The 72,089-nt window shown below is 47.4% G+C and overlaps 2 protein-coding genes across 2 annotated transcripts; both read right to left on the reverse strand.

Moving 5' to 3' along the window:
- Positions 1-10,198: 10,198 nt before the first annotated feature.
- Positions 10,199-31,178, reverse strand: LOC113177485 (mitochondrial inner membrane m-AAA protease component AFG3L1-like). The gene is made up of 17 exons (XM_077801219.1): positions 31,170-31,178; positions 30,171-30,249; positions 29,481-29,557; positions 28,083-28,160; positions 27,069-27,218; positions 25,739-25,807; positions 25,327-25,394; positions 24,588-24,858; positions 20,846-20,983; positions 20,492-20,645; positions 18,512-18,640; positions 17,739-17,864; positions 15,038-15,148; positions 13,826-13,941; positions 13,117-13,317; positions 12,857-13,036; positions 10,199-10,624 (listed from the first exon to the last, which is right to left on the reverse strand). Exons 1-17 carry the CDS (start codon positions 31,176-31,178, stop codon positions 10,199-10,201), a joined length of 2,382 nt encoding a protein of 793 aa, XP_077657345.1.
- Positions 31,179-36,422: 5,244 nt separating this feature from the next.
- On the reverse strand, positions 36,423-47,109 carry LOC144255883 (differentially expressed in FDCP 8-like). Its single transcript, XM_077800926.1, is given in 11 exon segments — positions 36,423-36,525; positions 37,660-37,769; positions 37,953-38,093; positions 39,470-39,550; positions 40,493-40,606; positions 40,685-40,824; positions 41,340-41,504; positions 42,710-42,851; positions 44,185-44,334; positions 45,951-46,048; positions 46,983-47,109. Coding segments are annotated over 11 exon segments (1,368 nt in total). The 5' UTR covers positions 47,107-47,109.
- Positions 47,110-72,089: the final 24,980 nt, after the last annotated feature.

A 72,089-nucleotide genomic window follows, 5' to 3' on the forward strand; every position in this document is an offset into this window, starting at 1 on the left:
ATTTAATTCCTTAGCTTTAAGTTCTTAAATATCACTGCCATCAGAAACTTTACTGAAATCTAAAATGAGTTTGGCTCTGAGCTGCAATAAATGGGTTAGTGTGAGGACAAAGAAAATGACATCGCTCAGTTATCATCACATTTTGACCCTGACAGACAAGTCTCAGATTCAGAATTTAGTTGCAGTTTGAAAACATTATGTTTCATCCATATAATCAAGAGTAACGATCTGTCTTTTGCAGGCTGTGCCTTAGTAGCACCCAAAGGTACTTACAATATGAGGATTTTCTGCCAAATAATTAATTCCAACCTGCGTTAGCCACTTCGCATTACTTTATTCACTGGGCTTTCTCCTTCTGGGCTTTCTCCTTCTGTGACTCCAAGTTTACTGTACATGGGTTTTCAAGGGCTCTGAAGGTACCAAGGAGGTATGGCACCATGAGGTATACACAAGCCAAAATAACAGGAAAAGGTTTTTTGTTTTTTTTTTTTTTTTTTTTTTTTTTTTTTAATATTTGCATGTAGTTAGTAATGTGTCATGTTTGTTCAGGCAAACCCCAAACAGAATCCAGAAATAAACTGAGAAATTAAAAAGATGAGTCTAGAAAATTGTAGCAAATAATTGCCCTATACAGAGCTAGTATCAGAGTCCCTCAAATAATGCAAGTTCAGAAATTTTAAAGTCTTCACACTTCATCCACAACTTCTTAAATCCATTCATTATCTTGTATTATCTATAATATTTTGATAGCTTTCAGTAAAGGAAGGAGAGAGGGAGGAGGGAAAACAGGGAAGTAGAAGGGCAGACAACAAGTGGGTGATAATCTAACTAAACCCTAAGATGAGATTGCCACACTAATACACTAATGTGTGAAATAAACACTTCAAAATAAGGGAGCAATTCCTATGATTTCAGAATTCAAAGTTCCCAAATGCATGGAATCAAAGACCTGAACAAGACTGAGGCAAAGAAGCCTGCACTTGCCTAGACCCTCCCTTCCTAAGCAAGCAAAGGCATTTATCATTTTAAAAGCAAAGGCATTTGATGAAATTTACTCCTTCCCTTCCTCAGTTACTAATAACTTAAACAATGATATGTATTCAGTAATACCAAAATATACAACACTAACAACCCTTATCCTACAAGTTTGACAGAAGTTACTAATAACTAAAACAATGATTTGTATTCACTAATACCAAGATATGCAACACTAACAATCCTTATCATACAAGTTTGATAAAGTAAAGCAAAAATAGAGCTCATATCTGGAAGAAAGAAGATACATTGCGTCTCAGCCTCAAATTCTATATTCTCCTTCTAGAGGAACAAAAAAAAAATCTACATTCAGAAAAAAGGTATAGATTATATATCAGAAACAGTTCTGTCCCCCTAATAATGTACCCAAATTGTTTCTGATCCTCTCCTGTCTCCAATTTTACCAAACTAATTGCCATATTTTTCTTCCTAACCTCAATTATCTGAGTTTTCAAATCTAAATTTTTTCAAAGCTTTTTCAAAAACTAGTAATTTTTACAAGGTTAAAACTACATTTAGTATATTACAACTCCTATTCAGTACAGAGGTAAAATAAAATTCACCCTCTACCTGGATACTCATGAAAACACACACACACACACACACACACACACACACACACACACCATGTCCCTCCCTTCCTCAAGTGCTACCAGCCTTCTTGTCTAAAAATGTCCAAATGCTAAACTTCAACTATTTTTTCCCATTTGGGGGTCTTTATTTCTAATCCTAACATTCCCTCAATCTAAAAATCACCTTTTTTTAATTTAATGATTCATTTATATCCTCTCTACTTCAAAAAAAACAGCTTAAGTGGTTAATTTCCAGTTAACACAAGCCACATGGACTCATCCTACCACAACCACCAACCTCATCTCACATAAATACTCCTCCAGTGATATTCTGCCCTACAGAATAAAATACTGAAATTCAGTAAGTATGGTAAAATGCTTGAATTCGTAACCACACACACTATCCACACTCTTCTGTATTCCAACCCTTCTCATCCTTTACAAACTCCTCAGATGCTAACGCTATACACACTTTCAGAAGTGAAATGCTTGGAACTGACCCATTTACTCAGCCGTCCCAAGCCAAACTGTCTAAGACAGAAAGTGAAACAGGCAACCAAAACAGTTCCACAGCTTTCTTTGGCTCTGTTAACAGCAGAAGAGACATTCTGACCCTTTTTGAATTATCAGTTCATACATATGAGCAAAAGGCAGCTAATCTGACACCTTTGTTTTATCATCAATGTCAACCTTCTTTCTCATCCAACCTTCCCGCCCCCCGCCCAGGTTGCTAAAAAGCAGCAACACAAGAAACTGGAAGGGACCAAGGGAGGATAAAACATACCGCCTGAAGGGCAGCTTGGTGGCCTCAGAATTGGGCTGCTATCACAATGAAAAGGTTAATAATGAGAATCACTCACCAATACTCACCTCATGGTAGGGATGCTAACGATCAGCTAGAAAACTCACAGCAGGCTATAACCCTCACTATGTACGCCTCACACTGCCCTTGCCACAACTGCTTAAGCCGAAGCTTCCCACTCAACTACACGCTTCTGTGCCTGATTTTCCAAGTTGTCTAATGTCAGCCCATTGACCCAAGACTGCCAAGAAATCACCATATTCCAAGATCTAAAAAGACTTCTTTTTGGAATACTGTCCAGGATGTCCCATATTGGTTTACAGATTACAATGCTGAAGTATAAGTATCCTGTGGCCAAATAAATTTAGGAAACAAGTCACATGTCTTCACTGATATTCAAAATTCATTTTCACCTAATGAAGACTTTTAATTCTGACAGAATAAGTCATTCATTTAATTTTGTCTAGCCCTCTAAGATCCAAAATCTATTTTGAGTGTAGCTTACTCTGTTTTGGTCTGAAATACAACTTATGAACATCCTGCAAAGCTATTTTCCCTTTCAAGATTGAGACTCTTTTGCTCTAAACTAGCCCAAATCCCTTCAATAATGGATGAAGAAAATGACACTTTTATAGAGTTAACACCCCAAGAAAGATCTCTATACAATTAGTTTAAAGGGATAAGCCTGGACCACAGGTCTCCACAGGTCTCTTGACCCTGTAACTTTTTTCTTTTTGAGAACCCAGGGGGGCCCTACCATGGAGATACATCATCAGCTTTATATTTAATTTGAAACAGGTTCTCATTAAAGTTGCTGAAATCAGCCTTGAACTCAAAATTCTCCTGCTTCAGCCTTCTGATTAGCTGGGATTAAAAACTTTATATGGCAACAAGCACTCTTACTGATGCACTCAATTCTAACAGCACTTCCTTGCCCCCATGTCTTAATCACATAACGTAATGTCTTCTTTCTTTTCTATTTTATGTGCTTCTTCAGTATTTAAAATGCTCTCCAGTTCTTCACTCCTACCCTATCTATGCAAATCACTTCATCCTTCTAGGACCCAATTTCTCCATGAAGACCCCTCAAAAACTTCTGCCTGGGGCTGGAGTTATGGCTCAGTGGTAAAGCACTCATCTAGCACACGTGAGGCCCAGGGTTCAATTCTCAGCACCACATAAAAATAATAAAATAAAGGTATTGTGTCCAACTACAACTAAAAAATACTTAAAAAAAAAAAAACTTCTGCCTATCTCTGAAAGTCTACTGCACTTATTATGTCTAAGTCTACTTATTATGTATTCAAATATCTGTTAAAAAGAATTTTACAGGTGATAAACTTATCAATTAAACTGCATACATCTTCAAGATGCTATATATTTTTTAAGGTTTCTCCATATTTCTAATGCCTTGCACATACAAAGCAAGCCATAAATATTTGCTCTCTCAAATAAAGAACATGATTATTGTTGTTTTTAAAACAACTCATTGAGACTTGACCATAACAAACTGTTGGAAACATGGCATATGATAAATACATCAAATTTTGTACAGCTGGGCTGGGGTTTGTAGCTCAGTAGCTGAGTGCTTGCCTCACATGCATGAGGCATTGGGTTTGATCCTCAGCACCACATAAAAAAAATAAACAAACACAAAGCTATTGTATCCATCTACAACTAAAAAAAAGTATGATTCTTTTTTGTACATCCTATTTAAGACCACTGATGTGTAGGTAAGCCCTGAGACAGAGCTAGGAAATGAAAACCACAGTATGATCTTATACCCACCAGAAAGAACTATGTTCCTTAATTTTCACAAGATTCCAAGGCTCTAACAAGTCTCTTGTCTGCTAATTCCACTAGTTTATTCTTTACATCCCCATGTCAGTTGCACTAAGTGAATATTCCCAAAGAACCCAATGCACAAAAAAAGAACAAGGGGAGGGGGGCTGAGGTTGTGGCTCAGTGACTGAATGCTCTCCTCAAATGTGGAAGGCACTAGGTTCCATCCTTAGCATCACATAAAAAGAAAGGTATTGTATCCATTTACAACTAAAAAAATACTTTGAAAAGAATAAAGGGGAAGTGGATTTGCAAAATCAAATTTTCAGCCATAATGATCACATGACTTCCTCTTAACAGAGATGACACAAAAAGCCAAACATCAAAAAGTTACTATTATCTGGTGCATCAGCATGCATTGATGGTACTAGGACCCCAATATTTCCACCATTTGTAAGTTCTTAGCTACACCCACTGTAAAAAAAAAAAAAAAAAAAAAAAAAAAAAAAAAAAAAAAACCCTAAACATATCTGGGGATATTTGCTCTTAATTCTGTCATTTAAAAAATTTCCAGCTAAACAATACCATACCCAAATGGTAATTCCACTTCTCTACTACATAATGAAAAGAACACAGAACACCGTGTTCAACTTTAGCCTCCTCACCTACCCTCTTATCTTCTATCATCAGATTCTTCATAATCACACACTTGAACTTCAGGGAACAATTACTCAAGGGAAATGTCCCTGCAGAATATAAAACTACCTCAGCCAGTTTCACTGTCTATGAGGTGTGAGACTTGCCAAACTACCCGTATAGCTTTCATCATCTAAAAAAAAGATTCCAACAATAGTGAAACTAATCAGCATAAAAATCAAGGCTTTCATTAGACAAGTTTACTTACTCTCCAGTATCTGTAAAATCATAGCTGGACTGGAATTATTTATGTCAACATATTTCATTATGAGTTTTTAAAAAGGGAGCCCAAAATCAAGCTACTAAAGACAAAATCATGAAGTCAATGTGTCCATTAACACCTGAAGCATGTTCCTTGAGTCTGACAGCTATTGTTATAAACTGGCATAAGTATATAAGCCTAGCTATGAAAGTCAATATTCCTGGTTTCTTATCATTGCATCATACCAGCAGCAGCCTTAGTGAGAGGTGATAACAATTGTTTTCAGTTCTAAACACAGGGCTCAAAAACACAGTATACATTAGGGTAACTCTTAGGCTCTATAATAATTCTTAACATTTACAAACATGGTCTTAACACACATTTTTGTCCAAGTTCATAGTTTAGTTGCCCGTTTCCTAATCAGCCCTCATGTTTCCTGGTTTATAATTTATTAAACCTTCCAAAACGATTAGTGGAACACGAGAGGTTTTATTTTAACAATCACTACACATATATTCTGACTATTCAAAACGGACACTGTGTGATACCAAGCAGACACCACATCTACCTTTTGCTAAAGAACCAGACAAATATTTTTCCCCTGTGTATGTTTAATATGAAAAGTTTATTAACAGGTTTCCTACAAAAGTTAGACCTATGAAAATGTAAATAGTAATAGCATATCTGACATTTAGGAATTGATGAATTTCTTTAGGAATGATAATGATACTGTGGGGGTTTTGGAGTTTTTGAGTCATTATTTAGAGATTTATATACAAATATTTACAGATGAGATATCACATCTGAGCAGGGAGTAAGTACATGGACCACGCAAGAAATGTGATAACACATGAGTTGGTAGTTACTGAACTTTGGTGTTGGGTGTATTAAGAATTAATGTTCGGCTTGTCTACTTTTGTGTATGTGTACATTTTGCTACCAAATTTTAAATAAACTTTTCAAAAAGTTAGGCCTGTTACACCCACACAGATAATATATATTTAGATATGAAGGTGACACAGAGTTCAGCTAACCAAAGTAACCTGAGTTTTGAATCTGGAAAAGTACCAGAAAACAATTACAGCAAGGAAAGAAACAGTATTAGTAGTACATTTTTAATTTGGGGTCTTACTTAAAAATTAAGTTTTCAAACTCAAAATAAACTGGAAAGAGCACATTTTCTTTCAAAAGCCAAGCATATTGATAAATATATTACAAATCCAAACAGCTATTGTTTGTTGTAAACTGGCATAAGTATATAAGCCTAGCTATGAAAGCTTACTAAAAATAAAACAATCAAAAATTATTACATGTTATATCCATCTCTATTTGGTCTTCCAAAATGATCATGGGAATCCAGAGACCATTCTTGCTTAATGAGAGGGACCACAAAGAAAGAAGAACCACTTGTAACCATCTTTTACAAGTACTTTCCTGAACCAACCACAAATCAGCAACGGTGAACCAAATTCTAGGCAATGCTTTCTCTTAGGAATACATGATGCCATATCAATCTCTACCTTGAAGAGAAGTCACACTTCAAAGTACCCATTCACCTTGGCAAAGTTAAAGCCATGGTTAAAATTATCCTAAGTGGTGAGCCTCAACACTCAAAATTTTGGCCAATACACCAGTTCTAGAACCAAAGGGTAACTGATTCCATCACTGACATCAAACTCTATAGTCACCACCAAATAACCATCATCACCTTCCCGTCCTCCCAAAAGAATGTCCACCATCCACCACCACCTTGACCAAAAGCATTTCACAGAAGAGAACAATGCTAACAGGAAGATTTTTTTAACCTGACACCAGAACACATACACAGAAGTACTGTTACTATATGTAAAACATAACCTTTCATAGAAAAGGCTTGTATTTGTGCTTTTGAAACAATACCATAACAGCTAAAAAAAATTAAAGTGAAAACTTTCCATCAGGATTCTCAAATCTTCACATTAGGTGCAAGAAAGGTTTTGTGCTTAAGAAAGCTGGACCAACTCTGCAGTCTCAAAGCATTCAGTGTGTGTGTGGGGGGGGGTATGAACACTGGGGTAAGAGACAGGGAAATGGGGGGGCAGCTAAAATTCATAGAGGCCAATGCTCAATCCTAGCATCAAATTAGATCTGTCCAGGCAAATATAGTTTCCCCTGAACCCTAGACAGACCCCCCCCCCTCTAGTACCATCTTCCGAACACCACCACCACCACCCCAAGCCTCTTAACCAGCAGGAAAATGTGCATTTGAAAACCAAAGCTGCCTGCAGGTGCCTAAGGAATAAAGACAGACAGACAGACAGACACACACACACACACACACACACACACACACACACACACACACAGCAAATCACTTAGGAAAAGCATACACACACACACACCCCAAAAAAGAGAAAGGAAAGGAGAGGTACAATTGTGACAAGCCCTTCAGCAACCAGCTAGCATTTTATTCTTTCCTCCTACCAGTCCTCTGGTGTACCTTTTTCTGTCCTTCAACTCAATTGCTTATGTACACACACACACACACGGGCATGTGTATGTGTACAGATAATATTATAATTAACCCTTGCTGTAACAGAGCTCCACACGGAATACAGAAAAATATTCCATCCTTTCCTCTTCTCTCCCCTCCTCCCTCCTTTCTCCCAAACAGGAGAAAACGCCCCCTTCCCCAGCTTCAATTAAAAAAAAATGCGGTGGGGGGTGGCAAAGAAACAAGGAAACCCCTCCGTCTCTGGCCCCTGGACACCAGGAAAGGTGTGTGCTAGACACACACGGACACCGGCACTGGAGAAGCACCCGGGAACGGTCCACAGGCGCCCCAAGCCCAGCAGAGACTTCAGCCAAGAAGCCATGACTGGGGAGGACGCGGAGGCAGGGGCAGGGGCAGCGCTCTCCGCGGAGGGGGGCGCATTGTTGTGGTCCCCGCACCCCTTTCTCTCTGCCCATCCGCTGTGGAGGGGTGTGGGAAGGGGGACCCGCAGGCGGGCAGGGCTCCGCGAGTCTGCCGCCAGCGCTCCGCCCGCGCCCCCGACCGCGGCAGCCCCAGCGGGCCAGACAGACCGAAAGACAGCGCCAAGCGTGGCGAGGCCGGCGGGGAGCCTGGCGCTGCCAACGGGGCTGTGCATAAAGGCAGACGAGGGGAGGGGGAAAGGGGCGATTACCTCCAGCACTTCAAAAGTGACAAAGCTGGTGATGGCAAACCCATAGATGATGTCCTCCTCGGCTGCTTCCTCTGCGGGGGTCTGGGCTGGGACGGGGCGGAGGATGGGGGCTTCCCATTGTCTTCCTTGTCCGTCTGGCCTGCCGCCGCCCACCGCACCGGCCCCCAGACCGCCCCGGGAGCGCCTCTCCCGGTCTCGCTGCCATCCATGGCTCTGCCACGCTGGGGTCCCCGCGCTCGCCGCCCGCGCGCCACAGGCTCTGGCCGCAGCCGCACAAAAAAAATTGACACGGCGTCCCTCCGCCCCAAGCAGGGCGCAGGGGCGGCGGCGGAGCGCCGGCGGCGAGGGAAGGAGGAAGGCGCGGAGAAAGAAGGGGAAGGGGCGGGGAGAGGGGAGGGCGCCTGGCGAGGGCGAAGGGCGCGAGGCCAAGTGCAGGGCTGCCCGCCGCACCGAGGGCCGAGACGCCTGCGAGCGGCGCCAAGCAAAGTAATGGCTGCACACACAGGTCTCCTCCGAAGGCAGAGAAATAACTCCCCGAGCAGGCAATAAATCAGAATAGCGGAATGCTTTGATCAGGAGTCGAGGAGGCTGGGGGAACCGGCCCCGCGGAGGCGGCCCGCCGCGCCCCCGCCCTGCGCAGACGCTGGCGGCACGCACCCGCCGGCGGGCCCGCAAAGGTCGCGGCAAAGTGGGGGCGCGCAACTTCGCCCCGGCGCGGGAGAACGCCCCCGCCGCTGCTCACGCTCGCTGCGCAGGAAACTCACTGCCGGGCGGCAAGAGTTCCAGCCGCACAACTGGCGCGGCCAGACTCCCCAGCACGGGGCGCATAATAACGTCCGGCCCATGCCCTGGGGCGCCGCGCGCTGCAGGGGAGTCTCGCCGGACAGTTGAGGTGGCGCTTGGCCCCGGGCTGCCGGAGGGGAGCGGTGCGCCGCGTTGCCCCTGCCACAAAACAGAGTCCCGGTCCCAAGAAGAGGGCGCCCTCCCCCAAAACCGGGAGGTCGAGGCAGGTGGTCGACAAGCAGAGCAGAACAGAAAGAAAGCTCCCTGGGAGCCGCTGGGGAGCCGTCGCCGCCTCCCGCCGACCGCCCGAGGCAGAAGCGCTGACAAGAACGCAGCTCTCACCGCCGCCGCCAACCCCCCCCCCGCCGCCAACCCCCCCCCCCGCCGCCGCCGCCGCCACCGAAGCCCCGAGCCGGAGGGTGCATGGCGTGTCCCCTGGCGGCTGCAGCGGGAGCCCGGGCACCGCCGAATCCTCCACCCGCCTCGCTGCGCTCCCGCTCCCGCTCCCGCTCCTCCCCCTGCGCGGCCGACCGACCAACCGCCACAGCCGCCGCCTCAGCCCAGCCCCGCCCCCATCCTCCACCCGCCTCGCTGCGCTCCCGCTCCCGCTCCTCCCCCTGCGCGGCCGACCTACCAACCGCCACAGCCGCCGCCTCAGCCCAGCCCCGCCCCCATCCTCCACCCGCCTCGCTGCGCTCCCGCTCCCGCTCCTCCCCCTGCGCGGCCGACCAACCGCCACAGCCGCCGCCTCAGCCCAGCCCCGCGCCGCCAGCCTGCTTGCTGCCAACCCGCGCTCACGGCCCACCGCCTCCCAGCGCCCCGCTCGGCGCACGCTCCTGGCCAACAGGATCACGTGGGCGGCCGGGCTCCTCCGCCCCCTCCCCAGTTGTAGAGCGTGTGGAAAGCAGAAGGCTGGAGGCCAGCAGTGCTCGCGAGCCCAGGGCATGCGCGCTGGGGCGGCCGGGCCTGCGCACTGGGGGTAGCGGGGGGGCGGGGTGCGAGTGGTAGGGGGCGAGGGGGAGGAGCGGCGTGGGCCGCGCGCAGGGGCGGCCGTCTGGAGCGCCCCACCGGCGGTCCCAGACCCTCCGCGCGCCTTCCCGGGACACTTGCTCCTGGACCCGCCTGAGGAGCCCCAGGGCGTTTCCCCCGGCGACCCGTGGGTTCAAGGGAGGACGCTGGGGGGGGAATGCCGAGGGGCGCTTGAGGCCTGGGCGTGACTGGGCGCCACAGAGGGAGCAGGTGTCTGGCCGTGCCAGGCCCCGCAGCGCTCCTGCAAACTTTTCCCCATGTGGCGCCGCGGCGCGAGGCCGAGACTCCCCGCGCCTGGCGGCCTCCAGTGCGTCCAGGGGCGCGGGAGGCCGCGAACTTGACCCGTTGGAGCCGTTGCCACCGCCTCAGGCTTCCACCGCGTCCCCGCGACTGAAAGCAGCTGGTGCTTGTGGAGAGTTGTCCTGAGGAGCCCAGGGAGGCAGGGCCACCGCCTGTCCACGGAGTCGGGATCCCGCTTGCCGTCACCAGCCCCTTGGCACCTCACTGTTCCTGCGACCAGAACCCCACCGCCCGTCACCCTGTTGCCCTGGACAGCCCACTCGGGGAAGAAGGGAAGGGAAAAGACCGGGTCTCTAGGCTCTGTGTAGGACCCTTCTTAATTTAGAATCCCAGCTTACGCGTCTCATTAGTTCTATGGGAAAGAGGTGGAAGGAAACAGCGGAGGACCGAGTTTTCTTGGACACACCCCGGACTGACTGGCTGCTTTTCTTTTTTCCTTTATCCCCCACGCTGCCCCTCCCTTTCCAATTTCAGTGTGGTTAGAACTAACCCGGCTTACCATGGTGCAGAGTCCTGAGGGCCTTCCTAGCTCTCCGACCCTACCAGGAGCACACAAGCCTCACTCCTCGTCCTCTTCTGGGGAAAAAAAAAAGTTCATGATTTGTCATTCCCTATTTTTAAGTTACACTCCAGCTTCCCCATCACTATATCCCAGGTCTGCATCTGTCTAAAATAGGAGTGGAAGTAATGATGCAGGGTGCAGGGGATTCAAGATACCAGTTGCAGAGATGGTCTGGACTGAGAATTAGAAGTCAAGCTTTATGCCTGTACAGGGAAGAAACCCTTTGACCTTGGGCAAGACTTCTAAATGACTAATTTTCTATCTTGTAAATCAAAGAACTTCAATTAAATGTTCAAAAAGTGCCCTTTCAGGTCTACCACTGCCGACTCAAAAATTACATAATTTCAAAAAGATTGTGTGCTTTATTCCTTGAAAATAGTGCCTGGTATATGGGATCTGTTTCAATTTGTTAGGAACAAACAATGCCACCTTCCAAAATTACCTCCCTAAGCTGACTGAGCCTGCAGCTCCTGGAGCAATTGGCTAAATAGGACCTCTGTACAGAGTGTACCTGTGTTAACTTCTAGGAGGCTGAAAACAAGAGGTCATTAAGTTCATCCCACAAAATAAAGGCAAGCTCTAAGCTCTTTGTCATTTAAAGCAAGGACTTGGACTCATTTTTAGGGATCTAAAAGTTGTCTTAGATACAAGATTCCAAGAAAACTGAACTAACAGCCCAATTATAGTCACTTTTCAACAACTTTGGGGATTAGGCTGAGGAAGGTGTGAAATTGGCAAATATAATAAAAGGTATTATATTATTGACTTTCCAGAGTAGCCCTGGGCAGTCCTGGCTTTAAAGAGTAATATCTGGTAGAAAAAAAAATGGATGGTAATGCTCTGCATCCAAGAACCTTGCCTCTGGCAAGAGTAATTTGCAAATGCATTTTTGGATAGCGTTTAAATGACTTTTTTTCAGGGTGCAAGTGTAGTACTCACTGGAATTGGTAATTCCTTTCTCGGGTCAGAATTTCAGTTTTCTTCTATCAGAATTAAAATTATTTGTGGATTAGTTTGCTAATATTTGTTTCTAATTCTCCATTTTGTCTGTTTGAATCACTAACAAATGATTAATAACTACCATGTTATAAGCTAAGAATTTACTATGAGTTAGGCATTATCCAAAGTGCATTAAAATCTCAATTGTTGGGGCTGGGGTTGTAGCTCAGCGGCAGAGTGCTCTCACATAGTGCGTGTGAGGCCCTGTGTTCAATCCTCAGCACGACATAAAATAAATAAATAGAATAAAAGGTTTTTTAAAAATCCCAATTGTCACAGATTTTAACAAAGACTTTATTATACTGCACTTATTTTACAGTTAAGTAAACTGAGGCTTAAAGTTAAGTATCTTGTCCAAGGTGGCACAGCAGTTTAGAGGTAGGCTAAATTTGGTCTGAGTGACTCCAAAACTTGTTCTATTAGTGGTTATGCTGAAACATCTCCCCTAGAATGTTTCTGCAAGAAGTCAAATGCTTGCCAGTCAGTCACAGGAGCAGTTTCCTGTAATCTCACTAAATTGGGGAGGCTGAGGAGGGAGGATCACAAGTTTAAGGTCAACAGGCACAATTTAGGGAGACATTGTCTCCAAATTAAAAAATAAATAAATAAAGTTTTGGAGATGTACTTCAGTGCCCCAGTTTAAAAAAAAAAAAAATAGTCAAATGCTGTGTACTTAGCACAATCACTTTGAAAAAACTGGAGACATCCACTAAAATTAAACATATGGAAGCCCACTGAACCAGCAACTCCATTCTTAGGAATGCACCAATGTCAAATGTTTACCAAAATACATATTAAACTGCTTATAGCGGCTCTATTCGTAATAACCCCCAAACTGGAAAAGATCCAAATGTTCATCAACACTTAAATGGACAATTGGTGTAGATTCTTCATACAAGAACATATGCTTTGACATTAAGAATTAGCAACCTTCTCAAGTTTCAGCAACTCCAGGGTGCGGTCGTAGGCAGAGCCAATGAGGCACCGCACCTCCTCATCAATGAGCTGGGCAGTGGCCTCACTGTACGGCTTTTCAACCAGGGCTTCACCTTGCTGGGGGATGTCGAAGGACACCTGGCCCAGCTTCTCACTCATCCCAAACTGCACAATCTGCAAGTACAAAAGAAGCAGAGGGTGAGCCGCCCCCAACACAGCCACCAGGAGCCACTCATAGGACAGCTGCTCTTTACCTGGGCATAGGTGCTCTGGGTGACCTTCCTCAAGTCATCCTGAGCCCCAGTGGTGATCTGCCCAAAGAACAGCTGCTCAGCCACCCTGCCGCCCAGCATCATGCACATGAGGTCAAAAAGCTGCTCCCGCGTATATAGGGACTGCTCACGGGGAAGGTACTGGGCATACCCCAGCCCCTTGCCCCGGGGGGTGATGGACACCTGCAAAAGAGGGGCCTCAAGCTCATCAGTCCCCCAGCAGCACCCCAGTGCAGCCCAGACACACCCTCTCACAGCCATGGCCAGGGGCTCACCCCTTACAAGTTGGAGAAGACAGCCCTGGGCCTAAGCCCCACCACTGACAGGAAGTGTCACCCTGAGAAATGCACTGGCCCTGCCTAGGGGCTCAGCTCAAGAGGTTGCTATGGAAACCTCTTCTGACAGGGGTCAAATCCAATGCTCAGGAGCAAAGCCAGTTCTGGATTGACTTCTCAGGAGTCAGTGGCTGAGGCCCAACCTAGAGCCAACGCACCCTGCTCTGCCTTCCTAATGCTTCTTCTCCCCCTGCCCCCACAAGGAATCTAACAGACTCAAGACCAGCACATTCCATGAAAAATAAAAGGGTCACCCCCAGGAGGGCTGTGCCCACATGAACTGGCTGGATTGCCAGGCACATGAGCAGGTAACTCCTAGGCTCCACGGGCAGACACTCTCAGCACAAGAGACCCACCTTCAGCAAGGGGTCTGCATGCTCCAAGAACCAGCCTACCACTGCGTGCCCTGCCTCATGATAGGCCACGGTTGTCTTTTCACTGGGCTGCAAGACCTGAGTTTTCTTCTCAAAGCCTACAAATCACATTCCCAGGTGAGTGAGAGGCAGGGGGAAAAAAGCCACCTACACCCCACCAGACTGAGGGCCTGGATCTGCTGCCACACTTAATTCCCAACACCCACCTGGGAGTCCCTCCCTCTAGGGCAGAAGGTGGCAGAGAGGCCTGGGCTGCCCCAAACTGTAGCTCCATGCTATGTCCTAGTTCTGGGGGACATTCCCACCCAACCTCCATGCCCCACCCTACTTCCCACTCCTCAGACATAGGCTGCTTCAAGAAGCAGCTGTGAGCCAATGTGAGTCAGAGGTACTGTGTCCTTTCTGGGGCATGACAAGAGGCAAAACCCAAGCATGGTGGAACAAAGAGGGCAGTTCCCAAAGATCTCACAGCCTAGCCCCACAGTGACAGGACAGAGAAGCAAACAAGAGCAGCACATGTTGAGCTGCATGGGTCATCAGCCCCCAGAATGCCCTTGACAAATTCTGGGTTTTGCTTTGAGCTACTTAGTAGATATTATATGTCAAAAAAACCAAATGAAAACAAAGCTCAAGGATAACCTCCCAGCTGGCTGATTTGGTCTCAGCATGGGGCAGGACCATAAGGATGTGCTACTGCTGCCTCTATAATCTCCATTTCCAGGAACAGCACCAAGAAGAGCCAGGCCAGCCCCTGCAGCCTCTGGCAACTCTGGTGGCCCTACAAGACCCTGACCCACTGCTAACTCCAGTTGCCACCTGCCTGGCCCAGCTGAGTCCTGGGCTTCCCCAAACTGCAGGAGACTGACTCACCCACTGCTGGCTCAAGACGACACTGACACTCACTCCTCAGCAGTGCCAAGAGAGCTCCCAAAGGCTTCCCCAGACTTGCCATTCCTTCTGGCTTCCTCCCCTCCCTTCAGGGAGGACTTGCTTTGCCTTCCACATCTAATACTGACCCTCAGATGGACTGCACACAGTTCCAAGGGCAGGAAAGCTGCTGGGAGATCCACAGACCCAAATTTTGGCTTAGAAAACTAATCATGTCTCCATATGCAAAAGTGAGGTTGGGCTGGGGAGGGCCTGCCAGGAGCAGAGCTGGAAATGCCTCTCCTCCCCAGGGGCGGATGAGCTCACCTCTGATGACTCTCTCAATGGCCTGCTCAAAATGCTTCTGCTGGACAAAAGCACTCAGGTGGCGGGCAGCAATCAGGGCTGCTTCATTGCACACGTTAGAGATATCAGCACCTGACCAGGAAGAAGAGATGGTTAGTGCTCCCTGAGAGCTACAGTGACACCCAGATGAGGTGTGTTAAAGGTAGAGGCCAGGGTTAAACTTTAGAGGAAAACTGCAAGGTAGCGGGAACCATTTCATCATTCGTCATTATTTTTAGCCAAATTTCCTGGTTAAACAACTTTACTAAGAAATAATTCACATACCATACAAGTGTGTATTTTAGGCATACACGTCACTGGTTTTTAGTAAAATCAAATTGTGCAACTAGGGCACAATCTAGTTATAGGACACTGCCCACACCTGAGACACCCCATGGCTGTTCACACTTAATCCCACTCCCACCCATCCACCCACCGATCTGCATTCTCAGCATTTCCTATCACTGGGGTCATGTCAGATGTGGCTCTTCTGTGCCACATCTGTGTGTGACAGGGTCTTTTATTTAAAAATGTGTGTGACAGGCTCTTTTATTTAAAAACTGAGTTGCTTAGAGCCTCACCACTGCTGAGGCTGGTTTTGAACTCATGATCCTCCTGCCTCAGCCTCCCCAGCCACCGGGATTATAGGCGTGTGCCACTGTGCCCAGATGGGTACTTCATTTCTTTACAGATGAAAGCCGTCCTTTCCTATGCCCTTGTTCTTCATCTGCTCACCGTGAGTGGACACCGAGGTGGCTCTGCTTTTTAGCTGTCACAAATTACAATACTCTTGGCTCTTAAATATATGCTTTATCCACTTTGAGCTTGTTTTTCAATATGATGTCAGGTAGGGGGTCTAACACCTCCTTGGAAATCCAGTAGTCCCAGGACTTCTGTAGAAGGGACTAATCTTTCCCCCATAGAATGCTCTTGGCACCTTTGTCAAAAAACAGCTGACCATAAATGCACAGGTGGGTTTCTATTTGGACTTTTTTCCCCCTCTATTTGGACTTTTAACTCCATTCAGTGGTCTATGTCTATCCTTGTGCCAGGACCACACTGTTGTTTGCCACACTTCTATAAGAAGTTCTGAAATAGGGCACTGTGAGTCCCACTTTGTCCTTTTACAAGGGGTCCTCTATAGTTTTGCTTGAATTTCAACTTCTGTCCGCTATATCTCCTCCTTCTCCCTGTGCATATGGTTCACAGACCACACCTTTATACACTGTGTGCTCATTAGCATTCATCTATAATGAGTTTCATGCATTTGTTTTTTAAATGCTATCAAAAAACTATAAACCCTAACGATACTGGCCTTGATTATCCTCCTTTGCTAGTGCCACTTCTTTACATGACTTCAGTCACTGTCATTGCTAACCTAAAGCCTAAAGCTTCCTCCAACATTTCTCACAGGGGAGGCCTACTAGTAAACTCCTTCATTGTCTTTAAAATCTACAACATAACAGTTCCTCTTTCATTCTTGATATAGAATTAGAATTCTTGATATAGATATAAAACTCTCAGCTGACCAATTTTTCTTTCAATTTTTTTTTAGTTGTAAGTGGACACAAAACCTTAGTTTTATTATTTTTTAAATTTTTTTAGTTGTCAATGGACCTTTATTTTACTTATTCATATGTGGTGCTGAGAATCAAACCGAGTGCTTCACACATGCTAGGCAAGCGCCCTGCCACTGATCCACAACCCAGCCCATTAATTTATTTTTTCGTGGAGCTGAGGACTGAACCCAGTGCCTCATACATGCTAGGTAAACGCCCCACCACTGAGACACAACCCCAGCCCCATGACACATTTTCTTCTGGCACCCTGTACCTCTTGTCAGTGCCTTCTGGCCTACACAGTTCCTGAAGAGAAGCTGACTGTGACTCCTTCATTACATGTCTGTCTCTCCTGTTGCTTTCAAGACTCTCTCATGTTTGGCTCTTAACAGATGGATTATGATGTGTCTCCCTGGATCTCTTCTGAACCTATTCATACTTCTGAGTTCAGAGTTTCTCAGATGTGCAGATTCAGGTCTTATCCAGTTTGGGACGTTTTGAACCATTATTGTTCTGAACATTCTTTCTGCCCCAGGCCCTCAACTGTCCTGGAATTTCCACAATGCATGCTGGTCCTTGCAGCAATGCACCACAGGCCCTTACCCTTTGCTTTTCACTCTTGTTCCTTTCTGCTCTATGGAGTGGTTAACTTCCTTTGCTGTAGCTCCAGTTTCTCTGGTTCTCTGACTGCTCAAATCTGATGAGGCACTAAAGCTTACAAAAGGCTGCTCACAGGGTGAGTAGGGAGGGAGCCCCTTGAAAGGTCCGCACCCATGCCTAGGGTTCAGACCACTCTGGCAGGAAAATAAGAATGTTATCACAAGAGACTGGGTTTCTGCTACAAAAACACAGAGGAACCATCCCAAAGTGTGATGTGTCTTCACTTCAGTTTTTGGTCCTTACTATGTCTGAACAGAATTAAAAACAAACTCAAGCGGGCACCAATAGGCTGTGGGGAGAAGATCCCCAAGGCCTTTGAATGTCTTAACAGGTTCAATGTTCTACAGACCAGAGTGGACACTTGCCAGGACCAAATACAAAGGCACAGAAAACACCTGCCAAATGCCACCAGTTGGGCGTACTTGGCTCCTGGCAGGGTTAACGTTCAGCCCAGCAACACTCACCAGTGAAGCCTGGAGTGAGTGCTGCCAGCTTCCTTGCCAGGGCATCATTCCTGAGGCTCTCATCCAGCTTGAGAGGACGCAGGTGGACTTTGAAGATGGAGGACCTGCCTTTGATGTCAGGGGGGCCTAGTGAAGAAACAGGGAGACACACACAAGCTCTGTGTTCACTGGACCTTCAGAGTAGGGTCCCCAACAGTCACCTCACACGACTGCAAGGCCAGCCAGGAGCACACTCTGCCACTGTCATCTGGCTGGAGGCAGGGTGCAATGGCAGGACAGATCAAAGTGCATGTGTGTTTAGCTCTTCAACTCAATGAAACACCCTAACTGCCTCGACCAATATTAAATCCAGTTCCAGGCCATGTAACCAACCAGACAGCAAGGAAAATGAGCACTGCCCAGCTACCCAGAGCACCCACATGGACTAGTGTCCCAGTGGGAAAGTGTCAGGGAAGACAAAGACAGCAGGTTGTCAGGGTGAAGGGCGAGGTACAAACTCTTTGTCTTCTAAACTATTTTTTTTATAATATGGTACAAAAACAAAAGCTGGAGAGTACAAATCTGCTACATAATGCCCACCTACATGCACTGCAGTGACATTTTGACATAACACAGCAGCACCATGGGGTAGTTGAGCATCTCCACATTTTCAAAATATTATCTTTCTTACTTCAGGATCCCCATCAAAATTGTCTCCAAATATGCAGCGAACAATCTACCCAATTTTTAACCCTAGAAGCTGAGGACCAAACCCAGGTACCTAAGCAACTCACCAAGGTAAATCTGGCAATCAAACCGGCTGGGCCGCGTCAGGGCTGGATCAAGGATGTCAGGGCTGGAATCAAGGATGTCAGGGCGGTTGGTGCCGGCCAGCACCACCACATTGGTGGTAGAGTTGAACCCTGGAGAGAGAACCAGGTGAGCCCAAGGAAGACCCAGGCCAGCACATCTCCTTCCCTTGCTGCTTCCCTCTGCTCACTCCACACCACACTGCAAGGGCTATCAGGCAGGCAGGAGGCCCTGCCCAGCTGGCTGGCCCAACCTGACTGAAGATCCTCTCTGCTTCCTGGGCAGTGTCACTCACCCTGGCTCCTGCCAGTCTGTCCCCTCCTGTGTCTGCTGAATGCGTCTGTGCCAGCAGGAAGCCAGACATGCCTCAGCTAAATGAAGACTCTACAGCCCACCTCAGGGTTGTGGGAAGTCCCAGCACCTGGATCTCCTCACCACTCATTCCTGGTTCCCCCTGCCCAACCCCACATGATGCTCAGCATGACCACAGTGCAGGACTACCCAAGGGTGGGCAAGGAGGAGCAAAGAACAGGGATGCCAACCAAGGAAGAGGGCACAGGATGGTGGCAAGGCGTCCACCCACTCCTGCCCACAGTCCTCTCCAGTCCAGCCCTCCAGAAGAGAGCACATTTGCTGTTAGACTCTGAAGACAATAAAAGACTTTGGAAGCAATTTTGGCCTACACAGAAATATAGGAACCCAGGCCTGACTGCTATCCTCAGACAGGGCCACCTCTAACATCAGCAAATAGCCGATTCCTAGGGGATGCGACTCTAGGAGCATTCCCACCATCCCCTAGCAAGACAAGTTCCCTGTACCCAAATTGCAACAATGTGGTCTATGAACACCTGCCCTCCTCTGGAGCATCCTGTTATGTGCCAGACAAAGGGTGCCCACATGACCAGCACCCAGTGAAACCCTAGAGCCTTGAGTCTCTCACCGGCTCCCAGGTCAACACCACTTCAACGTGCTGTCACATTCTGGAGGACTCTGGAAGCTGTGCCTGGCCTCCCCTAGACTCCTAGACCTGTCCTATGTACCTTCCACCATTTTTTTTTTGGTACTAAGGATTGAACTCAAGTGCACTTAACCACTGAGCCACATCCCCAGCCCTTTTTTGAAACAGAATCTCACTAAATTGCATAGGGCTGTGCTAAATTACTGAGGCTGTCTTTGAACTCTTGATCCTCCCGCCTCAGCCTCCAAAGCCGCTGGGATTACAGGTTTTGACCGCAGCTGGCCCTCCTGGTTGGTTTTTTTGCATGTACTTTCACTGTGAAGAAACACAGATTTTCAACTACAAGATCACCTTGTGACTCAGGAAAAAAAATCAAAGTCAGGGGTGGTCTTAGGGACCCAACCTGACCCTCTAACCCTTTGAAGCCAAAGAGCCAATGAAAGCTTTTCCAAATTCAAAAAATGGCATAAACTGGGCACAGTGACACCCTGTAACCAAAACTACCAAAGATGCTGAGGGAGGAAGATACAAATTTGAGGTCAGCCTGGGCATCTTACTGAGACCCTGTCTCAAAATAAAAAAAATAAAAAGGATGGGGGATGTAGCTCAGTACTAGAATGCCCCAGTTGTATGAAAAAACAAAACAGAAGAAAAAGAAACACCTGGCCTATATGCTAAACATACCTTCCTGAGAAGGAAACACCCAGGTAATGAGGGGGGGGGGAGACAAGACACCAAGCAGGAAGAGCTCGGCTGTTTCTGCTCCATCCATGGTGTGACTGACATTCGTCTGCTTGGTCTCAGCTGATTTTCCCCCACCCAGAGAAGCGCATCTGCCTCACTCTGCCCCTGCAGTGGGGGCTGCTACATGGATCAATACGACCTTCTCCACTGTGTGCCTGAGAGTAGCCTTCCTTAAAATAGAGGCATCGGGGATTCTCTTCCGAGGAGCACCCTTCCAGAAACAAGAGGCTAGAGGAGGGCCTCCTGCTAAGGGTCCACTCACCATCCATCTCCACGAGCATCTGGTTCAGCATGTTTTCCTGCTCGCACTGGCCTCCAAGGTGCCCGTGGCCTCGCTTCCTGCCAATTGCATCGATCTCATCAATAAATAAGATACAAGGAGCGTTTTTACGGGCCATTGCAAACATGTCATGAACCTAGAAGAGGAACCCAGAGTCTATTTTGTTACTCACACACACACAGCATGGCAACACATCCTTGATCCTGTCCTTGCTGCTCTCACAGGTGGGATGTACTCAGCTTGTTGTCAGGGTCACACAGTCTGTTGCTAACAAGGTGACCAGTCCTTGTCAAGAAGTGGCTGGAACCTTCTGAAGCTGATCACCCTTTCACCTACCCTTGCTGGTCCAACACCGACAAACATTTCCAGGAACTCGGATCCATTCACAGTGATAAAGGGCACACTGGCCTCTCCTGCAGTCGCCTTGGCAAGAAGTGTTTTGCCAGTACCGGGTGGACCTGTGAGCATGGCTCCCTGCAACAAAAAAGAGACACTTGGCTCTCAAAGGGAACAGATGGAACAAACCCCACTTCCCACTCAGCTGATTAGAAATCTGTAACATGGAACATGGAAGCCCGCGTAACGTAACTCAGAAGAGTGGGCTCTTCCTACAGGAAGAACTCCAGAAGCAGAGCTGTTGGGTCAAAGGCCGGAATACATTCTGAGGGGGTTATCACCAAGCTGCTCTCACGCCCACCAGGCGAGAACCACAACGGCCATCTGGCTGGAACTGTGCCACAGCAAGACTATCCAGCTGTGCTGCCTTGTTGGTCTGAAGGGCACAGATCTCTTTAAAGGCACTTCTCCAGGTATTCAGGTTGGACATCTTTGTGTTCAATGTGCTCTTCTACCTTTTTCTTACCTTTTTCTATTCAAGCTTATGATTTAAATTCAATTCACACCAGGGCGGTGGCACAACTGTAATCCAAAAACTACTCAGGAGCCTGAAGCAAGAGGGTCACAAATTCAAGGCCAGCCTCAACAACTTAACAAGACCTTATCTCAACATAAAAGGGGCTGGGATGTGATTCAGTGGTAAAGCTCTTTGGGTTTGATCCCCAATACTGGAAACAAAACAAAATACGATACTAATTCACGTCCCTGTAACACAACTCCATTTTTATTTTATGGATTACAGTTATATCTGAAAACTGAAAGGAGACTTACAGGGTGGGGATGGACTGCTCCATTTCTAGTCAAGAAGGCTGGATTGCAGCTGGGCATGGTGGCATTCTGAGGCTGAGGCAGGAGGACCACAAGTTCAAAGCCAGCCTCAGCAACTTAACAAGGCCCTAAGCAACTTAGTGAGACCCTGACTCAAAATGAAAAATAAAATGGGCTGGGGATGTGGCTCAGTGGTAAACTGCCCCGGGTTTAACCCCTAGTACCAATAAGAAGAATGCTGGGTTGCTATCAGACCTTTTTTTATTGTTTTGTTTTTGTTTTGTGGTACTGGGGATTGAACCCGAGGTACTCTACTGCTGAGCCACACCCCTAGCCCATTTTTATTTTGAGACAAGGTTTTGCTAAGTTGCCCAGGCTGCTCTTGAACTTGTGATCCTCCTGCCTTAGCCTCCAGAGTTGCTGGATTACAGGCATGAACACCACATCCAGCTGTTAAACCCACAAGATGTGGAGCCCTGCGTCCTCCAAATGTGGTCACAGAGCACTTCCTTTTCCATGGCACATATGGGTCTGATACATAATAGCCCACGACATGGATGATCTTTATATGCCATGGGACAGGACACAAAGTCTCAGGAGCCATCCTGGTAGGCATAAGGACATTCTAGGGGCAGGATATATCCATGGCATGCCATGTCCTATTCCTGTGCGCAGGAAACACATCTATGTGAGTGTAGTCAATTCTTCATGACAGACTCCCAGCAGGGGGCAGTGATGATTTGGGGAATCCAGCCTATAATGTAGCACACAGGCTGACAGAAGCTTCCACTCGCAGGAGCCAGCCTGGCTGACAAGGGGGACTCATACTTGGGGTGACAGGCCTCCCTTGGAACCTGACTCCTTTACCCATTCCTTCCACCAGACACATTTTCCCCAATAAATCCAAACACCCAGAACAAACCATATAAAATAAGTTTGAGACACACCCACTCTAGCACCTGGCTGTCAATAGAGGTGCAAGGCAGCTGGGTGGTGACTTGGCAAAGTTCCACCAGGAAGCAGAAGGCAATCATTCTTCACCTGCCACACCCACATGCTTTCTGGCCCCAACACACACCAACTGTAAAACAGACACATCCAGTGTCCTAGTTGGAATTCCTGGTTCACAATGGTTGCTAATCTTTTTGTATATTAATCACAACAAACTGTCCAGTGGTGCCCAATTTGTAGGGAGGAATTGGGGGAACACAAAGCTACTGAAAGGGCTTAAGTGTCATCTAAGCACCACCTCAACCAGGAATTTCTAGCCTGGTCCAGAAAGCAGAGAGGACTTGAAGTTTCTGTGACCACACAGGATACCAATCTTCCTGGTAAAAAAAAAACCCAAGCTTCCATCGAGCCCTAAATGTGTCCATGACCACACAAAGGCACCAGTGGACTGACTGGCCCTCTGTACTGCAGCCATCTTTGCCAGGGCGGTTTCCTCTCAGGACACCCACGCTGCCACCAGCCCCAGGATACAATGCTGTCTGGCTGCATACTCCTGCACTGTGCTGTCCACCAGCCTTCCAGAGAGCTGTGTCTGCCCCCAAACCTGACCATGGAGGCTACTTGTTTTAAATTTGTAAGTTGATATTACACAAACTAACAAAACAAAGTTTTTTTAAACTCCTTCAAAATCTAAGGTGAAGGCTGGGCTGTGGCTCAGTGGCAGAGCACTCGCCTTCCATGTGTGAGGCACTGGGTTTGATTCTCTGTACCACATATATAAACAAAATAGAGACATTATGTTCATATATAACTAAAAAGAGGTTTTTTAAAAAAAGTAAATAAAGTAAGGTGAAAGCTCTGAATAGTTAAAGAATAAAGGAAATTTGTCTTATAAAATGTTTTCAAGTTGCATAGATAAGAAAAGTATGACAGAATGCACGAAAATACACAGGTACTGCCTCAGACTGCACCTAAATAAGTTCTTGCTTCTATTGAGAAAAACAAACTTGCAGAAAATATGTGGTTCAGCCAGGCACACACCTATGACCCCAGCAACTTGGGAGGTTGAGGCAGGATGATCTCAAGTTCAAGGCCAGCCTCAGCAACTTAACAAAGCCCTAAGCAACTCAGCGAGACCCAGTCTCTAAATAAAAAATAAAAAAGGTTGGGGATGTGGCTCAGTAGTTAAATGTCCCTGGGTTCAATCCCTGGTAAGAAAAGAAAAGATGTGGTTCACACAGGACAATTCAACAGAGGTGCAACTGGGGAGGATTAAACTCAGGGGCACTCAACCACTAAGCCATATCCCCAGCACTTCGTATATTTTATTTAGAGACAGGGCCTCACTAAGTTGCTTGGGACCTCGCTAAATTGTTGAGGCTGGCTTTGAACTTCAGATCCTCCTGCTTCAGCCTCCTGAGCTGCATAGATAAGAAAAGTATGACAGAATGCACGAAAATACACAGGTACTGCCTCAGACTGCAGTGCCACCACATGTGGCATGTGCCACCACACCCAGTTTAACAAAGGATTTTGATCCCTGGAACTAAACTCAAAGCAATGACTGGCCTCTAAATGAAGACCAGTAAAGGAATGTATATTTGTGTTTTAAATTTTAAAAAAATAACAAAAAAATCACACATATTCCCATGTCCATTTCATAGACCTAACATTATGGAATTTTAGGACTTGTGGTCTCAAGTCTAACAGATAAGAGGATTTTTTTTACTATTGTTTTTTGCATTACAATTCTTAATACACCTTTATATCACAATTTATCATATCTCTGTATACAAGATAAGAGGATTTTTACTGTTCTGTTCTACATATTTCCATCCTCTATTGTTATTAATAAAATATAAATTCAAGGAAAAATCATTTGTCTGATATTCATTCTCTGAACAACAGCAATCTTTGGCTTTGACTTGGAACTCAGAGCATGACTGTTTTCTGAAATCAGTACCTTTGGAATTTTGGCTCCTAAGTCCTGATACTGTTTGGGGTTCTTCAAGAAATTCACAAACTCCATAATTTCCAGTTTGGCCTCTTCACAGCCAGCCACATCTGCAAACCGCACATTGTTGTTGTGCTTTAGGATCTTGGCTGTTGTCTCACCAACGCTGAAGAGGCCCCCTCCTCGTCCGCTGCGCCCGGCCCCCATTGGACCCCTTCTCACAGCATAGAGCAGGATGCCAACCAGGAGAAGAGTAGGCACCAGGCTTCGCAGGAAAGAGCTGAGAACCAAGGAGACCATTCATCATGTCAGCAGCATCACCTTCAACAGGAAGAGTAACCCACTCTAGAATTTGCTGCACAAAAGGGCACTCTTCTTGAAGAGTGTCAAGGTCTGTCTATAAATTCGGCCTCCCCAGTTCTAACAGCACTGATGCCCCAACCCACGTCTCCCTCAGGAGGAGCTGCAGACCCCATGTAGCTCCTCACAGGTGAGGTCCACAGACCAGCCCCATCACAGCACAATACTTGCTCCTACACTCTCCAGAGGCCCAATTCCACCACCCCTCAAGGTGGCTCTAGTCACTGTCAGCTCTTAGAACACACCTCAGCTCCAACCAGTAGTCCTGGCAACTGAGCCAGTAAACAAAACCCCAGTCACCATACGCAGCAGTACCCCAAGGAACACTCAGGAGCTGCACCAGGAGACTGAGACCCCGCAGGCCTCCCCACCAGCACTTCTAAGTCACCTCCAGAGCCCTGTCTGCCTCACTGCTAGGGTGTGAATGTCGTCTCCCATACTCACGTTGGAACCCAACTGTATAAGGCGAAGGCCATTCAAGAGGCAACTGATGGTGAGAGCTGGGCCCTCATGAAGGGATTAAGGTCACCACAACAGAAGTGGGTTAGTTCTGGGGGATGGGTCAGTCATAAAAATGGCAAAGTTCAGTCCTACCATCCCTCTCATGCTGTCTCCCCTGCACATTATGATGCAGCAAAGACCCTTGCCCAGATATGGCCCTTCAGCCTTGGACTCCAGACTGTAAGACAGTCTGGATACCAGGGGAAGCATCTTACTAAAACAAAAAAAAAATTTAACTATATGTCATTGGGGGAGGGGAAGCCATGTGTGGAACACCCAGACTGAAACCTAGCCCTCACCTCAGAAGACGCCCCAGGGGAAGGGATGACATGAACGAACTGTTTGTTCACGACCTCCAGCCGGTCCACCTGGGAGAAGGAACCAGATGGCTTAGGCCAAGCAGGACATTCAGGCAGACCCTGGGCAGTTCAGCCCAGGCCCATCTGCACCCACACACACTCACAGTTCAGTACAAGCTTTGTTTTCCTGAATTCATTTCCATTTTAATCAACAGGAAACAATTCAAGACTAATTTCTAAAATCTGGTATATCTGAGCACTATCATGCCAGACTGGCTTAAAAACCCCAAAGAAACAGGAATAAATCTTACAGCAGAGTCTTAAACCCACCCACCCTGTTCAGCCAGCTAAAGGCAGCACAGGGAAGCAGTGCCAAGCAGGATGGAAATGCACTCCTGCAGGCTCCCCAGTTGTGGTTACCACCACACGCAACCACACAGCAGGCTAGCCTGCCCCTCAGAGAAGCAATCCGAGGGAAGCAACTTGAGGGCACAATGTGTATTCTTACATGCAGCAACAATATCATCACTGCTCCAAAAGCAAGGACTTAGGGCCATGTGACTAAGGTGAACATGTTCAATCCTACGAATCTACCCACCACAATAACACATCACTGTCAGGTCAGACACTTGGAAAAGACTTCAAGGAAGTGCTGAGAGCGGTCTAGTCCATGCACAGAAAGGCATCCTGGGCTCACCACACTTGTCTCACCCCCCTCACAGCCACGCCTACAGGTAGAAGATCCACAGACAGGGAAGGGCTGCAGCAGCTCTGTCACCTTCCACCATAGGGAGAGTTGCCAAGGGCCTCTCTGAAGATAGGCATGTGCCCTGTGGTTAGACACAAAGGCTGTGGCCACAAACCTTAATGGGAAACAGGAGTTTCATCACACAAAATTTCAGCTCTTAGTAATGCCTGGGTCCAGCCAATACTCTTCTGAGGGCAACAGAGGGAAGGCACTTACTCATACAGGGTTTACACTGAAGCCTGAGCAGTACTTCACCCAACTCAGCACCCCAAGGGAAAAACACACAAGAGAGGCTCTGCTGGTGCCACATGCTCCTTTGCAGTCACCAAGTGCCACAGTCCACTGTCAAGGAGTGGCTGGCAGCAGAAAGTAAGAGGAATGAGAACAAAAGTCAAAGATCAGGAGACAAACAGAACTGTCTTAGAACACATCATGATGTGCTGTTCTCCTGGGGTATCTCCTGGAAAAACAAAACTGAGCCATGAAGGACACCCACCAGCAGGACTGACTCTTAGGGCACCACCTGTCTCCTGCAAGGGCATACCACCACAGCACCTTCCCAGGCAAACTAAGTTCGCTCACCAGACCTCTGGCCAGGTAATACTGAACAAAGTGTTTCCAGGTGATCTCTTTTCCAGGATCTCGAAAATTGAAGTAGAAAAATCCCAAAGATACACCTGCACCCAAAATGGCCAGATTTCGGAAATCCTTGTCATCCCAGGGGAACGTGCCCTGTGGAAGAAAAGATAACAAATTTTGCAATTAAATGCAGGTGTTTCTTTCTTTTGATTATATGTTTGTTTTTCACAATACTGGAGATCAGACCTAGGTCCTGGCTCAGCTAAGCCAGAGCTCTACCCTTGAGCCATCATGAACAACGAAACTTCTCCTCTCAGATGTTGGAGTCACCAAACCCTGCCCTCCTATGGTACCCAAGGGGGACCAGGCCTGTGGGAAAGCTCAGATGCTGCTCTCAGCAGGAAAGACCTGCACACTGTGAACAGCACACCAAACCTGCTGCTCACCAGAGGCCCCAGGAGAAGCAGCAAACCCACCAAGAGCTCTGCCTTTGCAACATCACATAGCATCTCCTCTTACCTGCAACTCTCAAAGTGCAGACAGAAATCTTGGCACGTTTTAAAAAGTTCGTTTCTTCTAATCTCTGTGTGTTGGAATTCGACCCCCAAGGTGATGGCAGTAAGAAATGGGGACTTGGTGATGACACCACAAGGGCTCCTATTTCATGGATGAGATTAGTGCTCTTACTAAACGGCAGGAGGGAAGTCTGTCCCTTCCACCACAGGAGGACACAGTACTGGTCCCACTGAAGGAAGTCATGTTCAAGACACCACGATCTATTAGTTGAGGGCAAGCCCTCACCAGACTCTGGACCTGCCAGCACCTTGACCCTGTACTTGCCAGCTTCCATAATTATGAACAATAAATTTCAAGCTATTTAAAAACCATCCAGTCTAAGGTATTTTGTCATGGCAGGAACAGACTGAGACAAGTGTGATGCAGTCTCAGTCATGCAGCAACAGCACCCCTGGAGAAGTGACAGGTGTCTGGGTCTGGCACACTCAGATGCACACAAACCTTCTGCATCAGTTTCCACCAGGCAAAGTCATCCTGCCTCCCTCCTCTCTTGTTTCCATCTCCTCCAGGCTCAGCATTCTTTAGTTCACCAGATTCTAGGAAAAAACAAAGTGTGACTTCACAAAAATAATTATATACACTTTTTCACAGAAAGAGGACTCAGAGAACAGAGTAACGTCTTCCATCATAAATTTTTAATTACCCTGGCGCCTTTCAGAAACAAACAGCAGACAGGAAAAGGAAGATGCCAGGAGACACTGCTGAGAAGTAGCTTCCGATACATCTAAAATCCCTCCAATTTGCCCTTGCTGGCTTCAGACCTGAGCTTTAATGACAAATCATTTTTAGCTAATAAACATGGCTATAATTAGGGGAGAGGAAGGAAGAAAGAAAAGCAAGATGTAGGCTGGCACAGGTAGTCCCTACTCCAGAGAACCAGAACACAGGCCACCTCCCCTCAGGCACAGTTCATCTCTCAGGAAAACCTGGACCCGTGGGTACATTTTGTGACAGTAGGTAACATTAGGAGGTGGATTCCTGTGAGCCCCTTCTACAGCAATCATACAAGTTCCAGGACAAAATAAGCCAGGACACAGGTAGCCCCCCTTCTATATACACTGCCACACCAACAATCCAAAACAATTCCATGCAAGACTAGAGAAGGCCAGGAGGACCCAAGGAAGGGCAGAATGAATCATGAGAGAGTAAAATTTTGCACAAATTTTAAGGACAAAACACAAGTTTTCAAAAAATGTTCTGTTCATAGCAAAACATGTGGGCACACCTCCCATAATGCTTCTACCCATCTCTTCCTACTTAATGCTCACAGGTACCTAGGCAGAACACTTATTTTTGGTACCAGGGATTGAACTCAAGGGCACTCAACCACTGAGCCACTCTCTAGCCCTATTTTATATTTTATTTAGAAATTGGGTCTCACTGAGTTGCTCAGCGCCTTGCCCGTTGCCAAGGCTGGCTTTGAACTTGTGATTCTCCTGTCTCAGCCTCCTGAGCTGCTGGGATTGGATGTCCTCCTTGCACCCAGCAGCAGGAAACTTTTTGCAAGAGAAACAAATCTGACAAATACTGACTACACTGATCCCCAAAACCAATCCACATCATCAAGCCATGATGTAATTTATTTTTTTTATTTTAATATTTTTTTTAAAGAGAGAGAGAGAGAGAGAGAGAGAGAGAGAGAGAGAGAGAGAGAGAGAGATTGATTTTTAATATTTATTTTTAGTTTGCGGAGGACACAACATCTTTGTATGTGGTGCTGAGGATCGAACCCGGGCCGCACGCATGCCAGGTGTGTGCGCTACCACTTGAGCCACATCCCCAGCCCTTAATATTTTTTTTAGATGTTGATGAACCTTTATTTTGATTTATCAAACTGACCCTTTTACCTTTTTTTGGCACTGTTGATTTTTCTGAATCTGTGTTTCTTCTACTCCTCTTAAAGAATTTTTCAAATCCTTAGAGACAAAATGAAGGGACTTTTTGAGAGAAAAGTCCCACTAAGAAAAGCAACACTATAGTCAAATCAGCATGGAGCCATTATCTTCAGTCTTGCTTCCTTACTTACCCCACTCAACACACAGCCCAGGGTCCTAACACTGGCATAGGACTGAAGAGCCCCTGCCAGATCTCTAGGTGCTTTTGAGAGCACTAACCAGGGCCCACAGCCTGCTCTGAAGAGCAGGGCTCTAACTGGTTCAATGTGCTCCAAGATGACTACAGCTTACATATCATATCATCTGTCTACTTTTCAAATACGAGGCTTGACTGGCTCTCAGAATCACACATGCAGAATAAAGGTTTACTACCACGCCTTCCAAAAGATTCACCAAGCACCTTCCTTCTGAAAAGAGTTACTTTTTCCAGTCTCTCTAGATATCAAAACAGTAAAGGCATGAAGATGATGTATTGTGGCTCAATATGCAAACTAGGAAAGATGGCAAGGGGGATCTCCTAGTTGTCATGCCCCTTGCTCCCTGCTTAGTCACTGTGGGAGGAGACACTCTGAAGAAGCTTCACTGGTCCCTGCAAACCTCATATTGCTAACTTAGAACTAAGACAGGCAAGTACCTTTGGATGGTTCTGAACACAGCCACCAGGAAAATGGCGCCAGTCTCCCCTGCAGAGCCAGCTTCTGACAACGGATCCCCTAGTGGCACTGAAAGAGGACAGAGAATTAGCAGATGACCTGCCTTTGCAACACAGTGCAGCATTTCCTCATAGTGGTTCCAAGAGACAGGATGTGGGCTGAGTATCAGCTTGCTGCCCTTCTTTATCTGCTTAAATATGCATTAAAAATCTAGTTGAGGGTTGGGGCTGTAGCTCAGTGATGGAGTGCCAGCCAAACACATGTGAGGCACTGAGTTCAATCTTCAGCACCCCCATTAAAATAAATAAATAAATATTTTTTTAAAATAGTCGAAACAGGGCAAACATAAAGTATATTCACTGCAGAAATGCTTGATGAATTTGTACAGCTACTGCGTCCAAAAGCAGGGGAGGGAACTGATCATTTTTTGCATAAGGCCTTAACCCTAACTAATGCAGCTCAAAACCAAGCATGATTCTAAGACTCAAATCTCACAAAATTAAAATACTGAGGCTTGGCCTGAAACCACATGCCTGTAATCCCTGCTACTCAGAAGGATAAGGACAGAGGATAACAAGTTGGAGGCCAGCCTGGGCAACTTAGCAAGATCCTGTCTAGAAACAAACAAACAAAAAAAGGTTTAAGGTTGTTGGTTGTTACTCAGAAGTAGAGCCCTTGCTTACCATGTTCGAGGCCCTGGATTCAATCCTCAGAATTGGGGGAAAAAAAGAAAATTTGAGGAGGATATATCTCAGTGATATGCTTGCCTACCATGTGTGAGGCCCTAGGTTTGATCCCTAGCACTATAAAAAACAAAATAATAAGGAAAAAATACTGAAAGAATCTTATGATTTATGTTTGATCAGCTAGGAGGTTAATGTTTGTCAGGTCAAGAAGGCACACAATTTTCTAGAACCTCTGTATTTCTTCAACCCTCAGGGAGGAAAATGCCAATTTTTACCATGAGCTGCTAACCTTACCTGATACATGAGTTAAGGACAAAACTAGAGGCAATTTAGATTTTTTCATTAATTCAATTCAAAAGCCACAAGAAAAACTACCAAAGTAAAAGGCAACACGCTGTTTAAAAAAAAATTTAAGCACATTCAATAACCCAGTATTAACTGTATTCAACAAAATTCTAACATAACTGAAGAATTTGGATTGTATCCAATATTTTATTATACTGAAACTAGACCAATAGGTGATAACACCCATGTTATTTCAGCTGTCAACATGAGGAAGAAGCAAGCTTTGTAGACTATCACTCTAAAGTAAATCCATCCCCCCATTGGTAAAGTGCTAATTTATTTATCCAAACATCCTATCAACAGCATCAGTGGACTAAAAAATAAAATAAGCCATGAAAAAGATATTAAAATCAGGGTAAACCTAAAAAAGCAAGTTCAGAAAGGAAAGACTGGTAGAAAAGGTGATGATGTCACATCATCAAGAGTAAAGAGTGTCAGGTTAGCAAGGACTTTTGCTGCAGCAAGTCCTCTCAGCACCTTTTTTGAGGATGGTACATACACACCGGCCCTCCCCCTGGCCCGGCACCACCCCCCCCCCGCCCCCCCCGCCCCCCCCCCCCCCCCCCGCACCGCCAACTGGCCCTGGCCCGGCCAGCGCCCGGCCTGCGCCCGGCCTGCTGGATGGCGTCACTGCGAGTACGACCAGCCCGGCCCACCGCGCCGCCCCACCGCCCCGCCCCGCCGCCCAGCCGACCGGCTGACCCCGCCGACCCCGCCCCCCCACAGCTGTGCCCGCTGCCCGGCCCCCCCCTCAGCCGCCGGCCACCCCCCGCCGCCTGGCCCGGCCCTCCGCCCAGCCTCCCCCGCCTCCCGGGCTCTCCCTCCGCCCGGCCCGCCACTCGGCCCCGGCCCACCGCTCAGCCCCCCCCCCCCCGCGCCGCCCGGCCCGCCCGCCACCCAGACGGCCCGCCGCCCGGCCCCCCCCTACCCGGCCTGGCCAGGCCCGACGCCCCGACCAGGCCCGCCTGATGGTGTCACCTCGACGGCAAGTACGGCCAGCCCGGCCCACCGCCCCGCCCTCGCCGCCCCGCCCAGCCACGCCCGCGCCGCCCCGCCCGCCCCGCCGACTCCTCACCCCGCCGCCCGGCCCGGCCGGCCCGCAGGATGGCGTCACCTCAAGTGCGAATATGGCCACGCCGGGCCCGCTGCCCCGCCCCTCCCGCCCTGCCGACCCCGCCCCCCGCGCCGGGCACGCTGCCCCCCCCCCCCCCCCCCCGCCGCCCGGCACCCCTCGCCTGGCCCGGCCCGCCGCCCCGCCCGGCCCGCCGGATGCCGTCACCTCGACGGCAAGTACGGCCCGCCCGGCCCACCGCCCCGCCAGCGCCGCCCCGCCCTCCCCCGCCGACCAACCCCGCCCCTGCCCGGCACCCCCCCCCACCCCGGCACCCCCCCCCACCCCCGCCGCCCGGCCGGGCTCGCCGGATGGTGTCACCTCAACTGCGAGTACTGCCCCGCCCCGCAGCCCCGCCGCCCCCGCTGACCCCGCCCCCCACCGCTGGGCCCGCTGCCCGGACCCCCCTCAGCCGCCCGCCCCCCCCCTCAGCCACCCGCCCCCCCCCGCTGCCTCCCCCGCCTCCCGGGCTCTCCCTCCGCCCGGCCCGCCACTCCGCCCCGACCCACCGCTCAGCCCCCCTCCCCCCTGCCGCCCGGCCCGTCCCGGCCCGCCACCCAGACGGCCCGCCGCCCGGCCCCCTCCCGCCGCCCGGCCCCCCCCACCCCACCTGGCCCGTCCCGAAGCCCCGACCAGGCCCGCCGGATGGCGACACCTCGACGGCGAGTACGGCCAGCCCGGCCCACCGCACCGCCCGCGCCGCCCCGCCCCGCCACGCCCGAGCCGCCCCGCCCGCCCCGCCGACCCCTCACCCCGCCGCCCAGCCCCGCCCGCCGGATGACGTCACCTCAACTGCAAGTACGGCCCGCCGGGCTCGCCGCCCCACAACGCCCACCCTGCCGACCCAGCCCCCCGCGCCGGGCCCGCTGCCCGGCCGCCCCCCTCCGCCGCCCGGCCTCCCCTGCCGCCCGGGCTCCCCCGCGGCCCGGCCCGCCACTCGGCCCCGGCTTGCCGCTCGGCTCCCCCCCCCCCCCCCCCCCCGCCGCCCGGCACCCCCCGCCTGGCCCGGCCCGCCGACCCCTCACCCCGCCGCCCGGCCAGGCCCGGCCCGACGGATGGCGTCACCTCAACTTCGAGTACGGCCCCGCCGGGCTCGCCGCCCCGCCCCGCCCGCCCTGCCGACCCCGCCCCCTGCGCCGGCCCGCTGCCCGGCCCCCCCCCCCGTCCAACGCCCGGCCTCCCCCGCCGCCCGGCACCCCGCGCCTGGCCCGTTCCGCCGCCCCTCCCGGGCCCGACGGATGGCGTCACCTCGACGGCGAGTACGGCCCGCCCGGGCCACCGCCCCGACAGCGCCGCCCCGCGCTCCTGCGCCGCCCCGCCCTCCCCCGTGACCGACCCCCGCCGCTGCCCGGCCCCCCTCCCACCGCCCGGCCCGGACCGCCGCCCGGCCCCACACCCGCCGCCTGGCCCGCCGCCCGGCATCCCCCGCCGCCCGGCCCCGCTGACTGGCCCGGCCCGCCGGATGGCGTCACCTCAACTGCGAGTACGGCCCCGCCCGGCCCGCCGCGCCGCCCCGCCGCCCCGCCCCGCCCCGCCCCGCCGACCCCGCACCCCACCGCTTGGCCCGCTGCCGGCCTCCCCCCTCAGCCGCCCGGCCCCCCCTACCCCGCCTGGCCCGGCCCGACAGTACAGCCCGCCCGGCCCACCGCCCCGCCCGCACCGCCCCGCCCCGTCGCCCGCCCACCCCCCCATGGCCCGGCCCGCCTAGCCGCCCGGCCTCCCCCGCCGGCCCGCCTCGCTGCCCAGTCTCCCCCGCCCGCCCGCCCAGGCTCCCCCACCCCCCGCCCGCCGCCGCGCCCCCCCTCCCGCCCGGGCTCCCCCACCGCCGGGCCCGCCACCCGGCCTGGCCCGCCGCCCGGCCCCCCCCCTACCCCGCCTGGCCTGGCCTGCCGGATGGCGACACCTCGACGGCCAGTACGGCCCGCCCGGCCCATCGCCCCGCCCGCCCCGCTGACCCCCCCCCCTGCCGCCCGGCCCCCCCCCACCGCCCGGCCTGGCCCGCCGCCTGGCCCCCCTGCAGCCTGGCCCAGCTATGGGTATCTTTGGGTGTAGTCTTCTATAAGATGCTGGCCATGCAAATCAACTTCTGGCTGTGGTTCTTCCTATCATGCTGTGACTAGTAGAAGGTCCCACACATGATTCTAATTAAAGATGACTGTCATCCAAAAAGGTAGAGAAGAGGTGTTAGGGGACAAGGTATAGAAGTGAGTTTAAAAAAAGCACAGTAGTAGTGGGAGGAGTGGGGAATATCTAAAAAGTGGGAGCCAACGCTTTGTCCAACAAATGCCAGCCTGCAGATGTTTTCTAAGGACATAATACTTTGTAACTAGAATAACATGATGTTGACTACACAGGAGATTCAGGAATGACCAATATCCACGAGACAGAAATGTAATGCAGTAGTGATAGACATGCAGATTTAGGGGTATAGGAAAAGGGAACTTAGCCTTTGCCCCCCCATTCAATCCCAAAGAGAAAGGGGAAGCAGGATAGGGACCCACCACTGACCCGACCTCATGTCACACTCCTTAAAGAATTTCAACAGTGTCCCCTTGTCACTGTTCCACCCTGAGGTAGGTCAATACTACTTTCCCCATTTTCCAGATGGGGAAACTGAGGCAAAACACAGAAAGCGCCTTGCCTCAAGCCAACTGGTGGCACAGCCGGACCAGGAGGGTGCTGTTTCACCCCCACCCCCAGAATGAGCCATCAAGCTGGGATGTGTCCTGCTGGCTGAAGTGTCTCTTGGGCTTAGTCACAGGTGATGGATAGCTATCACCTGCCCTCTGCCCACCACCTGTGTATGTCCAAAGCCAAGCACAGTCTAGGGTGGGCAGGAAAGTGACAGACAAAAGCAACCCCAGCTGTCCAGGGACAGATGGCTAGGAGACCATGTCCTGACATCCCCTCCTGCAACATCCCCATCCCTAGGACCTGTAAGGTGCAAACCCCAAGGCTGGGAGTGGCTTTCCCACTGAAAAGCCTGGGTCCTACCCACCTTCCAGGTCTGGACATTCCTGCATGAGCTCTACACCTCCTGCTCCGTTCTTCCTCCAGCAAATATTCCCATTTCTCAGGCCTCAGGCCCCAAACCAAAACTTTCTGGATGGTCATCTCTGAGCTCTCTGGAGCTCTTCACAGACTGGCAGCAAGACAAAGCTCCAGGGACAAATGTGATCCCAAGGAATGCCACACAGGCCTATTGTACCCAACTCCTTTACCTGACCTGTAACCTCCTCCAGGGACCCAGTTCCTGCTACACACCGGACGCCAGGACACCCTTCTTGGGCTGGGCCCACCACCACTCATCTCAGAGCACCAGGATAAGGGGGATGGGCCAGAGCAAGAGCAGCAGCAAGCACACCCACCAGGAGAAGCCCCACAGCAGGAATCCTCCCTTTCCTGATCAGGGAGGGCAGGGACCCAATGGACTGATGGCCCATGGACGACTTAGAAGAACCTCAGGTGGTGCCATGGACACAACCTTGAAGAGCCCCAGCCAGGGATCATCAGAAGCTCCCAAAGAGGCAAGGGACCAGAAGGGTTGGTCTTCAGGTAGAATTCAAAGCCTCTGCCAGAGCAGATGGAACAGGCCCAAGGCTGGATGTATGCAGCTGGCAGGCTCAGGTCTCACTGGCCACTCCTCTGAAGCCCTCTGGGGGTCCTTACCTGACCAGTTGCAGAGTGGTTTGGACAGGAGCAGGGAGGGAGGGACATCTCTAGAACCCAGAAGCCTTGGCCCTAGGGGATTGGGGAAGGCTGTGTCACTGGGGAAGTAAGAGGTCCTTCCCTATCCCCCTAGAAAGTCTCACCCTGACCAAGGAATACTCTTGTGGGGGTGGAGGGTAGGGGATACACTGTGACCCCCTCACAGCAGCACACCAAGTTAACAGCCAGGTGCAGATGCCCCAAGTCCAGCCAGCACCTGGAGATCATCAGTCCTGGTGGGCACTGCTCACCCACTTCTGGCCCAGCAGGAGTGAAAACATCCAAAGGATGCACCCAAAGGGTCTTCAGGGCAGAAACAGCACCCTGGCTTTGAAAATGCCAGTGGGGTGGGTGACAGAAAGGCAGGTGGTGTGCCCAGGGCTCTAGGCATCTAAGTCTGGATCGGGCTCCTGGAAGAGAGACTGCTTCCTCAAGTTGAGCCGGGCACACTTGGGGCAGGTGGTTGAGTTGTCGTAGTAGCAGTCCCTGGGGGCAGAAAGACAGGCTGGGACTCTGCATGTAAAATCATACCATGGGACTCTCACAGCCTCCTAAGTTAGCTTCTATTAACCCTCTACAAACACAGAAACAGGCTCACAGATGTTCAGTACCACAGGATAGGAGCAGGGTCTTCATCCAGGTGTCACTAACCTTGAGGCCCACGAATGTGCCTCTGCTAAGGTCCGCACATTACCCAACGCTGCAGGCTCCTAGTTAGTGGGGCTCAGCCAGGCAGTCACACCTAGGCTCCACACCTGTAGCTACTTGACTGTCTCTACCTGTTCATGCCACTCTGGTGCTTCTACCCATGGTTCTAAACTGTGTGTCAAGGCATGCCAGGGCACTGCAGAGAGTGTGTGGGGCTCTACAAGCTCATTTACTTCTTTGAAGAGAACACAGCAATATTTGAAGTCTGTGAGGCACATGCAGACTACTAGCTCAAGGGAATTTTGTGACTCCCTAGCTGTGTAGAGCTGAGATGTCATCAGTTGCTATGATAAACAGCAGATGCCCAGCAAAAATCAGTGTGGGCAGAACATGGGGAATAGTGTCCCACTTGACTTCAGGGCCCAGCATGTACACATGTATCATTAGTAGAAAATGATACTTATTGAACAACAAAATTCAAAATGCTTTTCTACTAATTTATGTGTATTATTTTTCCAAAAAGCCACTAAATAAATCTTCAGGACATAAATCCTTATAACACTGTTTGTACATAGGTACTTAGGAATCAAAAGTGTTAGTTTTTTTTTTGTTTGTTTATTTTTTTAAGTAACTGAGGCACTAAGGGTTTCAGGAACTAAAGCTTGGGAACATTTGGCCTGTACTGACCTGAAAGAGTGAATGCCACTGGTGCAGAAGGGAGCAAGTGCAGGGCCATCTGAGCTGCAGCAGTCCCTTCCCAGCTCCGTGGGCATTCATCCCTAATAGGATTTTTAATTTAGTCAGACACCAGGATCTAACTACGTATCTCAGAATCAGCCAAGGCCCAAAGGTCTGTTTCCCTGTCTCTCGGGGACAGCAGTGAGGCTAACACAGACCAGCCACAGCTGAGGGCAGACAGAGTCACAGCTGAGCTCAGCAACCAGTCTGAAGTTGGGTCCAGGCCACACCCACCTGTGGAAGATGGCTGAGCAGTCGGCACACACAGATGTGTGGCTGTCAAATGGGAACAGCACATCGCCCTCTCTGCAGAGCTCATACACGAACCCCTTGGCCTGGCACTGCTGGTAGGAAGGGGAAACAGTGTGGGAATTGAAGGTGGGCAGGTTGGTGCCAGCTTGGGCCATGGATATGCTGGACCCAGCTGCTGCTTCTGCCAATCCCAGCTCTTGAGTCTGGAGGGCCAAAGAGCAGCTTCATGGTCCCTCTGGTCCAGACCCCAACCATGGAGAGCTATGGAGACCCACCTCACAGTCCAGCTTGATGTGCTTGGCGAAGAGTGTGTGGGTCTCAGTGAGCGAGCAGCCCAGGCAGCCCACGTGGACATCCAACAGGTCCTGGATGGAGTACATCTCATCATTCTCCACAAAGTGCTGCTGGTCCTGGAGCTGTGAGCCAGAAGATGTTACCCCAAGCACAGAGCAAGGGCCCTCCCCTACACCCAGGCCACTCCCATTGTCAGGGCTCAGGGTGCTGAGGAAGGTACCTGTGTGTGGGCTCAAGAACAGAATCCAGGAGCCTGGGGACGCCTAAGAGGGTCACGGAGCCAAGGCCATGTTTCTGGGTCTATATGCCCCTCTGATGCCCCTTCAGCCACAGTGGTGGTCCCACTACTCCCCTCTACCAGTCCTTCCCAATTCTGGCTGTCCCTCTTCCTGGTCCCAGTTCCCCTGCTTGGCACCTGCCCTGCACTCCCTGTCCCCTTCCCTGCTTTCTCTTGTCCACTGTGCCTATCTCTGACATACACTCATTTTTCTTGAATTCCTGACTGACGGTCACTCTCCAAGGGTACAGAACTCTCTTGCTTGTCCTATTCACTGTTTTCAGAATCCAGACCAGAGTCGTGAATGTTGGTTGAAGAATAAACAGGTGGTTTATTCTAAATATTTCTTTTGGTTGCAGTTGAACACAAGACTTTTGTTTTATTAAATTTATGTTTATGTGGTGCTGAGGATGGAACTTAGGGCCTCACAAATGCTAAGCAAGCCTTCTACCACTGAGCCACAGGCCCAGCCCTAAACAGGTGATTTTTTTGTTTTTATTTTTTTAAATATTTATTTATTTAGTTTTCGGCAGACACAAAATCTTTGTTTGTATGTGGTGCTGAGGATTGAACCCCAGCCTCACGCAGGCCAGGCGAGCGCACTACCGCTTGAGCCACATCCCCAGCCCCACACAGGTGAGTTTTAAAACTTGTGTTTGGGATGGGGTTGTGACTCAGTGGTAGAGCGCTCGCCTAGCATGTGTGAGTCCCTGGGTTCAATCCCCAGCACCACATAAAATAAAATAAAGATATTGTGTTCATCTACAACTAAAAAATAAATGAAAAAATAAAATAAAACTTGTGTTCCTCCTGGGATGGGGTTGTGGCTCACTGGTAGAGCACTCACCTAGCATGTGTGAGGCACTGGGTTCAATCCTAAGTACCACATAAAAATGTATAAATAAAAATTAAAGATATTAAAAAAAGACAACTTGTGTTTCTCCTGTGGGAGGAAGCTGGGCCAGGTTCACCCCCATGGAGACTCACATGAAGGTTGAAGGACATCTTACTCATCTGTTTCCAAAACTGAAATAATCAAAGAACACTTCTGTGGGTAGACTACCTGATGGCTTATTATCAACCTGGTGTTCCGTCACAGTTTAGGAGGCCCAGACTGCTACAAGCTAAACATACACAACTACCAAGTTATCTGAAAAGTTCTGAGTGTGAGGTGATTCCATCACCCTGGCTCTTTGGGGCCAGTCCCTCTGAGAGTCTGACCTGCAGTAGCAGACAAGCTTCCATGGCCTCGTTGCAAGTGATGAAGTATGGCTTCATGAGCAGAATGTCCTGGCGCAGCTTCTGTGGACAAGGGAGCAGGTTAACTCCTCAGCTAGGGCAGAGGGGAGGCATATAGGACACAGTTAGGGGCACACAGATCCAGAAAGGTGGTCATGGCCCCTCGCCATGACCTCGTCAGCAAGGCAAAGGGACTGGCCCTGTGCTGGTTTGATGTGGTCATGTCCACTAGGTGGCCTCGGTTTACAGTCTGCGTGGCAACAAGATGAGCAGGGAATGGGGAGGTACCCTCAGTTTCCCCAGGATGGTCCCAGATCCGAGAGTTCCAGCCACACTCACGTCAGGATCTTGAGGTTCATTTACTGTTGCCCACAGAATCCCCCAGCCACTCTGCTTATCCCAGCTCCCCAGGCCTGCAATGCACCCATCAGGGCAATACTGGTCCACATCCAGCACTGAACTGAGATTCCAATTGGATCCCACATCTCTCATCAGCCCTGTGGCGTTGGCGACTCAACCTGCTCTGTTGGTCCTCTCCCAGGTGACATGGGAACTAACCCTTTCCCCCACCTTGCCTGAGGCAATGTGGCACCTCCTACCTGGACAGAGCCTCAGTCTGCCCTCAGTCCCAGCTCTCCCTCGTGGCGCAGAGCAGGTGAACGTAGCTGGTGTGTACTAAGTGTACAGCACACACTGGCATTCTCAGATGTGGCACACACAAAGGGTACAATAGATCAATAATTTTACATATTGATTGCACATTTAAATCACCTTTTGGATACACTGGGTTACATAAAATATAATAAGACTACTAGAAATTAAAAAATCGCCTCCGTGCCTGCATCAGATTGCTCCAGGACAGTGTCAGCACTGTCAATCTGCAGGGCAGCCAAGCGGGCCAGTTGAACCTAAGCAGTACCTCTCCTCTGCGCAACCTTTTGTGGCCCTCCACTGCTAGAAAACTGAATCCATCAAATACAGCATCCTGCCCACCCCTAGCCTCACCCGGATCTCCACCAGCTCCTCCACGTAGTTGAGGAGCAGAGGGTTGATCTCCCAGAGTCAGAGCACTGGCCGGGACACCATCAGCGCCAGGTAACGCAGGCTGCAACGAGACACCTGCGGGGTCGTGGAGTGACCATGCCAGCCCAGGGAGCCAAATCCCACCCACACGTGCCTGCTGGCCATGGGACACACCCTGCCATTTGGCTCTCCCTCCCCAGGCCCCCAGTTGTGCACCACTCGTGCAGGGATGACGGCCAGGTCATTCCAGTGGCAGTGGCTGCAGTAGTACTGGCCTGTGTAGTTGCACTGATGGGCCTCGCTGGGCACGCCCCCTGTGGGGATCAGCCACTCAAGGTCACTGGCAGCTGCGGCCTGCCTCACCAGCCCACAGCCCACAGAAAATGGAAAGCAGGGTCAGTGATCCCACCCTCCAGACCAGACCTACCATCCCTAAGCCATGAGGCTGAGGGGCTTATGCCCTCAGTTTGATCACCATTTAAACAGGGCAAGAGGATCCCACTCTAGGACCGCTTGTGGGACCCCATGAATGAATGCTGATAAGTCTCAAAACACCCTCTCTGTATGGCTAGCCTGTGGTTCTTCTGGTCCCTGCCTGGGTGGGCTTCCTGTGACAGAGGGCCACAGAGCTGAGCTTTGGTCCCAGCCAGGTAGAAATGTAGGCAAGTCAGGAAATAGCTATAACCTCAGCTTGCTTTTAGTCAGAAATGCAATTGTCAGTCACTTCCCAAAGACAGGGAGCAGGGACTGACCCCCAGACTCTCACTTAATCCTTCCACTACCCATGCTGGAACAGCTCCCTCACCCTATTCTCCCTGCCACCACTCACACAAAGAGATGGGCACCCGGCACTCAGCGCAGCGGTAATCCTGGCTGTCCAGCCCTGTCTCAGGGCAGATGTTCAGCTCATACTCAGCCTGATAGCTAACTTTGGAGCTCACGCAGGGCTTGGAGATGAGGCTCAAGCACTTTCTGTGGCAGCGGTAATAACACCCTGGGTGGGAACAACCAGGCCTCTTAGAAGTGGAGAGGAGGGTCCTGCAGCATAGGCTGACCTTCAGCAGAACCACTCTGCATCCTGCACATTTCTGCTGCAGTGTCCAGATCAATCCAAGACCTTATTGTGGCATTGCCCCAGAAGTGCCTTAAAGATCCTCACAGTTCCCTGAGCCTTATCTCTCAACTCGAGACACACATGTCCTAGGGCCAACCTGCCATTCCCACCCACCAAACCCAAGCTTTCCAAATGGAATTCTCACTCTTCTGTTCCATCCCCAGTCATGTTTCCCCTCTGGTTTTCAGCAACTCCATTCATCCACAGCTGAGCCCAGACACCATGAGTTATGCCAACTCCTCTTATCTTTTACACTGCACACCCAAACCCCCAGCTGGCATGGCCTCAGCCACCTCTCACTCCATCGTACCCTTCAGAGTTTTGTACCCTCCCCCTTCTACTCACCTCTCCTTCTGGCTTTGCCCCCTCATCCAGCCCTGCTCAACTCAGCAGCCAGTGTCTAAAGCAGTCAAGCACCTATGGCTCTACAAACAAGCCAACTTCACCACACCTCTTCACACAGGATGCTCTAGTCGCTGTCTTCTGCTCCTCCTTGAAGACTTCAACCATGGGACCCTTCATCACATGGCTTCCTCAACCAGAACACCCCTCCCTAGGTACATCCCTGCCTTGCTCCCTGACCTCTAAGCATTTGCTTAAATGTCATGTGGGCACCCTGAAGTGGTACCCACTCTACCCACCATACATCCTATTCCCTTTCCCTTTTTTCTTTACTACCATGTCATTTACTAGTCTGATATTTCCGCCAAGGAAATCTTCTACAGTGATGGAAATGTTCTCTCTATACTGTCCAGTGTGGCAGCCACCAGCCTCAGGTGGCTATTGAGCACTCGCAATGTAGACAGTACCACTGATTTATTCCTATTTAAATTTGATGGCCATGTAGAGTTAGTGACCACTGTACTGGACAGCTTGGATCTGGATGCAGGCCAGTGAAGGCAGGATCTGTGCCCCTAACTTTTCCTTGTATCTCCAGCACACAATAGGTCTTGGTCCACTGTGTACACTATAGAGGATTCACCTGAACATGACCCACATCTGGAAGCAGAGCTTTGTACTTCTCTGCCCTGCCCCAGAGACCTAGACTGCTTATCCAGTAGGAGTGGGTCTCAGTCTTGGCCTACCTGTGCAGGTGTACCAAGTCTGAATGAGTCCCCAAATGATGGTGTTGCACTTGTTGCAGGTTTGCTTGACCCTCTTGCTCTTCTCCTTGTAGAAGTGGTGCTCAAGAAGGACCCTAATGTTGGGCTCATCCTCATTGGGGTCCTACAGACAGAGAGCCAGGAAAGGGCCACCAGTGAGCTGGTTTCAATGCCTTTCCTTTATTCTAGCCCCTCTACTTATTTCCTCCAGGCACTGCTTATAGGAGTGTGAGTTCCCATTAGCCATAGAAAGACGGTCAGTCAGGGGCAGATCACAGACCACCCACTCCATTTCCCGGCAGCCCTGTCAGCCACTTGCCACCTGGGTCTGCCCTGTGAGCAGGAATGATCTACTCTCCCTTTGCTGGCTGGGTACAGACCAAAGCAACGTTGTGTGGAGCCCTTTGGGACTCTCCCAGGGAATGGCAGAGCCATGAAAAAGGATGACTCGGGTCTTCAACACCATTACCTGTCACACAGGCCCTGGACCACCTGGGGGGGGGGGTTTCATGAGGAAAATCACACACCAATCTCCTTTAAATCACTGAGTTTTTGGATTGTGTGTGGCCACAGCCTTACTGATTTCCCAGGGTTTCCTGATGTGGAGTCTTCATTAGGAAATCAGTGAGGCTGTGGCCACACACACATTGTGGGTCACTGCGGGGCACACAATGACAGCCAAGCCGAGGAACACAATTGGCCTGCAGTGGACACCTAAGGATTTTGGACTCTTGGATTCATTACCTCCTTCTGTTCTCCTGTCAGGAAACTCCTCATCATCATCTAGAGAGGAGGATGTGGCTCAAAGAGGTACTGCCCCACTCACTTGCTTCAGTGGGGCACCTGACCAGAGCTGGCACACTGCGGTGCTTGTTTCAGGCATAGCCATGTGGCAGGACCAGCCAATCAGAGGTCAGGAGGGCCCAGGACTGACTTCTGCCTTAACCATTGACAAAGGGGAGCTTCAGACTGGGGCTGTCTCAGTGGTCGAGCACTTGCCTAACTGGCAGGAAGCCCCAGTTCCATCCCAGAACCACCAAAAAAAAAAGAAAAGAAAAAGGAAAGGAAACTCTCCTCTGCTGCAAAGCCCAGCTGCCGTTGCTGGGCTCGTGTCTGCATCACCTGTCTGCGGACTACTGAGGAGGGGTCAAACATGGAAAGCAGAACAAAAGAGGGCAGGATTCCTGAGGATCTGTTGGTTAACAAGAAAATACTTTCCTTCTCATTTAAGCTACTTAAGGTCAGGTTTCTGTTCCTTGCAACCAAGAGGGGAAAAGCCTGCACTTGGGATAAGGGCCCATCCCTCACTCTGCATTTCTAGATGCCTTTATATCTCAGCCCCTCAGAGCCCAAAAAGATGCACCAGGGAGGAACTGGAGGCCACCCTGGTGCTCCTGTCCCCACTGCTACAGCCCTGGCTCTAGGCTCCCCCTGTGGCACAGCCGGCCAGCACCCACCTTCAGCTCCTGGAGCTTCAGCTGCAGGTGGATGGGCCTCACCACTGCGTCCTTCTGCTTCTCCGACTGCTCAGGCAGCTCCAGGATCACCTGCTTGCATTCCTCAATTGCCTGCTGTAGTTGCTGAACATCGGAGGCCAGGAACAGACCCTGCCAGGTTGGGGAGCAGTCAGATGGCCACTCCTTGGACTCTCCCTTGGAGGCCAGACTGATCCTCATGGACAGTTAGGCACAGAGCAGACCTCAAGCCCTTCCCCCAGATGAGGACTTTTTCAAAGCCCAGGAGAATTAGCAGCACAGTCAGAATCCATCCTGCACTGCCTGTCCCCAACTGGACTAGTCTACCCTCAGACTTCTGAAGACCTAGTAATTCAGGATGCTTTCCAAAATACAACTTCCAAGGGCTGGGATGGACGCTCAGTGGTACAGGGCTTGTTTTACATGCTGGAAGCTGATGTAGTCCCCAGCCCAACCACCACTCCTCAACACACAAGCACACAAACTTCCTTTTTTTTTTTTCAGAAATTTGACTAGGGTTTGTTTTTTTGTTTTGTTTTGTTTTGTTGACTCTACTATTTCACTTACTATTTATTTGTTTGTTTGTACTGTGGGTTGAATCCAGGGGCACTTAACCACTGTCCTACATCCCCAGTGCTTGTTTGTTGTTGTTGTTGGTGGTGGTATTTTTTTTGAGACAGGGTCCCACTAAGTTGCTGAGAAAATCGGCCTTAAACTTGCAATTCTCCTGCCTCAGCCTCCCAAGTCACTGGGATTACAAGTATGCACCACTGTGGCTGACTATTACACTGACTTCAAAAGAACTTCCCCTTAGAGGCAAGCTGGGGAAATGATACTTGCAGTCATAAAGGAGAGGAAATGGCCACTTGGCTCAATTGCCAAGCCCAGACAAAGGCCAATAAAGGAGCCTGGAGGTGTCCACCACCACCAGAGTAGCAGGGATTTGCTAAGCCCCAGACTCAGAACAGACCACAGGGAGGCAGCTCCTGGAGCTGAGCAGGTTGGGCTGACACTCAGGAACCTTCCTCATCCACCGGTATGCTGGGCTCTAAGAGACTCAGGCAAAGAGAAGTTGCACCCTTCCCTTCTCCTCGGAAATTCTGTGGCCAAAAGGAAGTATTCAAAATGTTACGATAAAGATAAAAACATGTATCTGCATGGGCAACGTTTTAAGGCCACATACAAAATGAAAAATGAATTAGAATCGGGTGACTTCTGGCTAAATCTTTTTAAGTTACAGTCTGATTTTACTGTGTTTCTCTCAAATAAAAGTTGGAGATAGTTTGCATAAAACTAAAGGCTTTCTAACTTTTCAAATAATTCCAGATCTTCCACATTCACTTTTCATTCAAAGTAACCCTTTTGTAGAACTTCATGTAGAACAAGCAAGAGTGGCCCTTCAGTGCTGGGCGGCTGGGGAGGCAGGGAAGGCCTCCTGCTTTCCTCATCCACCCACACTCTACTGCAGATCTACAAGACCCCTGAAGACCCCAAAGGGAACCAATACTCACACTGGCTCCCCAAGAATCTGGAGCAGGAGCCTAGAGGAGGGCGGAAGCCCCAGGTTCTCAAGCTCCAAACCCAGGCTTTCTCCATCTGCTCTCAAACAGGCTCAGATTCGAGCTCCAGGGGACTTGGTTGAGGAGGGGACTATCAACACCTGAAAATGGTGGTTCCCTGGGGAGGGAAGACTGCACACCTCAGACCTCATGGTCCAGCCCCTCTCCCCTCCCAGACCCAAACCTCACCACAGGGCGGGAGAAGTGGTCCTCAGACAGGCCAAGATCCATCACACGCTCAGAGCAGTGGAACCCAGGCTCTCCAGGTGGCAGCTCAGGCAGGGTCTCTGGAGGAAGAGAGGAGGGGCATGGAGGATGGTAGGAAAGAAAACTCAGCCTGCTCTCTCTCATGCTCCTCATCCCCCAGGAAGGAAGCTGGGGCCACTGGAGCTGGGAAGTGGGACGCAGGTAGACACAGGAAGGAGGCCCTGGGGAGCTGGGTCTGCTCAGCTCTGCATGCCCATTTGGTTTAATTCAAAAAGATTAGGTGGAGGGGCTGGGATTGTGGCTCAGTGGTAGAGCACTTGCATAGAACGTGCAAGGGCCTGGGTTCGATCCTCAGCACCACATAAATGTGAAATAAAGATATTATGTCCACCCAAACCCGAAAAATAAACATTAAAAAAAATGATGAGGTGGAATGGTATTCAATGGTGCTAAAAGAGGCCCACAAGATAGCTTTATAGAAACATCTCAGTTTCTACAGCAGATACTTCATGTATAACTACATGGACTCAGCACTGATTCTATAGAGCCAAAAAAGCAACTGAATTTCTAAAAACAAGGAAGTGTGTGTGTGTGGTGTAGCCACTGAACAGTTATAACACAAAATCCATACTCTGGTGTGTACTGCAGGCCACCTCTGCAGTTCCTGGATTCATACCCTCCTGACCCCTAGGTGAGCAGGGGCCTCTGCACAGGATGCTCCACCTGCTAACTTCCCCCACCAGTCTTGGCTCTGAGTTTGTTCCACAAGTGTCCTCTGAGCATGGACTATGTGCCAGGCCCTGGGATTCAGCAGTGGCACACCAGACACAAATCCCTGCCCTCAAAAGCTCCTGCTGGCAAGAAGGTAGAAGCAATCCACAGAGCAGGTAGAAAGTGACTGTGCCCTTGGGAACCCACTATGAGAGAAAGCCAGCATGCTGGAGAGGGCAGTGGGAGAAAAGGTAGTGGGCTGGGAGAAGGGTCAGGGGGCCCACAGAGTCCCCCAGCACCTACCTTCAGAAGAAATGTCCAGGGCCTCCTCACTAGGTCCCTGCTCATGCTGCCTTGGCCCCAGCTCCTTGTTGAAGGGGTTGAGGTGGGCCTGCCGGAACGGGGCCAGCTTCTCATCATATTCCATAGCATTCCACCTGTGGTAGCCAGGCAGGGCAAGATGAGGACCCAGGTCCCAGCCTCACCATGGAGCATTCCCATTCCAGAAAACCCCTGCCTCTTTCAGGAAGCATCCCCACACTACAGCCTCCATCCTCAGACTCTCCCTCTACCACCTGCAGACCCCCTCCAGGCTCCTTGGCAGGCTCCCATGGGGAAGTCCACAGTGACCGGCCCTTCTGATGTCCGTCATGTATATGACTTATCCAAGGGTGCCCAGCCAGATGCTCTGGAACCCAAGGTCTTCCCTCCCAGCCCAGGGTTTTTTTTAACCCCAGACACTATAGGGCTCCAGTGCTGGGGTCCCCCATACATCTAAACTGGCCTCACTCTGCCAAGTCTTGCCATGCCCTTGCTGTTGGCCGACTTCCCTGAGACACGTCTCCTACAACTGGGATCCTCCATCCCAACCTAAGGTGCTCCTTTCCCACCACAACTCCTGGAACTGCAACCAGTGCGGGGCCCACCCTGCTTTTCTGCCTGTTGTGTGACTGGCAGGGCCCACCTTCCCCCTGCTCCGGGAATGCCTCCAGGTTCTAGACTCTGCTAGCACCTCTCAGGTCTGGGTTCCAGTCCTGCTGAGAGCCACATGACCTGGGACATTCTCACAGCTCTGTGCCTTGTCCTCCAAGGTAACAAGAAGGAAGCACCTAGTCAAGGATCAGTAACTGTTCTTTCCCATCACAGGACTCAACAAACTAAGGACACACAGGGCTAAGGACTCAAGGCACGAAGGAAGGGCTTTGTCTGGGAAGGAACACAGACAGCCAAATACGGCTCCCACTTAATTAGCTGGGTCACACTCCTCAACCTCTCTGGCCCTGTTCCCTCCACAGCCTCCCTCTACCTCCATTCCATCATCCACAAGTCAGCCACTTTCCAGGTGAAATTGGTTCACAGAAGTTGAGCACAAAATAAGCTCTTGGTAAGATTTACTCTGATAGGCAGGGTACAGTGGCACACACAGCTTAGAAGGCTGAGACAAGAGGATCACAAGTTCAAGGCCAGCCTCAGCTACTTAGCAAGGCCTTAAGCAACTTAGTGAGATCCTGTCTCAAAGTAGAAAACAAAAAGGGCTGGGGATGTGGCTCAGTGGTAAAGCAACCCTGGTTTAAATCCATTGTATAAAGAAAGAAAAAAAACAAAAACAGAAAAGTTTTGCTATCATAGGAAGTCAAAAGGTAATTTTTCAAAGCTGTGCAGTAAGTCCAGGGGTCCTGGTTATGCTTCTTCCATACCTGTTATGCAAGACAATCCTGTGACTCCTCCTCTGCTCCCTCACCCAAAAGAAATGGAAGAGAACTGAGTCCAGAGGGAAAGGCCCTGCCCTGGGTCCCAGTGTCACCTCACTGGCAGCTAAACAGCCCCACCCCAGCCCCATGCTGTCCTTACACTGGAGTCAGGAGCTCCACACCACCTGTGGATCCTGTCCTGCTTGTTATGCCTCTGACGTGGAGTATGGGTTGGGCAGCCAGAGTTCTAGTCTGGCAGGAGCCAGCACCTGTTGACAGGCAGCTCCTGGGTCAAAACTGGAAGGTACAGAAGAGGATGAAGGTGCTGTGGCTCAAGCCTGGCCTCTCATTATCACCTGGTGACTATGGGTGGCTCACACTGGGCACCAGAGTCGGAGGCAGCCATCTGATACCCACCTCCCAAGTGCCCAGAGAATAGCGGGAGAGATTATGCACTCCCAATATTCACTGATGCCTTCATCTTGAGTAGGGTCTCCTCGTTTTTTGGCTTGTCACATGATTTCCCAGTCTCTCCTACAGCTAGACATGGTAATGTGACTATGTTCTGACCAATAGGAAATGAACAAAAAGATCACACAAGACTTCTGGGAATTGTTCTTAAAGTGAGGGCTGCCCTTCTGCAGTCCTTCCTTCCTCCCTTTTGCTGTCTGGGGTGAAGATGTACTGAGTAAAGCTGGAACAACTACCTTGGGCAGGGACATAGAAGTCACAATGCAGATGGCCAAATGACAAGATTGCAGGAGATGCCATCTGAGCCCTGAGCACTCACTGCAAAGTTTCTTTCAAGTGAGACAGAAACAAACTTCCATTCACACCACTGTTATTGGGGATAGAGTTCTGTCTTTTGCAGCCCAAACAAAACCTGATTCTTCACCCTAGTTGCCTCTTGGTGTTAAGATGAGCAAGCCCAATTTAAACCCCAGTTCTGCCAGTTCCTGACTACATGACTTGGGTAAAAGCCTACACATTTCTCTAATTCCAACTTCTCATCTCTCACATGAAGATATGATAGTACCATATGGGCCTATTGTAAATGTTGGTTAATACAAAGTTCTGAAAGTGCTGGCCAGCACATAGTAAGCCCATGATAAGTACCAGCTACAATTTGTTATTATCATTGTTACCATTATTGTTGAGATGACAACTCTGATTTAAATTCTGGCTTTCCTAGTGATGAGCTACAGGACAACATTGCCTACAGTCAGGGAGAACACCACCTCCTTAAGTGGATGAGAGGTTAAATGTTCATATAGACATGAAAGTCAGCAGCCCAGAGTTGCACATGATAATGAGCCCAATAGAAAGGAATTGGAGTAGAGGGCTTGGAAGCCACCCCCAGGAGCTCTCCCTGCAAACCTTATCCTGAGACTCAATATCTTTACACTTCCCAGCAACTGTCTTGGGGCTGCAATCTCCAGAGGAAACAGCATCTTTTATTCAACTCCTGAGTGGCATTGTCACCCCCCCCAGGCCTGGCACCGAGGCAGTGGATGGATGAAGCAGTGGTGTCAGTTGACCTCTCAGTGTTAGTTTCTCTCCTGACTGGTTAGGGAATCAAGTTTTCCTGTCTGCTGAGGGCAGATAGATGATGTCCCAGCACATGGCTGCAAGAGTACAGCTGGTGACTTTAGTAGAGAGCCAGCAAACCATTCCCTTCAAAGTCACCCCACAGAGCTCTGCACCCATTATTCTGGCTTGAACTTAGAAAGGAACAGGCAAGAAAGGGGAGAGAGAGAGGAAAGAACCACACTCTCTATCCTCTGCCCTCTAGAGTTCTCCCCTCTTGTAGTGGAGGTGACTGCCAACATAGCAATCAAAGAAACGTCAGAGTGTAGCCAGAGGAGCCCCAGGGGCAGAGGGACACTGAGCTGAAGCTGAGGATATCTTCAGTATCCATGCATCAGACCCCCCATGTCCTGCCCATCTGGCTACCATTCTAGCTGTCATCTGGAGGTCCTGAGAGTTCACCCTGGAGGGGGACAAAGTGCGCTTCATCTGTACCTTAAACAAGGCCTGCCAGGAACCAGGTGTGCCCAGGGACAGGGTTACCAATCCTACCAATGAGGCTAGCTGCAGAGACAAACCTCCCCCAACCCGTACCTCCACCTTCACCCACCACCCGAATGCACCCTGGGGATACTCAGGTCCTGGTGGGGATCAGTCTGCCACCACGCCCACCCATTTCATAGAGGGGAAACCTGAGGCTAAGAGCAACCAAGCATCGCTGAGGAAGGCACAGTGATGCGGGTCTTTGGGCCTCCCGGATCCCATACTGACGGTGACAGTTAACTGGGTGGAAAGGTCCCTCCGTCTAGGTCCTAAACTCTGCCAGATGAAAGTGCCTGGCGCTCCCGGGAGAGGACCAGAGGGTGGGCAGCTGGGGTGCGAGTCGGAACCCTGCCTCGGGCACGCGGGGGCCTCCCGCCGGCTCTGCGCTCCGCGGTCCGAGTCCGCAGCCAGGCTTCAGGAGGTCCTGCTGGGCGGGCCATGCGCGCCCGAGGCCCAGCGCTCCCGCTCCCCGCCCGCTGGCCGGGCCCGCCGCCCCGGAGGCCGCTCTGCGCTCACCAGAACTCAGCCGCCGCCGCCGCGGCTACATTGTAACCCGTCGCGCCTCAGCCGCTACATTGTGTCTGGCCCTGCCGCGCGCTGCTGCGGCCTGCGGCCTGGAGGCTCATGACACCAGGTCCCCAGGGCGCGCAACCTGCCCGCGCCCGGCTGCCTCCACGTCCCGCCCCGGGGGACACAGCTCACTGTGGTAAGTCTGGAGGCTGCAAAAGTCCTAGTTAAAACCGAGCCACATCACTTTAATAAAGAAAAGTGGAACTGGAGATGTGGCTCAAGCGGTAACGCGGGGCGCTGGGTTGGATCCTCAGCACCACATAAAATAAAATAAAGATGTTGTGCCCAACGAAAACTGAAAAATAAATATTAAATAATAAATATTATTTAATATTTATTTATTAAATACCGCCTAACAGGCAGCAGACGTTGTGCTGGACCTCGTTGGTCTTCTCTGTTGGTGAGCAGGTAGCTTCACTCATCTACCCCAGTTTCCTCTCAAGTCCATCCTCGACCCAGGGAGGCTGGGGCTGTTCAGTGCAGCAGCAGTGGGAGATAGCCTCTGCGGCAGAGGCTGGAGTTACTAGTGCTTTCTGGGAGTTTGTAGACAGAAGCAGGGTTGCTCCAGCTCACAGTCCTGCCCCTCAGATCAGGGATAAGCTTTATCCCTGCAGGGAGGAACTGAGACAGAGGAGGGCAGCTGTGGGGCATGGTGCCCCTGTTTCTGGTCTCTGTGGAAAGACTCTGGAAATGGCCACTTTGCTCAAAGAGGACACCATGATGATAGAGCCTATAACTGGGGGCTCCCAAGTGGGAACTCCAGACCACCTCTTTTAACCCTATCCAAGCCTGGAGGTTGGTGGTCTACAGGTGGGGTGGCTCATCAACTTCACAAAGATCACATCACCAATAAGGAGTGAAGTAAGATTGCAACCCAGCTCTGGGTGACTTGGTGCCTTGTGCTCATTCTCTCCAGACCTGTTCATACTGGAGGGGAATTCACTGAGCTGGGATTCTAAGGCTGCTGGTCTGATGGTCTGATTGTCCCTCCCTGGCCTCTGTCCTGAAGACTCTTTTCCACCTGGCCCTTCTCCCTGCTTCTCTCCTGCCTGCCCTTATGGTCCTCTGGCAAGCCCAGGACTGGGCCACAACAAAGGAGAATGAACAGAGAGACCTTCAGGGGGCACCTTTCCCTGCTCACCCACCCTATCAGCTGCTCCTTCATGTCTCCTGCTTCTGGACCCTGTAGTGCTCTGACTCTGCCCTGGATCCTTTTACCCCTTCTGTCCTTGCTCACTCCTTTTCTGGATGCCTTCAGTCAGGTGACTCTAAGAAACAACTCTGTCAATGGCTCCCCAGTGATGCCTCACTCACTCCTCATGACTCGGAGGCTGACATCCAGCGCTCTTCTTGACATCACTGGGATGTCTGATAAGCCATTCACACTCAACATGTCCAAGTGGGCACTCAGCCTCTTCAAAGCTATACCACCCTTAATGGCAGCTGCACCTGTCCCCAACCCCTTTCCTCCCAAGTCCACTCTCAGCTCAGCAGCCACAGCCATCCTGGGAGAAAGAAGCCTGTTCCAGACTCCACCTCAGGGCTCCCTCGCCAGTCTCTCTCCTTGATTCCCAACAGGCCAGGCTGCACCCTCAGCCCTGGCTTCCCAGGCTCCTCCACAGCTTCCTCCTGCATTGGTGTCCTTCCCTCATGCTCAGCTCCAGCACTGACTGGTGCCCCCATCTTGTATGTTTTCATTTATTGTCTGTCCTCCCACTACCACCAGAAGCTAGGAGCTGCAGGCGAGCTATCTGTTGTCTTCATTTACTGGTCCTGGGCCCTGGACTGAAGAAGGGTTGAATGCCCAGGCAAGGCCAGGGCTGAGAGGAAGACAGTGCGCTTAGCAGGCAGCCCATTCCATAACCACATATTAGTACCAACTGTTGACATGAGCCTGTGTTTGTGCAACTGGTGGGTCCTGGTCCAGCTCCAAGGAGAGCCAAGATGACCCCATACTTGACTCACAATTTAAGGTCTGCCTCTCACTAACTAGTATATGTCATGACCATATCTCCACTCATTCAACAATGCATTTATTGAGCACCAACTGTGCACCATGTTCTGACTGAGCACCAAAATATGGTGCTGAGAAGACAGACAAGATCCCAGAACCCAGGAGGGCAGACAGACAATAAGCAAAGAAGCAAACTAATCAGGGATGTATTGAGCACCAAGAAGGTTGAGGAGGTGGCACCTGGGATGAGGGGCAGGAAGGCCAGATGCTCCAGCCAAGATACCAAGGGTAAGCAGGAGAGAAGCATCCAGAAGAGAAACTGCCAACACAGAGGCCTTGAGGAGCTGGCAGCATGGTGTGCTTGTGGAGCCAAAAGCAGCTTCTGCAGCTAGAGTTTGTGCCAAGAGAAGGCAGGAGGACTGGGCTTAAGATGGAGGGATGATGGGCCAGCTATAGACATGTTGGCTTTAAATTGTGGGATGGAAGCCTCTGAAATCTATTATCTCTTCTTTATTGAGATACAATTGGCATATAATAAACTGCACATTATAAGTATTCAATTTGATGCATTTTGACATATATGTGAACCTGAGAAATTATTATCACAATTAAGGTAGAAAACCTAATTTTTGTTGTCTTCAAATGTTCTTTGTGCCCTTTTCTGCCCCTATCTACAGACAACCACTGTTCTACTTTCTGTCACTATATTGCCTTTTCTAGAATTTCCTAGAAATGGATTCATACAGTATGTACTTATTTTTGTGTAACTTCTTTCACTCAGTAGTTACTTTGAGACTCATTCATGTTGTGCAGGGAGCAGTTGTTGACTCTTTTTATTGCTATTGATAAACATCTGGGCTGTTGCCACTGTTTGATATTACAAATAAAACTGCTAGAACAGTTGTGTGCAAGTCTTTGTGTGGACATACGCCTTTATTTCTCCTAGGCAAAATACTCAGCAGCAGAATAGGTAGATCATATGGAGTGTGTTCAATTTTCTAAGAAATTTAAAAATTCTCTCATGGTGGTTATGCCATTTCACATTCTTACTGGCATCTGGTCACCCTCAGTGTCTTTAACATCACTGTGGTCATTGTCTCTACTGGAAGAGTCTGGTAAAGTGGCATGGTTGACTGGTTTCAGTACTTAGGGCTGAATTCAGGGTCACTCTGACACTGAGATAAACCCCCAACCCTTTTAATTTTATTTTTCATTTTAAGACAGGGTCTCACTAAGTGGCTCAGACTGACCGCTAATGGGATTCTTCCACTTTAGCTTCCCAAGTAGCTGTGGGTATAGGTGTGCACCACATCACCCCATTATGACTTTATTTTAAAAAAATTATTTGAAGCTCAGCGTGGTGGCCATGCCTGTAATCCCAGCTCCTTGGGTGGCTGTGGAAGGAGGATCACAAGTTTGAGGTCAGCATCAGCAACTTAGCAAAGCCCTAGCAACTTCCCTGTTTCAAAATGAAAAAGGACAGGGGATATGGCTCAATATAAAGCACCCTAGGATCCAATTCTCAATACAAAAAAAAAAAACACTCACAAATACCTCTGATGCTGATCCATGGAGAATGGATCAGAACAGGTAGGAAAGGGATATTTCACAAAGTGTGGACATTTTCTCTCCAAGAGCCAGGTGGTCCCAAACCTATGAACCCCATCCCTCCTACCCCCACCCCATTTCTGCTCCTGTTTTCAGAAGCCTCCTTCCTCTTTTCAGTTCTGTCTGCTAGCTCTCCCCCACCTTCGCCTCTCTAAAAGCCACCATCTGTAGGTGAAGACTCCCCTGGGTTCCGCCTATCCTGCAGTTAGGGGTAATCCAGGTGGCTAGGGCAGGGATGCCAGGAGGGCCTGGACACTTACTCTCCCCCTTTCTGAGACATGTTGGCCAGTTTCAGTTAACTCTGAGTGTGACCTTGGTGAGCCCAGTGTTTTCTGTTTTCGTTAATCTTTGTTTTCGGACAATCATCCTGCTCCTCAGAATGGAAAAGGTCAGCATCAGCGCTACAGTTTTCCATGGGTAATAATGGCCATGGCCACCCACTGGAGGAGGGGAGCACTAGTACAATGCTAGGTGAAGTCCCCCAGAGGGGGAACTTTTGCAAGAGACAGAGATGTCTGAGAGGGCTAGTAGGTGCCAGGTTCCCCTCCCTGACCCTTCCCCATCCTGTCACATAGCCCACACCACTCCACTTTCCAGATACAAATATATATCCCAAATGCCCACCTCCTACAGCCACACCCTACCTGCCTTCAGTCACCACTCAGTTAATCCATATCAGGAGATTAATTCACTGATTGGGTTAAGACTTTCATGACCCAATCATTTCTCCTCTGAACCTTCTTGCATTGTCTCACACATGCGCTTTTGGGGGATAACTCATATCCAAACCATAACAGTATTTTATTTGGAGGAAGTAATGAGAAGGCATCTGAGGGTGCTGGAATGTTCAATTTCCTATATTTGCATGTTGCTTACACAGGTATATGCATGTTTTGAATATTCATTGAACAATTGTGATGTAAGCATTCTCTACATTTTTTTACATTTCAATTTAAAAAACCTACAATAAAAACAAACAATAAGAAAAGCCCTCCCAAGCCTTGTGTGTATCTTAATGTCCATTCAGCAATAAATGCCCCTTTTTCCTGCATCTTGCACCTTTATTGGAATCTGTATTCTGAAGCCAATGCAATAAACTGAATCATCATACAGAAAGAACCATTCTTGGCATAGTTGGTTCTTGAAACACAGCTGGCCATGGGAATCAGCTTTGGGTGTACAAACAGGAACAAACAGAGCCTGAGGAAGAGCCATGGTCCAGGATAAATTATCATTCCAAGGAATTTTGCTGAATACTATTACCTTGTAAATATCTGATACCTGCTCAGAGAGTTCACATTGGAGGGAAAATGGAGATGATCATGCCTGACATAGCAAGATGAATTTCATCAAACCAATAAAGCAAAGTAATTCTAGTGGAAAAGGAACCTTCATGTGAATGGATCTTTTTTAAGAAGTATTTTGGTCTCGGATTTTTATTTATATTTAAACGTGAGCATATTTAAACATCTTGCTCAAAGGGGAGAATATACAAGTAAGCCAGTTTTTTGTGTGTTTAACAGGAATGGTGATGATGATAACTAATTCCTACTATGCATCAGAAACAGTACTAAGTGCTTTATGTGCATCAATTATTTAAAATTTCAATAATATTATGAATACTATCTTTTTCCTGAAAAGAAAACTGAAGTTTGAAGAGAATGTTTCCCCAGGTGTTCTGTAAATGTCTATGTGTACTTGAGAAATTTGTATGTCACCCTCTTAGTATACACACTTTAGATGAATCTGCAACATATACTAGAACAATCTATAATTAGATACACACAGGTTTATGATTTACAGTTTCCTGGAAACTTGTTCTTTTATAACTGTTCTCACTTTACCTTAAAGGTTTTTGCCTGAAGTGTTTTTTTACTCCATATTAAAATGGCTACAGTCGTGTATTTGTTAAGTTGATACTTTTATACTTCATATTTGTTACTATTTTTCTCTTATTTTCAGCCTCCCTCCATGGTTTTATTTCAGGTCCATAGATCCCGTATGTAATAGGACTGTATTTTATTGCATATAAGTAGCTTTTTATTATGATTACCTTAGTTTATCAGATTTTGTGTTTTGATTATGTAATTTCTTATATGCACATATATTGAAATACTAATGAATTTAGAAATATTTCTATCAGGTTGTTTGTCTTTATTATCCTTTTACGTATGATGTTTTTCCTGCCTACCAATGGATTCATAAAATGTCTGTGTTCTCTTTTATTGCAACTATTTGCAATAAAGACAAAAGACGTACATATTTATCAGGAATGTATACATCATGGAATGACTAAATGAAAATAATCATTGTATATAATTCACATTCTTATTTTTTGTATTGAGATCATTTAAAATGTACTGTTGCCAATTGTCAAGAATGCAATATGTTGTTATTAAATATAGTCACCATGTTGTACAATAGAGTTCTTGAACTTATTCCTTCTCCCTATCTCTTATGAAAATTGTCTACACAATGACTAATATCCCCCAACAATTACCTTCCAGTTCCTGGTAACAATCATTCTCTTTTCTGCTTCTGATTCCAGACTTCTTAGATCCCATGTATAAGAGACATCAGAAAATAACTTTTTTTGTGCCTAGCTTATTACACTTAGTGTAGTGTCTTCCAGCCTCATCTATGTTCTCATAAAGGATAAATTTACTTCTTTTTTAAAAAAATAGTGCAGATGGACACAATACCTTTATTTAATTTACTTATTTTTATATGGTGCTGAGGATTGAATCCAGTGCCTCACATGTTAGGCAAGCATTCTATCACTGAGCCACAACCAGACCCCTGATTGCCTTCTTTTTAAAAGCTTAATAGTTTTCTATAGCCTACATATACCGCAACTTCTTTATTCGTTTGTCCTTTGATAAAGAATAAATTGATTACATATCTTGGCTTTGTGAACATAAGAGTGCAGATGCTTAGACATCCTGATTTGATTTCCTCTGGATATATAACCAAGAAACAGATTGTTGGGTCATTTGATAGTCTTATTTTGTAATTGGTTAAAAATTTTTCATTCTATATTTTTTTCAGTTTTGTTGATTTAATTTTTTTAAATAAATGACAGTGGAATGCATTACAATTCTTATTACACATATAGAATGCAATTTTTCATATCTTTGTATATAGAATATGTTCACACCAATTCATGCCTTTATGCATGTACTTCCTTGTATTTTTTGGCATTACAATTCTTATTACACATATATACCACAATTTTTCATATCTATTTATATATAAAGTATGTTGACACCCAATTTGAGTCTTCATACATATACTTTGGATAATGATGTCCATCACATTTCACTACCCTTGCTAATCTTCTGCCCCCTCCCTTTCCCTCCCACCCTCTTCCCTACCTAGAATTCATCTAATCCTCCCATGCTCCCCATTCCTACCCCGCTCTGAGTTAGCCTCCTTATATTAGATAAAAACATTCAGCATTTGTTTTGGGGGGATTGGCTAACTTCCCTTAGAATTATCTTCTCCAACTGCATCCATTTACATGCTAATGACATGATTTTATTCTCTTTTAATGCTGAGTAAAATTCCATTGTGTATATATGCCACATTTTTGTTATCCATTCATCCACTAAAGAGCATCTAGATTTGCTCCACAGTTTAGCTATTGTGAGCTGTGCTGCTATGAACATTGATGTGGCTGTGACCCTATAGTATGCTGTTTTAAAGTCCTTTGGGTATAGGCCAAAGAAAGGGATACCTGGGTCAAATGGTGGCTCCATTCCCAGATTTCCAAGAAATCTCCATACTGTTTTTCATGTTGGATGTACCAATTTGCAGTTCCACCAGCAATGTATGAATGTACCTTTCCCCCCACATCCTCACCAACACTTATTGTTATTTGTCTTGATTGTCTTCATAATAGATGCCATTCTGACTGGAGTGAGATGATATCTTAGAATAGTTTTGATTTGCATTTCTCTGATTGCTAGAGATGATGAGCTTTTTTCATATATTTGTTGGTTGATTGTATATCCTCTTCGGAGAAGTGTCTGTTCAGGTCCTTGGCCCATTTGTTGATTGGGTTATTTGTTTTTTCAGTGCTTAGCTTTTTGAGTTCTTTATATACCTTAGAGATTAGTGCTCTATCCAATGTGTGAGGATTAAAATTTTGCTTCCAGAATGTGGGATCTCTGTTAAATTCACAGATTGTTTCTTTTGCTGAGAAAAAAAAACTTCTTAGTTTGATTCCATCCCATTTTTGATTCTTGGTTTTAATTCTTGTGCTATAGAAGTCTCATTAAGGAATTTGGGGCCTAATCCCACATGATTAAGATGAGGGCCTACTTTTTCTTTTGTTAGACACAGAGTCTCTGGTTTAATTCCTATGTCTTTGATCCATTTTGAGTTAAGTGTTGTGCATGGTGAGAGATAGGGATTTAATTTTTTTGTTGCATATGGATTTCCAGTTTTCCAAGCACCATTTATTGAAGATGCTATCTTTTCTCCAGTGAATGTTTTTGGCACCTGTATCTAATATAAAAATAATTGTAATTTTGTGAATTAGTCTCTGTGCCCTCTATTGTGTACCATTATTCTACTAGTCTATTATGGTACCAATACCATACTGTTTTTGTTACTATTGCTCTGTAATATAGTTTAATGTCTGGTATAGTGATGCCACCTGCTTCAGTCTTCATGCTAAGGATTGCTTTAGCTATTTTGGGTCTCTTATCCTTCCAGATAAATTTCATGATTGCTTTATCTAGTTCTATGAGGAATGCCATTGGGATTTTGATCAGATTGCATAATGGCTATATTAATTTACATTATACACCAAAAGTGTGCAAAAGTTTTTTTTCCCCACATCTTCTATAACATTCATTATCTGCTCCATAACAGGTATACTATCAAGAATAAAAGTGATATTTCATTGTGGTTTAAAAATGCATTTTTCTCTAATGACTCATGTTGAGCATTTTTTATATGCCTATTGGCCACTTATGTCCCTTCTTTTGAGAAATATCTATTCAGAACCTTGCTATTAAGTTATGTGGATATATTTTTATATTAACAGATGTGAGAATGACAAACTTCTTTCATTCCATAGGTTGTCTGTTCATTTTGTTGATTGTTTCTTCGTCTGTAGATAGTTTTAGTTTGTTGTAATTCCATTTTTCCATTTTTTAAATTTTATTACCTTTGGAGATTTTCCACTGTGTTTTCTGCTATCAGTTTTATAGTTTTAGGTATTATGTTTAAAGTCTTAACCTATTTTGAGTGGATCTTTTTGAGAGATAAGAATGCAAATACAATTGCATTCTTCTTCATGTGATATCTGGTGTACCAACATCTCTTAGTGCAGAAATTGTCCTTGTTCCATTAAGTGTTCTTACCACCTTTGTCAAAAAATGTTGGCTCTAAGTCCCTGGGTTTATCTATGAGCTCTCTGTTCCATTCTATTGGTCCATTCATCATATATTTTGTGCCAGTACCATGCTATTTGGGTGCCTAAAGCTTTATAGTATGTTTTGAAGTCAGGTAGTTTAATGCCTCCAGCTTTGTTCATTTTTTTTCAAGATTATTTTCACTATTCTTGGTCTTTTATGAATCTGCACGAATTTTAGAATTTTTAAAAATATTTCTGTGAAAATGTCATCAGGATTTTGATAGGGTTTTCTTTAAATCTGTAAATTACTTTGGTCAGTATAAAAATTTTAACACTAGTAATTTTTCTAATCCATGAATACAGAATATGTTTCAATTTATTTGTCTTCTTCAGCTTCTTTCACCAATGTTTTATGAATTTCAGTGTGATGACTTTTGCCTTCTTAAATTTACTTCTAAGTATTTTCTTTTGTGGCCATTATAAATGTGATTGCTTTGTTGTTAACTCTTTCAGTTTCCTATTAGGGTATAGAAATTCTCTAGACTTCTGTGTGTTGACTTTATATTCTGCAACTTTATTGATTGATTTTTAATATTTTTTGTGGATTCTTTAGAATTTTATAAAAATAAAATTGTGTTCTCTGTAAATAGAGAATGTTCATCTCCTTCTTTTCAAGTCTAGGTGCCTATTGTCTCCTTTTCTTGCCCAGTGGTTCTGGCTAGAACTTTCCATCACTATGCTGAATCAATCTCTCTCTCTCTCTCTCTCTCTCTCTCTCTCTCTCTCTCTCTCTCTTGCTCTAGGCTTCAGAGCCATAGGTTGCATTTTTTGTTATTTTTAGTTATATATATATATATATATATATATATATATATATATATATGTCAGATACCAGATAGCACACTCAAATTAGACATCAGAATTTGAAGATATTTTAGTAATAAAAATATGTACAGGGGCTGGAGCTATGGATCAGTAGTACAGGGCTTGCCTCACACAAAACAACAACAACAACAAAAACTAGACATCTAGATATCTTACTTTTTTTCATTTATCTGCAGAGATGATGGGTTGTTCCTCCTTTTTGGCTAATGTGAATGTCGTTGTGTACAAAAATCTGTACATTTGTGTACAAAAATCTGTTCAAGCCTCTGCTTTCCATTCTTTTTGGCAGCAGAGATAAATTTTTAAAAGCATTCTGTAGGGAAAATTTGGAACTGTTATGGAAACAAAATAATTTACCTCATTTAATGATTCATAGAGGGAGCCATTGTTGGGTTTTTCTGAGTTGACATTATAAAAACTTACCTCATCACAAACTTTGGAAGAAAAAAATAATAAAAGACTTTCTGGACTCTGATTTATTATGAGACTATACAAGTGGCAGTGATCAAAATGATTATAAGATTTTAAGCTTTTCATTAATGTGTTTAATAAAAATATAGCTTTGGTTCTCAAAGTTGACTAAAATAAAATGAATATGTGCTCATTGGATTTCTTAGACATGTTATGCTATGGTAACTCCATACATATATAATAAGCCTTTTTAAAAATATTGCCCACAGCAACATGTAGCTCTAAGGAATACCATGCTTCAGGAGACAAGTTAGTTCCTGTGTTTTATCAAACACGTATAAATAAATCACATTTTAAGGGATCCAGGGCCAGTATGCTCACTGGCTAAGGACCACCTGAAGAACAGATTTTGGAAAAAATATTCCTTGTTATTCAAATAGTCACCTGCTAATCATTTACTTCACCAATTCAGAGATCCATTCTTTGAATGTGTTTGGAAGCAAGGACAACTCTTCAAGTCTGAGAACTGAAGCCCCACGTTGATTTACCAATGTAACCTATCATGTCATTCCTGAGGCTCACAGGTCTAGGCTGCATCTTTAGCTCTTTTGAGCATAACGAAAAGTAGAAAATAACATCATTCAAAATTGGGAAATACTATGAAAGGGCAATATTTTCAAAGCCTCGTGCCCTAATGGCCACCTGGTCATCTCCCCATCTCCTACCACAGGTCATCTTTGTTTTTCATTTTTTTTGAAGGCAAACTCCTGTCTCATTTCAGGGTCATTCTTGCCTCACCCCCCACCCCCCTGTCTACTTTCTCTGAAATGCCCTCATTGATTTTAAAGACACTAACAATTTTCATTTGGTCTATTTCCTCCAGTCTCTCTTATCCTACACTCTCATGCTTATCCTTACTCTTGATATCAAGTCCATACTCGTCAGCTGGATATATAAGACCTCCCATACTGTGACTCCAATCTTTCTTCCCAGTTTACTGGTACTCATTGCCTTAGGTTTTGAAGAAATCTACCCAATGGGTTCAGTCTACACTGTTTTCCCTGTTGGGAATCCCCATCCCTTCCAATTTTACCCATTCCCAGCCTTCCTCATTTATCAAGTCTTTTCTGGTTCTTCTCCTTGGAAAAAGCATGCTTTTGTTTGGACTCCCATTGAGAGTTACCCACTTACCTCTTAAAACGCTTGCCACTTTCTACCCCATGTATCAGTTACTTGCGTTTCTATCTTAGTTCCCATAGGTTCCCAGAAGCTTTCATAGCAACTCAATGAAAATATAAGAATAATTATAGGATACCAAGTAATATCAGTAATTTTGGTTCATAATTGCATTACCTTTATAAGAAGTCAGAGTTTTGAGTTATGGTCAACAATAACAATATGTTACATACACATTGAGCCTTCTAGTTCTATAATCTATTATCTGAAGACCCCTAGGAAAAGTGGAATCCCCATTCTCACTTGACAAGTGAGAACAATGAAGCAAAGAGCTGGCAGGAAGCAAAGTCAGTGTTGCTACATCAGGTGAGCATAAATTTCTGAAAATGCTCGAAGAACATAAATCAGTCACAAAAATGCAGCTCACCCCAACTGTACACCTTGGCTGTGGTCCCCAGACAACACTATCTATGGGGCCAAGAATGCCTCAATTTGTGTGGATCATCATGAACACACTTGATACACAGATTTCAGATAAGAGCAAACAGGGAGTGAGTTCCCTTAAACAGAAATCACCATGGATCCATACTGTTGCTGCTATTTAAGAGAGTTTCCCTATCTTGATACAGAGGAGTCATTCATCAGGCATCCTCTGGATCTGCCAGCTCCCAAGTGCATCTCCCTTCTAGCAGGGATTCTGTCACGGGGGTAGCTGTGCATGGACTCAGGCTAGTGGCAAAGTTTTCCAAAGAGTGTTTACCTGTGGGAACTCATATTGTGACACTGTGCACTTCAAGGCAATTCATAGGTTAATAAGTTCATTCAGTATCCGACTTTGGTTATGTCTTTTGGGACTGCTAAATACATATAGAACAATTTATCTCTTTTGTCCCTTGGTTTTTCAATCAAGTGTGTGTGAAGCATTAGAAAGCAGCCCTTATTTATTTTTAAAGTATGGGGTCAGGGAACAGCCTTGTGGCATGCAAATACCCACAGGTGGAAGTTAGAAAAGTCTGCTAGGGAAATGCTCTCTCATGGGCACCTTTCCTTCCCTCTGCACTGTGCACATCTCTCTGTTGGATTGCTCCATAGCACTCAAAAAATGCAGTCATTTTTTTCCCAGCATCATCTGGAATCCTTACAAAGAGAGCATTTTAGTATACAATTAATCGAATTCATTTGAGATAAGCTAGACTTTTTAAAAAGATGATTACCCATGAGCAAATCTTCCCTTTCTGGAGAAAGCCTGGTTATGGGCTTCCCAGCTGCAGCACGTATTTCTTCAATATGGATATTTCTAGCCCCAGGTGCTCATGCACAGCTCAGCTGCCAAGATCATGCCAGCCCTCCTTCTTCTGGGACCCAAGGCCCAGCATCTCAGACATCAGTGCGGCTTCCCACAAGATCCTTTTGGCTGGGGCCCTTTGCCATTTTGCCTAATCCCCTCTGCTGGCAATGGCAGTAATGCCGCTGAGGGCCGTCTGCATTAGTCAATAACTTGCTTATCGGGTGCTTACTTAGAAATGCCTCTGAAAGCATTTTCTTAATCTAGCTAACAAATACTATGGTTGAGTTGATATTAGTTTCAACAGCCAAATATCACCCCAGTTGTCTGTGTTGCTAGATGAGAATAGTGGTAGGAAAAGCCTCAAAAACCATGAATGGATTGACTCACAGTTTTTGGTTTCTTTGTTTGTTTTGGTGCATACTTGAAGCACAGGCTCAGCCATGGAGCTGCACTCCCAGCCCTGGCTTGTAGTTTTAGCTCTTTCTTGACTCCTGGGACTTACTCTTCTACAGCTTCTGCTTAAGAACTGGCAATGGTATAGTTGCCTGGTTATACTGAGTACCAAGACTAGAATTTCAGAAAGGCAGAAGTTGATATCCAGTTCTGCACTATAGAATGGTGTGTGTTGTCTAACCTGTTTCCTTCTTTGCCAAAGAACAACAGGATGACCCCATCAGCCCTGGGTAATATCCTGGCCACTGCTGCATCAGATGAGCAGACACATGCCAGGGATCCTGGGTGAGCAGGAAGCACTAGAAAAAGGAGCTCACTGTTGCTGTCTGGGTGAAGGAGGAGGCGTGATGGGGCACAGGGCTTTGCTTCAAAATATCTAAACCAAGTGCAGCAGCTACAAATAGTCACAAAGCAGAATGGGAAGGATATTACCCAGCAAGAGGGGCATCTGTAAGAATGATCTTTTACCTAATTTTTTTAAAAATGCTTTATGTCCACTTGTGTACAATTCTAACTACCTTAGGTACCTTCAGTGTCCAAGGTATTTTCTTGGTGCTGAAAACACCAGAACAGTAAGATACAATCCTTGTTCTCAATGAGGTAGTGATGGGTATGCACACACTATGTGTAGGTGTGCAGGGACGCAGCCACATGAAGGTGCCCTGTGGCTTGCTGTTCTCTGGAGCACAGGGCATCGGGGAGTCCAGGCCAACTGGCAAAGCACTGAAAAGGCAGCAGAGGTGAGTTTGCTTTGAAGGGACTTCAACAGGCAGGATTAGGATAGAAGGTGTTTTTGAAGGAAAAATACTTGAGAGAAGGCAAGGAGGGGGGTGAGAGGCACATGCCCCCATGTGCTGATATGTGTGGAATAGGAAGTGGGGAGCTGTGAGGTTCCTGTGTGGCTGGGAGGCATGAAGGAAGGGCAGGAGGGAATTGGTACATTTACAGTAGCCACTTAGGTCTGCTCGTATGATGTTTGGGAACCAAAAATGCCACATTGAGACAAGATCTTAGCTGCTTCTTTTTTGTGGGGAGGAGGTACCAGGGATTGAACTCAGGGGCACTCAACCACTGAGCCACATCCCCAGCCGTATTTTGTATTTTATTTAGAGACAGGGTCTCACTGAGTTGCTTAGCACCTCACTTTTGCTGAGGCTGGCTTTGAACTCATGATCCTTCTGCCTCAGCTGAGTTGCTAGGATTATAGGCATGTGCCACCATGCTCAGCTCTGGCTTCTTCTTTTTGATTCTGTCCTTTTCATTCAGTTTGGCAAAGAAATGGCACCTTCCTGCAGCAACCAGACCCAAGGACAGACTCCCAATGGACAGTTGTGTATATAGAAAGACTGGCAGAAAAAGAAAGGTATTCTATCTTCCAAAATATTTGTTGGTTTTGTCCCCAAACTTATAAATTGATTTTTCAAGTCACATAATTATAAGAAAACTAAAAAATCTTTCAACTTCCTATAAAGGGAAAGACTCAAAGGAATTCACTGAAATTTTTCTCCAAGTTCATTACTAACAATAGCAAGAAAGTTCATCATTTGTTCATTTAACAAATACGTCTTGAGCTCCTATCATGCACCAGGCTCTGTTCTAGGCACTGGGGATGCAACAGGGAACACACAGATGAAAATCTCCACCTGCCTGGAACTTATCGCTTAGCAGCAGAGACCAGCAATAAATGAAATAAATAAGCAAAACAGACAGTGAGGCATGGGACCAGAGATGCTGTGGAGAAAAAGTACAAGGAAAGATGTAGATGGCACCTGTGACACTGGAGCCAATGCCTGAAGGAAGGGCGGGGTGACAGCCATGCAGACACCTAGGAAGAGAGCCATGGGGCAGAAAGCTGAAATGTACTTGGCAGGGCAGAAACAGGAAGGAGGCCAGGGTGTCTGGAGCTGAGAGATGGAGAGAGAGGAGCAAGACGTGAGAACAGAGACATAACAGAGAGCCTGAGGCAGGAGCACAGCGGATGAGGAGAGGGTGTTTTTTGGCAGCAAGAAGAAACTGTTTCAAGGTGGAAGAATTGATCAATACTAGCTAATGCTCTGAGAGGCCAATTAAGATGAGAACTGAGAACGGATCCTTGAACCTTAGAGGTCATGAACTCCCCTGAGGAGAAGGGTGCGGGTGGAGCCATACGGGCAAGACTGGCCACAGTGAATTCAAACAAGAATGGGAGAATGGACAGGGTTTTGCTGTAGCGAGAGCAGAGAAATGGAGTGGATGCTGGGAAAGAGAAAATGGTAAAAAAAAAAAACTATTTTTATTTTGTTCTGTTCTTTCTTTTTTTCTTCAAATGACAGAAATCACAGCCTGTTTTTATGCTGCTAGGAATGGATCCAGCAGAAGGAAAAAAATCAATGTCGCACAAGAGGAAAGGGGCAGCTATCCAAAGGTACCAGGGCGCTAGGTGGGGGGGAAGATTTAGTGCAGAAGGGAATGGGTGACTTAGGCAGCATCAGGGACAGTGATCTTCAGAAAAGGCAGGAAGGCAGACCATCCAGGCACTGAGGTTGGGAGATGCAGATGAGTGCTGGCAATTCATGGAGACCCTCTTGTGACAGCTCTTTCTTCTCCATGGATCAGTGCAAGCAGGCAGGGCACTGGTGAGGAAAGCAAGAGCCATCATGCAGGGGCTGCCTCTGAGGGAGGAGGCAGTGGGACATGGCCTGACTTACATTTGGGGAGCTCTCTCTGGCTTCTGGCTTCAGAATGTACTGAAGGGAGGAAAGCTTGGAAACAGACCAGTTAGTTAAGAGGTCACTGCAGTTAGGGATAGAGACTTTTCATTGTTTCAAGATGAGGATGGTAGCAACAGAAATGGAAACACAGTCAGCTTCAGAATGTATTTTGAACATAGCTGAATGTGGCAGAGTCAATGAAGTACAGGATGTTTTTTTTTTTCCTCCAAAACCAATACAACCCACCTCAGAGATGTTATTACATGACTGAGACCCAACTCAATAAAATGGCAGTGCTTTTAATGACCTGATCCAGTTTTTAACTAGCAATGATTATTCCAGAACAGTGGTGATATCCATAAGTGATGCCAGTGAATACATAAATACCTGTTGGTGTTGAAAAGTGTTATGGAAATGGAAGCTGTAGTTAAGAGAGGCGTTTATGTCTGCTCCAATAAGCCAATAGGCAGGGAGGAATCAATACAGCATGAAATTAGTGTGGAAAAATATTTTAAGCTTTCCAAGATCAAAGAAGGGATAGTAAAATATTAACTTGATGTCCTTTTAACTTCCCTTTCTCAATATTTATTAATGTTTGGCCTCCCTTGAAATGAGAATTTCATTATGAGCTCTTTTGGTAAATGGATTGAAGGTTGTCTCAAAGCACTCTGGCTTCTCTTACGTATTTTCTATTCTTTGGTAAAATACTATTAGTCTGTATTTTATTGTGCTCAGCGTATCAAAAACAAGCATCTCTATTCAGAAGAACTAAGGGACTGCCCTGTTCTTCTCCCTCCCCTGCCACCTATGACTACAATTATAGACATTCTTACAATGAGGGGATGTACAAATATAACTGTCATGGTAAAATTGTCATTATAGCTGGGCATCGGACCCACACCAGTAATCTCTGGAACCTGGGAGGCTGAGGCAGGAGGTTTGCAAGTTTGAGGCCAACCTCAACAACTCAACAATCTCCTGCCTCAAAATAAGAAGATAAAAAGAGCTGGGGAGGTAGCTCAGTGTTACAGTGCTAGCCTAGCATGTGCAAGGCCCTAGGTTCAATTCCCAGCAATGCATACAAACATACACAATTATAAAAAAACACCAATCCCTGGTGATTCATGAAGCCCACTTTAAATATACCTAAAATATAGGGCTTTGAACAACCAAAATATATGAGAGGCTCAGTACTTTTCAAATTCATAGCTGGGAAAAATGCACACAAAATTTCCCAGAGAATAGAAGACAGAAATCCCTTCCTTGTCTTTTCCTCAGTTCAGATTGTGAGAAGCTGCAAACTTTGGCCACCTAAATATTCTGTGTTTTACTAAAGAGCATGTGAGGTAAATCCTACGAGAACCATGGCAGTTTTTAAACTAAGAATTAAACTTCTAGGATTTAATACTAATGAAATAATTAAGAATGCATAAAGCTCTGGCTATAAGAATGTTCATAACAGCACAGTTTATTAGAATAAAGAGAAACTGGAATCAACTTAATGCCTAACAAGAGCTGGCTAGTTTAAAAAAAATCCATCCATGCAATTGAACTAGGCATGGCCATTAAACTTATGTCTAATAGTTAAAGATGTGGAAAGATGTTCATAATAGATTTTGAAATAAAATTTATATGAAGAGTCTGGCCACATCTTTATAGTAAGAAAAATATTTACATGTGGATATATGTAGGAAATTAAAAGCATAAAAATTAAAAGATTTATGTGATTACTTCTAACTGTAGAACTTGCAGGCAGTTGGTCCATATTCCTCATCTATACTTTGTTTGAATTTGCCTATGAATATCATCTTATTACTTGTATAATTGGGAAAGCATCAGTAAAACTTACTGATGGCTTACAAATCTCAAACTGGAGCCAAGTGCACCCTATTGTTTCTGACTTTTCTGGTTTTCTAGACCTGTGGCTATGTTTTAGTTTAAGCCTAATGTGGACCAGAGATGGCCTTCTTTCATGGATCTGTGATGATCTGCTTAGCAATCAGGCTCACTGTTTTCTTTAGATGTCAAATGGAAGGAAAAGGGCACCATTAGACATTTGGTACCCCCAGGACCACAAGGAACAGTGTTCTGAGTAGAAGCTTCTGGCAGCATGTGTCAGGATGTTGGTTTCCTTTGCATAAAAGCAACAGGGGCTGTCCAGAGATCAGATGTGTCCAGAACATCTGGGTGGGAGGGGGGTTGTGGGATAGGGACATACCATGTAAAGTCCTAGAAAGTGAACACGAACACAGAAGATTTAGTCCAATGCACCTTGTGCTATAATACAGAACATATAATACAGACTCTATTATACAGAGTCTCAGTAATTTCAGGAACAAAGCCCAAATAAAGGGACGAAACAATTTACAAAGATTCCTTTAACTTAAGAACGAAGTCCTCAAAGAACTAAAGTCTAATATGTTGAACTCCAAACAAGCTGCTTTAAAAGCAACACTGAAAACATCAAATGGAAAGTAGATTAAGGACATGCTCCATCTGTAAGCGCTTGCTTACCACAAACTCAATTACTTGTTCTAAAATGAGGTATGGGTTGGCTGGGATTTACTGATAGTCTTGTCCCAGTAACAGAATGACACATCCAGAGGGGGAAAGCCTCAGTTCTCTTTCTTGATCACACTCAGAACCAAACCTCCAAGTAAATGTGTAAAGAAGTAGCTATGTTTTGCAAAGCAAAATGGTGTTATATCTATAGGCAAAGTCAACCCCTGGCTGGCTTTTATCTTTTGTGCCATCTATTTGAAAATAGAAAGCACAGGGCCATGTTTGTCTTTGAACACAGTCAAGTTCCCTCCACCACCACCCTCAGGGAAATGCTTATTCCAAGTAAGTATTTTCTCTCTGCCTTCACCCTCTTTTCAGTTCTAGAATTTGCCCTTATTTAATTTGGGCGTATTTTCCACTTCTGAGCAGAGGGCAAAAGCATGTGTGGCTCTCTCTCCCGTTAGCTCACTCATGCCTAACCCACAGTCCTGCTGGCCTCTGTGATGCTTCCAGCACCCCCTCTTGGAGACATCTGTTGCCTTGCTTAAACCAAGAAGCCCCCTAAGCATGTGACTGGGTCATGCAGAATTGGAGAGTGCTGCCTCCAACAAGAGGTGTATGTCCACCTCGCCTCTCCCCTGTCATTTCCTTCTCTCGCCCTGGCCTCAACAAGTGGCAGAGCCTCACAGAAGGTGTCAGGGACAGATGCTATGTGAAAAGAGGAAATTGGACTCAAAGATGCTACAGCTTTTTTAATTAAGTCCACCCTAAAAGCCAAATAGTGAGGCATGAAATGAATACTTACTTGCAAATAAGCAGCAAAATTTGCAAAAACAAATGCCCTGGTTCAGATCAGTGGGCAACTTATTAGCTTTGTAAATGTCACATTGTTCCTCACTCAATGCTTCTGCTATTTTTACCTGGGCAGTCGAAAATGCATTTTGTGTTGGTACATGGGTAGCCTGGGTTTTCTTTTGTGATTTTCTTCCCCTGCCACCCCAGGCTGGTGGAGTTGGCAAAACAAAGTGTGTCCACACATGGCCAAATGCTTACTCCCGTGTATTCATCCCTCTCTTGCTCCACAGTCCCACGAGTGCCCACTTCACACCTGGCCTGGCTATACATGCTAAGAAAAAGGGACAATGGCACCATTGTGGCTTCCCTCTTCCCAGCTCCCAGAGCTGATTCTACTCATGCGGCTTTGTCTCCAATTTCTCTAGTTTACTAGTTTTGTTTCTTATTGTTCCTTTCTGCATGCTGTATGCTAATTAAAGCTGACTAGGGCCTCTGCTACTGGTCTCAGTGCAAATGGCCAAGTTCCTTGATGACTGTTAAGGACAACAAGGACTCACACAGAAGGCCAGGTGGGCTTTTAAGACAGAAGAAAACAGAGGGGAAAAGACTAACAAAAACCCTTAGTTAAAGAACAAGAATAGTGGGGGTGACCTTAAAACAGACACTGCAAATTCTAAAGTAATCAAAAAATGCAGATCAATCTCATTAAGAGTCACATGTTTCTAATTTCTATCATTTCAGCCACAGAGAAAATTAAATATATTACTTAAGGTGATTAAGAAAGCTTTCATTCACTTTCAATTCAATAAAGAGGGAATCTCAGCTATTATCTTTATTCTTCTAACATATATATATATATATATATATATATATATATATATATTAAAGAAATGCTGGGAATACATTTCAAATAATGCAACCAAGAAGAAAGGAAGGAGAGGAAATTAGCCTGTTCCAAGATAATGTTTCACCATTAGGCAATAATCAGAAAAGGAACATCTGATCTTGGATTATTTTTATCTTACTATTGTTAAAGAAGACAAAAAAAGGTGAGTAAGAGTTTGTTTCACTAAAACTATTAAATAGGACTCTGAAGGTTAAATGACACAAAATACAAGCCAAATTGGTGAAGACAAAAGATAATTTATTTTTTTTAGGCCTTAAAAAATCCAGAAGTATGTCTCAGCTTAGCTTCAGCTTGAGAGAGCTCAGATGAAGACTGACACTTGCAGGGTACACACCAGTGCTGAGCACTGTTCTCGGCATTTCCCAGGACTCCCCTGGTCTTCATACAACTCCAGGAAGAGCTATATCATGATTCCTATTTTACAGGTGAGAAAACGGATGCCCAGAGACTCACTGTCCAGAGTGACCCCCGAAGCCTAGTTTCATCATTGCTCCTCCTGTGTTCAGAGTCCAGTTTTGCTTCCCTCTCCTCCCCCTGCCTCTGTGCTGATGCCATTCTCTCTCAGACTTTCCCTTCCTGGAAGCAAGGCCACTGAAAAGGCTGAGCCTGGAAACCCGGGAGCGCCAAGTGCAGCCAAAGGAACCAAGGCTCTCTCTTCCAGAAGCCACGACAAAGTCTCTGTTTCTCTTTGGCTTAAAACAAACATGGCAGAACCTTGCATTCTGATTGGACAAAGCTAAACCAGAGGACACCCCACGCCCCCAACAGGACAAGGGAACGCCCCTAGAACAAATGGACTTGAAACCAAGGAGAATAGGAGCCCTGTTCCCAGAGAAACTGAGGTGGCTACAAGGAGGTTAATGAACGCTAGGGAGTGAACAGCAGGTGGACACTATGCTGTCAAAGCTCACCACAACAATTAAAATACTTCTTTCCCAGTGATCTCATACAAGTACTTGGTCTTAGGTAATATAAATATCCAGGAATTTTCGTGGGAACTTTCATTTTTGTATAATGAATATGAATAAAGAGAAAATTATAAGAA

Source organism: Urocitellus parryii, chromosome 7 (genome assembly GCF_045843805.1).
Source record: "Urocitellus parryii isolate mUroPar1 chromosome 7, mUroPar1.hap1, whole genome shotgun sequence".
Lineage (NCBI taxonomy): Eukaryota > Metazoa > Chordata > Mammalia > Rodentia > Sciuridae > Urocitellus > Urocitellus parryii.

Excerpts from the sequence above, each read along its gene's own strand:
- LOC113177485 (XM_077801219.1), bottom strand. Across the intron at positions 27,219-28,082 it reads GGTGGAAACTGATGCAGAAG|GGCACGTTCCCCTGGGATGA; the intron begins GTTTGTGTGCAT and ends TTTCTTCCACAG. Across the intron at positions 15,149-17,738 it reads ACTCACTCCAGGCTTCACTG|GTGCTGATATCTCTAACGTG; the intron begins GTGAGTGTTGCT and ends CTTCCTGGTCAG.